This window comes from Salvia splendens, chromosome 10, assembly GCF_004379255.2.
Source record: "Salvia splendens isolate huo1 chromosome 10, SspV2, whole genome shotgun sequence".
Classification (NCBI taxonomy): Eukaryota; Viridiplantae; Streptophyta; class Magnoliopsida; order Lamiales; family Lamiaceae; genus Salvia; species Salvia splendens.
In genome coordinates, this window is record NC_056041.1 from 8,657,782 (window position 1) to 8,727,785 (window position 70,004).

The 70,004-nt window shown below is 39.3% G+C and overlaps 8 protein-coding genes, 1 long non-coding RNA gene, 1 other non-coding gene and 1 pseudogene across 13 annotated transcripts in view; 5 read left to right on the forward strand and 6 right to left on the reverse strand.

The window, feature by feature from the left end:
• Positions 1–699: 699 nt before the first annotated feature.
• LOC121752573 (uncharacterized mitochondrial protein AtMg00860-like) lies at positions 700–1,461 on the forward strand. Its single transcript, XM_042147699.1, has one exon. It carries the CDS (start codon positions 700–702, stop codon positions 1,459–1,461), a length of 762 nt encoding a protein of 253 aa, XP_042003633.1.
• Positions 1,462–6,851: 5,390 nt separating this feature from the next.
• Positions 6,852–8,584, reverse strand: LOC121751953 (cytochrome P450 71A9-like). The gene is made up of 2 exons (XM_042146788.1): positions 7,664–8,584; positions 6,852–7,585 (listed from the first exon to the last, which is right to left on the reverse strand). The coding sequence occupies exons 1-2, from the start codon at positions 8,531–8,533 to the stop codon at positions 6,995–6,997; spliced, it is 1,461 nt and encodes a 486-aa protein (XP_042002722.1). The 5' UTR covers positions 8,534–8,584; the 3' UTR covers positions 6,852–6,994.
• Positions 8,585–20,857: 12,273 nt separating this feature from the next.
• On the forward strand, positions 20,858–21,544 carry LOC121751398. The gene is made up of 2 exons (XR_006040071.1): positions 20,858–21,087; positions 21,163–21,544. It is a non-coding gene; the product is annotated as an uncharacterized LOC121751398 (long non-coding RNA).
• Positions 21,545–24,636: 3,092 nt separating this feature from the next.
• On the forward strand, positions 24,637–37,562 carry LOC121751111 (homologous-pairing protein 2 homolog). Of its 2 annotated transcripts, XR_006039996.1 has the most exons (7): positions 24,637–24,780; positions 24,881–24,906; positions 25,291–25,558; positions 36,395–36,465; positions 36,533–36,721; positions 36,801–37,023; positions 37,199–37,562. XR_006039996.1 is itself a non-coding variant. In XM_042145826.1 (6 exons), exons 1-6 carry the CDS (start codon positions 24,669–24,671, stop codon positions 36,897–36,899), a joined length of 765 nt encoding a protein of 254 aa, XP_042001760.1. In that variant the 5' UTR covers positions 24,637–24,668; the 3' UTR covers positions 36,900–37,167. The 2 variants fall into 2 exon arrangements, 1 of the variants encoding a protein (XP_042001760.1); XM_042145826.1 differs by lacking the exon at positions 37,199–37,562 and having other exon boundaries at positions 36,801–37,167.
• Positions 37,563–37,932: 370 nt separating this feature from the next.
• Positions 37,933–45,878, reverse strand: LOC121753356 (annotated as a pseudogene).
• A 3,582-nt stretch (positions 45,879–49,460) lies between these two features.
• LOC121752574 lies at positions 49,461–51,752 on the reverse strand. Its single transcript, XM_042147700.1, has 2 exons — positions 50,775–51,752; positions 49,461–50,663 (listed from the first exon to the last, which is right to left on the reverse strand). The coding sequence occupies exons 1-2, from the start codon at positions 51,750–51,752 to the stop codon at positions 49,461–49,463; spliced, it is 2,181 nt and encodes a 726-aa protein (XP_042003634.1).
• Positions 51,259–51,365, forward strand: LOC121753459. The gene has a single exon (XR_006040433.1). It is a non-coding gene; the product is annotated as a small nucleolar RNA R71 (small nucleolar RNA).
• Positions 51,753–53,573: 1,821 nt separating the features above from the next.
• Positions 53,574–54,800, reverse strand: LOC121750373. The gene is made up of 3 exons (XM_042144896.1): positions 54,494–54,800; positions 54,338–54,419; positions 53,574–53,865 (listed from the first exon to the last, which is right to left on the reverse strand). Exons 1-3 carry the CDS (start codon positions 54,599–54,601, stop codon positions 53,726–53,728), a joined length of 330 nt encoding a protein of 109 aa, XP_042000830.1. The 5' UTR covers positions 54,602–54,800; the 3' UTR covers positions 53,574–53,725.
• Positions 54,801–55,321: 521 nt separating this feature from the next.
• Positions 55,322–58,993, reverse strand: LOC121752510. 3 transcript variants are annotated; one of them, XM_042147623.1, is made up of 6 exons: positions 58,648–58,993; positions 57,648–57,718; positions 57,441–57,563; positions 56,547–57,326; positions 56,244–56,460; positions 55,322–56,141 (listed from the first exon to the last, which is right to left on the reverse strand). In XM_042147623.1, exons 1-6 carry the CDS (start codon positions 58,925–58,927, stop codon positions 55,627–55,629), a joined length of 1,986 nt encoding a protein of 661 aa, XP_042003557.1. In that variant the 5' UTR covers positions 58,928–58,993; the 3' UTR covers positions 55,322–55,626. The 3 variants fall into 3 exon arrangements, with proteins under 3 accessions (XP_042003557.1, XP_042003558.1, XP_042003559.1); XM_042147624.1 differs by having other exon boundaries at positions 57,648–57,891; positions 58,002–58,993; XM_042147625.1 differs by having other exon boundaries at positions 57,834–58,993.
• An 8,193-nt stretch (positions 58,994–67,186) lies between these two features.
• LOC121752515 (dihydrolipoyllysine-residue acetyltransferase component 4 of pyruvate dehydrogenase complex, chloroplastic-like) lies at positions 67,187–69,576 on the forward strand. The gene is made up of 6 exons (XM_042147632.1): positions 67,187–68,078; positions 68,411–68,602; positions 68,692–68,779; positions 68,862–68,932; positions 69,001–69,084; positions 69,266–69,576. The coding sequence occupies exons 1-6, from the start codon at positions 67,236–67,238 to the stop codon at positions 69,368–69,370; spliced, it is 1,383 nt and encodes a 460-aa protein (XP_042003566.1). The 5' UTR covers positions 67,187–67,235; the 3' UTR covers positions 69,371–69,576.
• A 121-nt stretch (positions 69,577–69,697) lies between these two features.
• LOC121752575 (ACD11 homolog protein-like) overlaps positions 69,698–70,004 on the reverse strand; it is a 1,257-nt gene continuing 950 nt past the window's right edge. The window contains exons 4-5 of the mRNA XM_042147701.1: positions 69,925–70,004; positions 69,698–69,851 (exon numbers count right to left, since the gene is read on the reverse strand). The exon at positions 69,925–70,004 is cut by the window's right edge and continues 66 nt beyond it. Coding sequence (XP_042003635.1) covers positions 69,745–69,851; positions 69,925–70,004 — 187 coding nt within the window. The 3' untranslated portion in view covers positions 69,698–69,744. The remainder of the gene's footprint in view (positions 69,852–69,924) is intronic.

Consider the following 70,004-nt stretch of genomic DNA (forward strand, 5'->3'; position numbering starts at 1 on the left):
GCATATTCTTCCGATCCATGGCCCAGACGTGATACTAGGCAGGATGTGGTTGAAATCACTGCGGCGGGTGACGAATGATTTCGATACTGGCACGTTGGAGTTTGTGCGGAATGGGGAGAATATTCGACTGAAGTTGGTGCCGCCGCTAGCCTGAGCCGTGACGTTACGGCAGTTTGCATCGTTATTCGCGCTTCAAGGGGAGGCGGAGGTGTTCGAGCTCGTCCAATTGCCTCATCCGGGGACGGTTAAGGAAGCGACAGCTCCTATCTCCTTTTCGGACGAGCTAGCTCCTGAGATTGTGGCGGTTTTGGAGGCACATAGGAATGTGTTTGGGGTGCCGACGGGAGTGCCCCCAAGGCGTCAGTTCGATCATAGAATTCATCTTCTGCCGGAGTCAAAACCGGTCAATGTGCGGCCATACAAATACCCATATTTTCAGAAGACAGAAATAGAACGACAGGTGAAGGAGATGCTTGACACAGGCATCATACGACCCAGCCAGAGCCCATTCTCTTCGCCGGTCCTACTCATTCGGAAGAAAGATGGGTCATTCAATTTTTGCATAGATTACCGTGCATTGAATGCGGCGACGGTGCCCGATCATTTCCCGATTCCAACCACGGATGAGTTGTTCGATGATTGGGATCCGCTAGGTTCTTCTCCAAGCTTGACTTGCGCTCGAGGTATCACCAGATCACGATGTGCGACGATGATATATATAAGACGGCCTTTCGCACACATGATGGCCATTTTGAGTTCCTGGTCATGCCATTCGGTCTAACGAACGCGCCCTCCACCTTCCAGGCGGGGATGAACACATTGTTTCGGCCGTTCTTGCGGCAATTTGTGATCGTCTTCTTCGACGACATACTCATCTACAGTCCAACTCTCCCGTCGCACGTTCGCCATTTGAATGAGGTCCTGACTATTCTGACGACGAACAACTTCTTTGTTAAGTTATCTAAGTGCACCTTCGCGTGTACGACGGTCGAGTACCTTGGTCATCTAATCACGGACGGGCACCTAAAGGCGGATCCCTCTAAGATCGAGGCAATGCAAGCATGGCCTGTCCCCGGCTCGACACGACAGCTTCGCGGTTTTCTGGGGCTCACGGGTTACTACAGACGCTTCGTTAAGCACTATGCGTCGATAGCGGGTCCACTCACGGACTTATTAAAGAAGGACTCATTTAAATGGACACCAGAGGCGGAATCCAGTTTTGTGGCCTTGAAGGAAGCGATGTCATCTGCTCCTGTTCTTCGGTTTCCCGATTTCACACGGAATTTTTACTTAGAGACGGACGCGTCGGATTTTGGAGTCGGGGCTGTGTTGCTACAAGATGGCCACCCCTTGGCATTTTTGGAGACCGAGAGCACGGCAGATTTGATCGAGCTGCGATCAGCATTGGAGGCAGGGACGGCTAAACCAGATGTGACGTTGGTGGATGGCATGTTGTATTAAAGACGCCGACTGTATGTTAGTAAGGAGTCGGCGGTAAAGGAGATGTTGCTCCAGGAGTTTCACGCTGCCCCATCGGTTGGCCACCCCGGGATCGATCGGACTTTCAAGCGCCTGGCCGCAGTGTTCTTTTGGAAGGGAATGCGGAAGGAGGTAAAGAAGTTTGTGGAGTCCTGTTATGAGTGCCAGACGACGAAGTATTCTACACAGAAACCGGCGGGGCTGTTGCAACCTTTACCGATCCCATCACGGGTTTGGGAGGATGTTTCAATGGATTTCATAACAGGCCTTCCCCAATCGAGAGGGTTTACTACGATCTTGGTGGCGGTCGATCGCTTAACAAAGTACGCTCACTTCGCGCCATTGCCAAGTAATTATAATGCGTTGAAGGTGGCTGCAGTGTTCATCGAGACGGTGGGGTGTCGGATCGTGACCCGGTGTTCTTGAATGCGGTTTGGGAGGATATGCTACGCCTTAGTGGCACAAAACTCCACTTCTCGACAGCCTATCACCCGCAGTCAGATGGGCAAACAGAGGTGCAGAATCGTGGTTTGGAGCAGTATCTGCGGGCTTTCGTGGCGGATAGACCGTCGAAATGGGTGAACTTTCTGCCTTGGGCAGAATTGGCGCTTAATTGCTTTCATCATGAAGGCTTAGGGACATCGTCGTTTATGGCCTTGTACGGCCGAGATCCTCCTGCATTAATCGCAGAGGAACCGTCGGCGATGACACCCCCTGACGTGGCTTTGATGATTAGGCAGCGTGGTGAATTGATCGTTACACTTAAAGGGAACTTGGAGCGCGCACAACAACGGATGAGAGCAGCGGCGAATAAACATCGTCGCGAGGTTGAATTTGAAGTCGGGGAGATGATTTTGTTAAAATTGCAGATATATAGACAACACTCCGTGGCGCGTCCTTTGTCGACAAAGTTGGGACGACGTTTCTATGGCCCGTTCGAGGTGTTGGAACGAATTGGGCAGGTTGCATACCGGCTGAAGCTCCCAGAAGGAAGCAGGGTGCACGATGTGTTTCATGTGAGCTTGCTTAAACCATTTGTAGCCGGTGGGGATATCCAGGCAGTGAGCCTGCCGTCAACGTTCGCGCGTGGCAGGCCGGTGGTTCGCCCATCCCGCGTGATGGACCGCCGTACGGTGTGGCGCGACGGCGCTACGGTCGAAGAAGTTTTGTTGGATTGGGGCGAGGAGAGTGATCAGCCAACATGGGAGCCCCGAGACATGGTGCAGAGGCGATTTCCAGACCTGCTCCTTGAGGACAAGCTCGCTCCTAAGGGGGGGAGTTGATACGGAGCATGCAGCTCAGGCTAAGGAGAGCGTTACCGAAGGGCTGGCGGACGAGGAGACCGTGGATACGAGGGAGACATATCACGAAGAGCCAGAACGGAGCATCGCGAGGGACCGATCACGGAGAAGAGACGTCAACCGCGCCGCTTGGCCGACTCCGCCAAGCATTGATGCGGACTTCACCAAGCCGAGATAGTAGAGAATTAGTTAGTTTATTTATTATCTTTATTTCGTTATTTTTATTGCTTAAGGATTTATTTTGTTATTTTAATTAATATTTTGCGTCGAGCGTATTATAAGCTTCTTTCCAGGTTTTCATCGTTGATTCTTTCCCGGATCGTAGGTCGAATCAACCCTAGGGTCCTAGTATAAATAGGCGTGTATTTTATTTCACTCTTTATGAAATAGAATATTTTTACGCAAATTTACTTTCTTCATTATCACGAACCCTAGTTCTTATCGTGCTTGATCGTCGGGCAAGAGATCCCGCGACTTCACGGGGGAATTAATCACCGATCGGATACTTGCTCTTAACAAATTGACCATGGTTTTTTCTAGATAATTTTGTGAGACTAAGTTTCTTTTGTAAATTATAATGGCCTAACAAGTGGTTTTAGAGCCGTAATTATTTAATAGCTCTATAGTAAATATTAGGGCCGTGGCAAATCGTGCGTGTTGTGTCATTATCGTGTCGACATGATAACGACACGACACGACACGATAACAACAAACACGAACACGACCCGTTAAGAAAACTCCAAACACGAACACGACCCGCTACCCTTAGACACAAACACGACACGAATCCATTAACGACACGAACCACTTCGGGTCAACACGACACTATAACAAAACATATATGACACGACACAATAACGACACTATAATAATACGAAAAATGAAATATCATTTTCACAATCTATTTTCACACTTATACTAAGTGCTCCATTAGACTAAACCTAATTTAAATTTTAAAATAAAAAAATAATATTATAATATATTAATATTATTTCTTAACGTGTAACACGAACACGACACCAAATTTTCGTGTCGTTATCGTGTCAACACGATAAGGACACGAACTCAATAAGCTTAGATACATACTTATTATTTTCGTGCGGGTTTATGTCGTGTTATCGTGTCGTGCCAAAAATTGTCAGCCCTAGTAAATATCATTATCATTAATTACAAAGAGGCATGGAAATTATGCAATCTATTTCCTTTTTTCTCTTAGCTATGGCCATGAACTTGTTTTTGATATAATCGTAACAAGTTTTAGTACAAAGATCTATATATAATAGGGGTATAGGGGTAAGCTAAGAAAAAGTGGTAAGAAATTATACTAAATGAATCTATATAGAATTTACAACTTTTCACCTGCTCATAATTGCCATAATAACACTGAAGAATGTAAATTTGTAATTCGGTTTATATATGTAGGTTATGATTCCTCTCATGTATTTAATTTATAATTGTGGACTTAAATAATGATTGATAATAGTATAGACGTTTGATGCACTATTTTATCAGCACTACAAATACTTGCAAATATAACAAGTAATTATATTATAGTCAAAAGGGAAGCACATTGTTATCAAACTTAGAGAAAACTATCATAAATTGGCTACCAAATAGTAAGCTTCTATCACTATTTGGAAACACAAAAGAGTTGGTTGATTTGATCACCAAACAAAACAAAGTAGTTGTTGAGTACAGACTCATCCTACATCGGGAGTCGGGTCTGAGTAAAGTTTGAAGGTGTATATAATACTTGTCCAACCTCAATCAGTTTGAGACCTTTTGGGAGTGATCCAAAAATAAATCCGTGCGGGCTTTACCGAAGCGGCCAATATCAAACGTCTGCTGCAGTCAACAATCCGAACAATAGTAAATTAGAGTGATTGGAGAGAATAGTAAACAATCGTAGTATGATGTATTTGAGAATAGAGATGGAAACAAGGGAATTCTAGGGATGCACTTTTACAATTATGGTTTACACAAAATGTAGTTATGATATCCTAGCATAATTCATACTTAATTAGAGCAAGTCACATAAGTATTGCTCATGCGGCACAAAGTTGATTAAACACTAAGGTTGTCAGACTTAGATTATTAACTCCAAACAGAACTATTAGACCTTCAATAAGCTCTCACTCTCAATTAAAAGTACCTTTTTAGGGGAAATTAATTGTAGTGTTAACTAAATGCGTCTAAGATGCAAATCCTCCCTCGATAACTTTACATGCCAAGAATTCATCATAGAATGTGTCACTCAAACATGAAGCATTATCGAACAATTTAAAATAAAGTAAACATGTACAAACGGATACCAATAACAGGAATTATATAAACCAAAATATAACTTCCTCCGTCCATGAAAAATATTCTCATTTTGCCATTTTGGGATATCCACAAAAAATAGTCCAATTTCTTAAAATGGATATCTTCTCTCTCATATTTTTCCACTTTTTCTTCCCCCTATCATACTTATCTACTTTTCTTCCTATCCCTCTTACTCTATCCACTTTTTCTCACCTTTCTTACTTTACCAATTTTTCATTAAAACTCGTATCGTCCACAAATGAGACTATTTTTTATGGACGAGGGAGTAATTACTAACACACTACTCATAGACAAATAAACTAAACTCATATTTGTAGGGAAGATATAGAAAACATAAAAACAATAAAGACAAAACCCAAGGGAAGAATCTTGTATGCTTTAATCTCCTTTTGAATTCGAGCTTCAAACTCCAAATGTGGTGGAATGATGTAGACCGATGGAGAGGAACTCTCAAATTATTTCTAAAATATATAGAATGCAACAAAAGGTTCCTTTGATGACGCTTTAGGGGGGTATTTAGAGTTTACATTTGATTACATGTCCAGAGGAATAATCAGCTGAACGCTTAAAATGAGCACTAGCATGAGCGCCCCCCTTCTTCAATTCTCTCTTTTTTCTAATTTTTCCATTCTATAATTTAGTCAATTCGCTTTCCCTCCTCAATTCTATACGCTACCCTTCTTTTTTCTTTCTTTCTACGATTCTCTATGCCTCCCCTCTTCAATTATCTACGTCTCCCCTCGTTTTTTTTCTTCTACAATTTAATCGATTCTCTATCTTTTTTTTCCTCTTTCTGCAATTCCCTCTTCCAAATTTGTGTCTAAATTTTTCTACTCAATTCTTATTTTTTTTCAGTTATGCTACTTTCAATTGCCAATTACAGACTACTTAGAATGCCCATGACTGTCAGATTTGTTCTCAAATTTTGAATCTTCTTTTTTGAAACCCCCAAATCTGAAATTGATATTCCACCATGATTTGGGTTTGGAGAGAAACACATTGGGAAATTTCAATCTCCGTGTGTGATTTAAATTTATCTGCAAATATGAGATTATTGATATATTAGAAGTGAGAAATTACAATATTAGATGTGTAGTGGAATTTGATTTTGGAAAAAAAATGTTATGGAATCTCAATCTTGAGAAATAATTGATTGAAAGAGCTTATTGAGCAGATGAAATTTTATTGGGATTAAAAAACTGTGCGTATGGTTTTTTGACTCAATATTGCTAGAGAATCAGATCTATGAAGAAATATGAAATAATTTTAGAGTAAAATGAATTTAAAATAATTTAACACTAAAAAATCAACAAAAAAAATGAAAAAAAAAACAATGAAAGAAATTGTTGCTCTGCAGAGCAATCCTCTACATCTCTATACGTATACCTTATATAGAGAAATGATATGATACATATCCTATGTGAGCTCCTTATGTGAGCATCACTCTCGTTTGAAACACATTTAGCGTTGTTCGTTTCGATTTATATATTTAGTTTGATTCTAATACATTAAAAAATGTTATTGAAATTTTTAGTTTTCCAAAATTCATAAAAATCAAAGCTTGATTAATACAATAGAGAATATAATTGTGCACACATAGATTATCCTCCTCATCAAACCTAGATAATAGAAAATAGTATTGTATGATTTTCACTCTGAATTAAAAGGAAGAGCTATTAAGAAGAAAAAAAGTATGGGTAAATAGATCTCATTATTATGATTATGTAAGTATAATCATTCAAAATATTGTCTTGAATCTTGATGGATTCATTTTGCTAGAATCCTTTATTTACATAGATGATGATAATATTTAAAAATACTGTCTCGGTGGATTCATTTAGTTAGAATCCTTTATTCATAGAGATCATTATTGTCTAAAATACTAGACTTTATATGACAACCGTGGCAACAAGACAAAGATCATTCTTCTTATGCAGTGCTGCTCCAGGCTTACACTCGAAATCAATATCCTCTTCCTTCATTCCAACCGGCAATTCCCAATTAAATTTGTATACAAGATTTGCCATCACAAGTTCCACCTCGGCCATCGTCATTCCCATACCCGGACACCCTCTCCGCCCGAATCCAAACGTTACCAACTCCGGATTCTGACCCTCCAAGAACCTCTCCGGCAAGAATTCATCCGCATTTTCCCACGCGGCAGGATCTCGCCCAATAGCCCAAACATTGATATACACCATAGTTCCACCTTCTATTTCATAACCATTTACAGTACACTTGGTAGTAGTCTCTCTTGGCACTGGTAGTGGAGCTGGTGGATACAATCTGAAAGCCTCTTTTATAACTGCCCTCAAATATGGAAGTTTCTCTATGTCTTGATTATCGATCATATCTTTCTTTCCGCCCAACCGCCTTATCTCCTCTTGCAACTTCTTCATCACCAAAGGCTTTTTCATCAACCACGTCATTGTCCACACTATAGCATTTTCTACCGTGTCGCTGCCTCCCATTAAAATATCCTACGAGCAAACTCGTAATTAAGCAATTGTTTCTCAAATTATTATATCAAGATGTAATTTCAATATAAAATTCATTACCACTAGTACAGCTTTGATGTGGTTTAATGTAAGAGGAAAGGAAGAGGATCCATTTTCTTTAATCCTTAACAAACTACCGATGAAGTCACTTTCCATAGATTTTGGCCTATTCGGATTCATATGCTCTTCAATCAATTCTTGACAAAAAGAATCCAACTTGTGAAAAATCTTATCAAGCGCTGCAGCCATTCCAGAGAGCCTATCAATCCATCGAAGCGAAGGCAAGTAATCCTCCACAAAAAAGGCCGCATATATGACCAGAACTTCGCGAAGAAGAACGTTCAAACGATCACCTCCATGTACCCCAAACACAAGTCTGACCATGATATTACGTAAAAGCGACATCGTCGTCTCACTGAAATTGACGACAGTGGAAGAAGAGGCATCTCTAGCAATCTTCTCCATAATCTTTCTCACTTCATCTCTGAAAATGGGGTAAGATGATTGAACTTGCTTCGGGCTGAAGAGATGGAGGGTGGAGATCTTCCTCATCTCCCTCCACGTGTCGTTGTAGTCCGAAGACCCGATATCTATGCCGTTATACGACAGCCTATTCATGGCGACAAGAGAAGGTCGGCCTGAGAAAATGGCATCATATGATTTCGAGATCTCTTTCACTGCTTCTACTGAGGAAATCACAACGACGCGTCGGATTCCGAGCTTGAGGGACATGACGGGACCATATTGCTTGGAGAGGCGCTGGAAGTGAGTGTACAGAAACTGACCGTCGATTTGGAGCATATTGCCGATGATCGGCAGCCCCGGTGGGCCGGGTGGTGTGAGTTTGTTGCCATTTTTAGGTTTTCGTGTTTGGAAGTAGAGAATAAAGATTACGGGAATAGACAATAAGAGTAAAATAAGTGACATCATTTTTCTAGAACAAGAAGTCTTTTTTTTTTGTTTATGATAGGTTTAACTCTTATAAATAGCATACAGATTTTTCCGAGATTGTATTATTATATTAAGATAAAGGAAGTGGGTTTTTGAGCCGCAATTATTTAAAAGCTCTGTACTAATTGTCACTATTCATTAGTTATATAGACACGCGGGAATTGAGAACTCTATTTGCATTAATTGTCACTATTCATTAGTTATATAGACACGTGGGAATTGGGAACTCTATTTGCACTAATTGTCACTATTCATTAGTTATATAGACACGCGGGAATTGAGAACTCTATTTACATTTATTTTGATCTTAGCGGAACTCTATTTGCACTAATTGTCACTATTCATTAGTTATATAGACACGCGGGAATTGAGAACTCTATTTGCATTTATTTTGATCTTAGCTACCCCAAGCAACTTGTGTTTAATGTTATTGAAACAAATCAATTGACCATGGTTTTTTCTAAATAATTTTGTGAGACTAAGTTTCTTTTGTAAATTACAGCCTAACAAGTGGTTTTAGAGCCGTAATTATTTAATAGCTCTATAGTAAATATTAGGGCCGTGACAAATCGTGCGTGTTGTGTCATTATCGTGTCGACATGATAACGACACGACACGATAACAACAAACACGAACACGACCCGTTAAGAAAACTCCAAACACGAACACGAACACGACCCGCTACCCTTAGACACAAACACGACACGATAACAACACATATATGACACGACACAATAACGACACTATAATAATACGAAAAATGAAAAATCTATTTTCACAATCTATTTTCACGCTAATACTAAGTGCTCCATTAGACTAAACCTAATTTAAATTTTAAAATAAAAAAAAATAATATTATAATATATTAATATTATTTCTTAACGTGTAACACGAACACGACACCAAATTTTCGTGTCGTTATCGTGTCAACACGATAAGGACACGAACTCAATAAGCTTAGATACATACTTATTATTTTCGTGCAGGTTTATGTCGTGTTATCGTGTCGTGCCAAAAATTGTAAGCCCTAGTAAATATCATTATCATTAATTACAAAGAGGCATGGAAATTATGCAATCTATTTCCTTTTTTCTCTTAGCTATGGCCATGAACTTGTTTTTGATATAATCGTAACAAGTTTTAGTACAAAGATCTATATATAATAGGGGTATAGGGGTAAGCTAAGAAAAAGTGGTAAGAAATTATACTAAATGAATCTATATAGAATTTACAACTTTTCACCTGCTCATAATTGCCATAATAACACTGAAGAATGTAAATTTGTAATTCGGTTTATATATGTAGGTTATGATTCCTCTCATGTATTTAATTTATAATTGTGGACTTAAATAATGATCGATAATAGTATAGACGTTTGATGCACTATTTTATTAGCACTACAAATACTAACAAGTAATTATATTATAGTCAAAGGGGAAGCACATTGTTATCAAACTTAGAGAAAACTATCATAAATTGGCTACCAAATAGTAAGCTTCTATCACTATTTGGAAACACAAAAGAGTTGGTTGATTTGATCACCAAACAAAACAAAGTAGTTGTTGAGTACAGACTAATTGGGGTTGGACAGGAATTATATACACCTTCCAACTTCCCTCCCTCATCCGATGTGGGATGGGTTTGTAACCTAACAGACCGATGGAGAGGAACTCTCAAATTATTTCTAAAATATATAGAATGCAACAAAAGGTTCCTTTGATGACGCTTTAGGGGGTATTTATAGGTCTTCAAATAGTGCTCCTTCATATAGTATATCTTCTATCCCAACAAGGTACGTTTTGGAGAGAAAATATGTTAAATTATGCACCATCCGATCTCAGGAAAGGTTACACAGTGGGCCGCCGCTACCAAGTCGTCGATCTCTTGGGACACTTTCCAGCGGGTCGCTGGTCGTGTCTTCTTTCAGGCGTGAATTCCGAGGTGGACCGCTGCTTCTTTGACGGTCGATGGGCTACAGCGGCCGCTGGCTGACTCTTTTTTTATGGACTTCTTATTTCAACCTTTTTTAGTCTTTTGAGACACTAATTTGCACATTTCTCACAAATCACGTCAAAATATCAAAATATATAAAATGTGCAGTAAATAGATAAGTAATGTAACTTTGACACACAAAAGTCAAAACAAACCAAAACGTAATCTTAAAACAGTGCAAATTCTGAGCATATCAATATTTAAGCATTTTTATTCTTATTATTCAACTATATACCTAGGCATGCACAATCCGGCCCGGCCCGCCGGTTCATGAACCGGCGGGCCCGAACCGGCGGGTTGAACAGGGTCGGAGGGTCATAAAGGCCGGTTCAGGTTCGGGCATAACTTGAACCGTGAACCGGCGGTTCAAAACCGGCGGTTCGGCGGTTCGAACCGCCGGTTCAAAGGGTCGAACGGCTAGGGTTCGTAGGGGTTCGTAGGGGTTCAAAGTAGGGATAGGTATGAACCGGCGGTTCGCCGGTTTTGGGTGAAAAACCGCCGGTTTTGGAGGAAAACCGCCGGTTTGAACCGGCGGTTCCGACCGGTTTCCGCCGGTTCCGGAAGCTTTTCAGGCGTAGGGGGCTAGGTGAGGTCAGAAACCGGCGGTTTGTGTCGGAAAACCGTGGACCAACCCGCCGGTTTCGTGGAAAAACCGCCGGTTTTGAGGTTGAACCGCCGGTTCAGGCGGTAAACCGGCGGTTCGGCAGAAAATTTGAAAGTTTGAAATTTGAATTTTTTTTTTTATTTCTTCCAATTTTACTCCTATAAATACCTCACTTCTCCTTCATATTTCCTTACCCCATTCTTGTGTTAACAAGGATTTTATTCTCAATCTCCATTTCTCTATTCTCTCATCATTCTCTCTAATTGCGCAAGTTTAATTCTACACTTTCTACTCACTACTATATTTGTTGTGCTCATAATTTACCACTTCTTTTATACTTCATACATATTTTATTCCAAGTCCATATTACTTTTCATTTATCAATATATTCAATATGTCTTCTTCTCGTGGTGGATCGGGACGTGGTGATCGGGGCAAGGGAATAGCCCAAGATCAAAGCACTACGCGTCCCTCAAAATCTCGACGACCTAGTCGTCGAGATGTTATGGACGAGGTTTCCCGATTGGCAGCCGAACGCATGCAAGTAAGTAATGAAAAATTTGTTTTCCAATTCACATGCACAAAATTTCATTAATTTTTTTTTGCGTTCATACTTTTAACTTCTACGTACATAATATTTGTAGATGGAAGAAGATCATAGGACCGCCATGCTACTTGCTGAAATGCAACAAGGCGGGGGTAGGGGAGATGAGGAGTTCGACGTTACTATATCGTCGGACTCGGACAACAACGAGGATAGATCGCATTCTCGTATTCCTTCTAGCACCGGCGGAAATGAGGAGATGCCTCCCCCTGCACCCACTAACACGGCAAAACCTTTGAAATCGGACATTTTTATCAAACACTACAAGAAGGTGGCGGTGGTGATTCCAAGTCCTCACGATCCGAACTCTCAAGAAGAGACTTCGGACTTTCATGTTTATTGCAACTATTGCGATAAAGTGTACAAATGGTCCGCCGGTGGTGGATATGGCACCCTCCGTCGCCATTTAGTGGCAAAGCATCCGGTAGAATGCGGCACTGCCTCTACCCAAAGCCAACTAAACTTCCAACCCGCCGGCGCCGGCTCGGGTTCGTCAGGTGCGCCTCTATTTAAATATGATAAAAAGAATTTTGATGATACAATGACTAGATGGGCGGCTATGAAGCATATGCCCTTTAATGTTTTTGATGACAAAAGTTTTGAGGTTACTATGCAAAGTGGGTTGAATGTAGCAATCAAAAGAATAGGTCGAATGACCGTGCAACGATCTACCGTTCGGCAGTGCTTGGAGAAAAAGGTAGAATTATCACGTTATTTAGTTAACATGGGCCACAGGGTGAACATTTGCTCAGATGTTTGGACGGATTGTTTTAACCGTCATTCATACATGGGTATTACGGTTCACTTTGTGGACAACAGTTGGACTTTGAACAAGCGTTTAATTGGTTTTAGAGAATTTGAAAGTCCACACACTGCACCAGAAATTGCTTCTTTGATTATACAAGTGTTGAATGAGTTTCAGCTATGCAACAAGATATTTTCTATTGGTTTTGATAATGCAACTGCCAACACCGCAAGTATTGCCGATTTGATTGCGGCTTGTACACCGGTAATTGGAGGTAAGTATTTTCATCAAAGATGCATTTGCCATATTTTAAATTTATGTGTACAGGATGCGCTTGAATTATGGCAAAAGCATGTCTCTCCTATTAGAAATGCAGTTAGATTAATCCATCAAAAGCCAGCTATTGGCAAAGCATGGAAGAAATATTGCCATCAAAAGAATGTCAGGTACACGAATTTTACTATGGATGTGTCTCATAGATGGAATTCGACATATGATTATCTGAATTCTACCTTGACACATAAAGATGCTTTATGTGATTTTTATAGAACTAACCCCTACCGTGATTTATATCTTTCGCATAGTTGTTGGGATAACAGTTTGGCTTTATTTAAATTGTTCAAATATTTCAAAAATGCTACTGTTGAATTGTCGGGTGTTTATTATTGCACTGCTGTTCGTGTTTTGGAGCATTGCATGTACATATCCCTTGGTTTTAAAACTTCAATGAAAAATGCTTCCTCTTCTCCCGAGTTAATGTGCGTTTTGTATTATATGATTGAAAAATGGCTCAAGTATTTCAGTGAGATTCCTAACGTGTTTTTTATTGCAAAGGTATTGGATCCAAAATGGAAATTAGCAGGTACCTCTAGAATTTTAGATTTTTATTATAACAATTTGAGTTCAATTGATCTTGGTCCCCTTCAAGCAATCCAATCCGATACCAGTGACGAATTTGGAGTCGACCTCTCAGAAACCTTTCAAATAAACCTCCCGGACCAGTCAGTTGTGCAACAAAACCTCGAGTATAACTTGCGCTCTCTCTACACCGAATATGAAACCAAGTATAACACCACTCACCAAGTCAGAAGACCCCCTCCTCCACAACATAACTATGGCTTTGCATTTCAAGCCGATTATGATGACCCCGACGCGCAATCCCAACTAGCCGACCTATACAACTACAGCACCGGCGGAAGGTCCTCAGGTATGGTCAGTGAATTAGATTTATATTTTGAATCACTCTTTTCCTTTGGTGATGAAGGTCCTACTCCTCCCGCCCAAATCGACGTCCTCGATTGGTGGGGAACCCACGAGAAAGATTTTCCCATCCTTGCTTCAATGGCCAAGGAGATTTTTTCTGTTCCGGCTTCCACCGTCGCCGTCGAGTCCGCTTTTAGTGTTGGCTCGCGCGTTTTGGATGAATCAAGAAGTAAGCTCTCGGCGAAAAATATGGAAGCCGTGATGTTACTTGATGATTGGGCCAAAGCTGACGTCCGAGAACAAGAAAATGATTGGAATGATCGTCAAGAGGGATCACAAGATGAATTCACCGGGGATGAAGATTAGGCCAACCGTCAACCGCCGCCGACCAAGCCAAATAGGTATGTAAGGTAAGAGAACTACGTGGACTTTGATTCCCTAATGCAAATGAGCAATTGGGATACGTAGGCACCTCAACTTAAATTTTTAATTTAAGTTGAGCTCAAGTCCTTTTTCTTTTATTCTTTTTTTTCCCATTAATTCCTACTTTAAAAATATGCAAATACAATTGCATAATTGTATTTGTATATACTCTAGTCGATGAAGTATATTTCTCTATACGGCTTAATGAGGGAAACTTTTGACAATTCTACTATAATTGTTGATTGTTAGACGAAACTCAACATTTAAAGTTGAATTGCTAAAGGTGTCCTTAATTTAGTTATGTAGAAAGATCTTCTTCGCCGGTTAAGAGTATATATATAATACACTTATACGTTTAAGAACTTCAACTTCGTTTCTTGTCATTTGTAATTAGTTCTTCACTAGTAGTCTCATTTGTATTTAAATTTTGTTTAAGACTTCAAGACCGCCATATGTTTTCAATTTGTAATTGTTGTAACTTGTAACGTGTAATTTGTAAATATGCAATTTCAATAAAATTGCAACTTTAGCCGTATTTTTTTCAATTTTATTTACTCACATTGCATACAAAAGCAAACTTGAAAAGTGTAATGTAATTTGATTAAAATTGAAAAGTTGAAAAATGCAAAAAAATAAAAATAAAAAAAAATCGTCAACCCGCCGGTTCGGGCCCGGAACCGGCGGTTCGAGCCGAAAACCGCCGGTTTTGAACCGGCGCGTAACCCGCCGGTTTTTTGAACCTGAACCGGAACCGCCGGGATCTAGGCGGGCCGGTTCAGGTTCGCGAATTTTCCGACCCTTGACCCGCCGGTTCGGGCCCGGAACCGGCGGGTTCCGACCCTTGTGCAAGCCTATATATACCCCTTTCAATCTCCAATCTTGACTATATATTTCAGAACTCCAACTCCCACGCAACAACTAACTAACTAAAGTTCAAATATTTGCAACCAAACTATACAATGAAAAATCACCACTTGTAACTCAAACATCTCACTAGCCTTGTCCAAAGTCCTCCACTTTCTGTTAGAACAACAACATCAGGATCCATGAACTCTGCCTCCTCACTAAGCTCCTCAAAGCAGTCCACCACAATCTGCAGCCTCGCCACGAACTCAATCAACAGAGGCAAACGTGGCAAGTGACAAGGCGCTCGCGCTCTTACAAGTCTTGGCCTCGCCATCTCCAATCACCACCACTCCATCACCTTCCAAGCAAAATGAGGAAGGCCATGGCACGAGCCTCCTCACATTCTGCGTCACAGGCTTTTGTACATAAATCGAAGTTTCACTCAAAGACTTTTGGCAAAGATGGTGTTGTGGAAGACCATCGAGTTCTTCTAGATCCTTCCTGTGGCTGCCAACCTCCCAGCTGTCGGAGTTCACTAGTCCCATACCGATTCAACTTCATTTAACAGAAAAAATAAAATCTTGATTAGTCCCATTTCCTGAAAGAGAGTGAAAACCAGTTTCATAAGCCTATTCTACTTCATTTAACAGATAAAATGAAATCTTGATGAACGTCGCCCCTACACATGATCACACGACAGAACAAGCATTAGTGTTGGGTTTTTCAAACAAGAAAATGCGGTGTGGCCTACCTATACTGAACTCGAACATCACGACAGTTAGGATAGCCCAGATTGAATACTGGGACGCATCTTTAACAGGCATTTCCCAAAATAAAAGCAATGAAACAAGAGCCAATGCAGAGCCCATCTTGAGAGCATACACCACTTTTCTTGGATCCTTTCGCCCCATCTCCACCGCATTCTTGGTATAATCGCAAGAATCACGCCACAACCGCTTCAGTCTGTTGCGCGCTGAGGAGAGACATGAGCTGCTGCTAGTCTCCTCATCAATGCTAACTAATGAAAGCAGGCTATCTTTGCTCGTGTTTGCTTAATGATTATCATTCTTGAGAGAAACAAGACATATATAGGGATTTAAACGTCATATTTAATATGAACTGACTTCTTCACTGAGAGAGACTCAAAACGCAATGCTTCGGTGACTATGACAAATCTTAGGCGTGGGATCAAATGTGGTGCTCTATCATCACTCTAAAGAGTTGCATGTTTTAAATTAAAATAAGAGGTAACTTAGGGCATTTTATACTCCATTTGATTGACAAAAGAAGTAAGTAGTAGTATAACTTTTAATGAATTGTGTCGATTTCTTACTATGAATTTTCAATCATGTCACAAATATAAGTCACATGTTGTTTAATCCTAGTGGATCTAAATTAATCTTAGGTGGTTTGTGAGGGTGATGTCAATCAAATTAGCATGTTTTTCCATGTAGATTTTATTTATTTTAGGATGTTTTCGGACTCACAATTGTGTAATTTCCCTTCATAGATCAAGAATCAGGGTGAAAAGGGAGCTCGTAGAGCCGGAGATGAAAAATTAAGCCCGTAACAATCTCAGCGGACCGAGGTTCAGCACATCCCACAGTCACCATGGATTATAATGATTTTAGTTTCGTTTGGTGTACTTATCTTAACATGGTTGGTTAGTTTTCTCCATTGCTCTGGACATGCACAACGTAGAAATTGAATTATGGATTGATAATTATGAATTATGAAATTTATTTGGCTTCAATTCTCATTTTTGAATTATATTTGTTTGTACTATAATAGAGACACCTTTAATAGCATGATTATTTTCATATATCTAATGCATCTTTATCTTAGAATATAGGTGAATAACTTAGACAGCGAATCCATGATCCCAACTTGCTTTCGAGAAAACACAAGGTGTAAACGGTGTATCCAAAACGACAACCTTAAGATTATTGGTTGAAGTGATATCATACGATAATTATTAAAAAAATCAACTTATAAGAGAGGTGTAAGAATGTTTTTGCTCTATAAATTTTAACAAAATCAACTTTGAAGAGAGGTAGAAGTACGTTTTTGCTCTAAAATTTCTGACAAAATCAACTTTGAAGATAGGAGTAAGAATGTTTTTGCGATATAAATTCTAACAAAAGTTACAAAATCAACTCTTAAGAAAAGTGTAAGAATGTTTTTGCTCTATTGTTTCTAACAAAATCAACTTCGAATCATATCACTTTCTTGCATAATTATAAAAAGCTATAAGGGTACCATATATTCCACTTTATTTTTTCGGCGACCCAATTAGAAGCTTTCACGTTTGTTGAATAATTCATTTGCATGAATATTCATACATTGCCCTTCACCTCAAACATCTACAAAAGATCACATTTTTCAAGTAGCTTTTCATGGATTTGGAGAGGGATAATGAATTAGCTTTCAGCTCTCTAAGTCTTTGTCCTTACATTTAGTAAATTACACATGGCAGCATGTAGGGCTGGCAATTTTTGACACGACACGATAATCCGACACGAATCCGCACGAAATAATTGGGTTTGGATCAAGTCTTATTGGATACGGGTCATTATTGGGTTGACCCAATAAGAACACGAAAAATTCGGGTCGGGTGCGGGTCGGGTGCGGGTCGGGTGCGGGTAACCTGTTAAAAATTAATATTTTATTATTTTATTATTTTTATTTTTTATTAGATTTAATTTAGTAACTTTTACTTAGGAAAATAATAAAAAAATAGATTAGGGTTTAGAAATTAGAATTACCTCCCAAAGCGGTTCGTGTCGCTATCGTGTTGTTATCGTGTCGGGTCGCTATCGTGTTGCTATTGTGTCGCTATCGTGTCGCTATCGTGTTGCTATCGTGTTCAGGTCGATATCGTGTTGCTATCGTGTCGGGTCAACCCAAAGCGGTTCGTGTCGCTATCGTGTTTGGGTCGTGTCCGGGTCGTGTCCGGGTTTGGAGGTGGCGGGTCGGATTCGTGTTCGGGTTTGGGGTTTCCTTAACAGGTTGGGTTCGGGTTTGGCCTTATTGGGTTGGGTCGTTATCGGGTCAACCCGATAACGACCCAATCCGCACGATTTGCCACCCCTAGCAGCATGGCAACAATCGTACAATGTGTATATTGGTGGAATTAGTTAATAGTATGAGTCGGTTTTTTATCTTGAGTTCACGGACCCAAAAAAAATCGAATAAGGACACTTTTTAATATTATTAAGGATGATAATTTGTGTGTCTAGTTATACCATCAACGCTTTATAAAGTTTCCTTATTGTTAGTGTCTCAATTAAAATTTGGGGACACAAATAGAAAACGTCCTATAAAAGAAAAGATTAAGATAAGGGACGCGATTAAGATAATTTGTCCTTAACTTATGGACGCTTTCTTTTGCGTCCTAAATCATGTTTTTTTTCAAACGCTGGTAATTGCGTCTTAATTTTTATGCCTTTAAAAGATAAGTTGTACCTTCGAATTTATTAAAGTTGATGGTAATTTATTGAACTCAAGAAACGATACAAAAGATTTGTCATATCTAAATGTGAGCTCAGATAAATTTTATTTGTAAGATCAATAATTGATTAGTCATCACTAATTAGTAGTATGTTAAGGACCTAAATCCTTAACGTCGATTTCCACACAAAATCAAGAAACGAGATGTCGTCGTTGTCGAGCGCGTCGTGACTTAGACGGCAAAAAAGGGCGGTTGAGCGCGTCGTGACTTAGACGGCAAAAAAGGGCGGTTGAGCGCGAGATCAGCCTCGTCGGCAACCTTAGGATATGTTTCTTGTTTGCTACTCAATTGAGCCAAAAGAATGATAATTTCATATATTGATTGAATGAATAAAAAAGATAACAGTCTATCCTATTTATAATGCTACTGACTTAATGAACAAGAAAACAAAGATATAGAAAAAGATATGATAAATCTCTATAATATCTAAACTAAATAATAATAATAGAGGTGCGTATCATAGTACTGCATCAGATTCAAAAATTGCATACGTCTAGTTCAACAATAAAAAGAACTCATGGACTCACGTTTACAAGAAGAGGCTTTGATCTCTCTCTATATATATAATAGGAATGTCCAATCTTGGAATAAAAAGTCTATAATCGAAATGTTCAAATAAAAACCTTTTGGAATTAAAAAAAAATAATCATATCCAATTTGTCTTATATCTTTGGTGTCCTATGCTAGCTTACATAGGAGTATTATTTTACGAAGTCGTTTTGTAAGTTTGTGAGTATGCATAAGTTTATATTGACTTATTTAATGCTCCAGATTTTCGTGCGACATCCAGTAATTTAATTATTAAGTTGTTGGCCTATCATTTTATTAGTCAATGGTTTAAATCTGCTTGAATAATGTTTGGAATCATGACATAGCAATCTACTATTTCAATCCAAATATGTCTTCCGTTGATTCACGGATACGCAAAAATAAAATTATTCTCTAATATTAATTCTTTATTTTACGGTCCTTTCACCAAAATTAGTTCACTTCTATTTTTAAAAAAAAATAAATTATCACACATTAATACTAGTAGGTGTATTATATTGCTAACTAATTATTAAATTGATAACTACAACTAAATAATAATATTATATCATTAAATCAAGGCTCAAGATCATTCAGCCATAAATATTATGGCTGGCAAATCGTGCGGATTGGATCGTTATCGGGTCAACCTGATAATGACCAAATCCAATAAGGCCTAACCTGAACCCGACATGTTAAGGAAACTGTAAATCTGAACACGAACCCGACCTGCTACCTTCAAATCCGAACACGACCTGCACCCGACACGAACCCGTTATCGACACGATATAATATGGGTTGACACGACACGATAACAACCCGAACCTGATATTACACGATTAAAACCTAATATTACACGATTAAACCTTAATTTTTAACCTAATTTACACAATTAAAATTCGTTTTATATTATTTAAATCTAATTTATAAGAAATTAAAAAATTAAAGTAATGTATATTTTTAAATAATAATAAAAATAATAACATTATTTCTTAATGGGTTACCCGTATCTGACCCGCATCCGACCCGAACTCAACCCGAAATTATCGGGTTCTTAATGGGTCAACCCGATAAGGACACGGATCCAATAAGACTTGCCCCACCCCAATAATTTCGTGCGGATTCGTGTCAGATTATCGTGTCATGTAGAAAATTGTCAGCCCTAATAAATATCATAACATCAATTAAGGGTATTAATGTCAATTAAAAATAGTTATAACTAACTTTTAAAAAATATTCCAAAACTTTAAATGAGTTTAACTATCTCAATTTAAATTATTTTTTTACACAACATATACCAAATTAAAGATAATTTTATGAGGATTCTAACGAGATATCACTTGCATATGTTCCGATGTCAATTTGAAGAGAAAAAATCTTGAATTTTTCGTATTTTCAGAGAAACAGTCTAATGTGAACATAACTATCATAATATCTCAATATAATACATATACAATGTCAATGTTAAATTGTGTTGACAAATTCAGTGAATTGTATTGATATGTTTAATAAATTATATTGACATTTTGATCCAAAACCATAATTTTGAAAGTTTTATTATCTTTTTAAATTTAAATAATAATAAAATGAAATTACACGTGATAAATTATAGACAACTAGATCTCTACGAATCTTATATTGTAGTTAGCAATTAAAGATAGAATTAGCAATTGATCACACCCCTTCCACTAGCAATAAAATTAATTTCACTATCTACTAATATTACTTCAATTATTTTTCGCTGTATTCCATATTTTATTAGTTTTATACATTATAAACTAGTGAGAAATAACATTAAATAAGAGGAACAAAGGCCAACTATTTATGCGCAAATCGTAGAAGCCCAATAGCGTTAGAGGCCAATGGCCCTCCTCTCTATCTTCCAAGATTTGTATCTTATCCAAACTCTGTCTCTCTCTCTCTGTGTCGATGCGAAAGATGTTAACCATGTCAATTCAACCAAGCATAACAAGCCGCCCTTCCTCTGTTTTCAAGAACAACTCCTCCGCGCCGTCATTTTGTGTGAATCTTCTCACCTGAAATCCAAGCCCACAGAGGATGCGGAACAACCTCACAGGTTCATAATACACTGCTCACTTGCTCTTTATCCATAGGCCAAACGTCTTAAAATCACAATGGGTATATTTAGCAGTTAGGTGCAGTGGCTGTGAAGACTGTGGGGCGGCCCAATCTGGTGTTGAAGTTCATATGGATGGAGAAGAGAAGAACATCGGTGTGGGATTGGAGCAGAGCATACCGGGGCATGGCACCATTCCGCTGAGCCCTTACTTCTTCTGGCCGAGGAAAGATGCATGTGAAGAGCTCAAGGCTACTCTACAGAGCAAGCCATGGATCTCGCACAACAATATCATCATTCTTCTTCATCAATCTCTGGAAACAAACTGTGTCTTGAACTCAACACTTTTATGTTCTACTTTTGCTGCTTTATTACTACTACAAACTTGGCAAGATACAACGCATCTTCAAGAATGAATCTGCTATAAATAAAACAAATGCGGTATTTTCCATGAAAAGAATGTTGTAGGTATATAGCTATGTCTCCTGTCTTTCTCCTAAACTAACCTATCGACAGAAAAACTTACAAGCCCACCAGTGAGTTCAAGTTCAACAATGGGTCATGAGTGAACCAAGTTGAAAAGTCAATCTTCCTCAGCCTAGTTCAGACATATAGCCATGTAATAGAAAGCAACAATTGATGAAACTACAGGCGATTAGCAATGAGATGAACATGTCTTTGATAGTAGCATGGAAGTATAGTTGGAGTAATAAAACAACTGCATCTTGCTCAAAATTGAATAAGCACTTGAAGAAGAACTGAGAATTTGATGGAGTACTATTTGTATATGGCAAGGACAAACAAGTTGAGAAGCATACTACTGTTTGTTTGTGAGTACCATTTGAAATCCCCATAAGAACATAATCAAGATACTCGCAGTAAGACATAAACGAGCAACAAACTGATATCAAATTCATCCTTTAGGAGTAGAAGATACGAAGATGCATGTGAATCTTAGGGGTTCAAGACACATATGTATGCCCCGAACTTGCTTTTCTAAATATTTCAATAATCCAAACAAACCCAACAAGAAATGAAACAATAAAAATGGTGGAAAAGGGAGAAGGTGAAGGTGTTATGATTTAGATAGATGCTTGGAACCTATGAACCTTCTACAAAACAATGAAGACAACCCAAGGCAACTTTCACCAAAGCAAGAATCTAATGGCTCCACAAAACTAGCAACATAAGAACTAGAATTGCTTACCTTAACATTCAATCTAAGCCCGGCAATAGATTAAAATGCAACCACAAGGGATTTTGATAAATCTTCAAAGATGAAGAGGAATGCTCACAATGGAGTCTTTGATAGGTTTACAAAATGTTCAAAGCTGCTAGCAAAAACCCTAGACATGGGTATTTATACTAGAGGATAAAAGTGCTAAACAAAAGAGTCAAAAAGAGTTCAAAAACTCAAGTCGCGAAAAAGCCCGGTCGGGCGTTTTTACTCATAGAAAAAGCCCCGGTCGAGCTAACTCCGAACCAAAAATTGTCAGAACGCCCGGTCGGGCGTTTTACCCTTGAAAATCGACCGGTCGGGCGTTTTCTCTGGAATCCTCCAAAAACAATATCTTCGTCTTCGAAAGGGCTTCGCGTGAGTATCTTGCACGCCCCCATCGGAGTTCGGATTAGAGAGTTATGGCCATTATACGAAAGGCGCGCAGTGAGGAGCAAATGACTCCATAAGAAACGCTTGGACGGGCATCGCTTCCGATCCCTCCTCCCACGAGGCCTTGAGCACCATGCTTAGCTTCCGGTTGTTCCCCACTCGAGCATTATCTTCGGAGGAGCTTAATCCACGGATGAATGTGTTTAAGTTGTCTTGCATCTTCTTTGTCATTCCCCTCGTTATTGGTCGATGGATGTCCTTGGTGGGGTTGATCAAATGATGTGTGACTTGTGGATTCGCATCAATGCAACTGAAACAAATAATAGCGAAATTTGTCAAATGCAAAATGAAAAAGAGAGAGAGAAATTCCTATCAGAGAATTGATTGTATCTGAAATGATGGTCCAGACATGCATCGGCGGATCCAGGTGGGGTCGCGCGGGGTCGGCCGACCCCACCGGCGGTCCACCGAACACTGCCGGAAAACATCATCTTCGACCTTTGACCTGGTGCAGTTCCGTCTCCGACCCCACGGCCAGCTTCAACTCTACCCGAAGCCTTCCGCCTTTTCCAAAAACTAAGAGGAGAAAGGAACAATACTAATAAGAATAGAGTAGAGATAGATAAGGGGAGGGGTTGCAGAAGAAGCTGATGTATTCTCAACGAAGAAGATGAACAGAGAGGTTAATATTGATTTTTGGGCTGAGGAGTGGTTAATACTCCTATTGATTGTTGGGTTAGAAAATCTATAAGTAAAAAATCTAATTGATTGCCTCTGGTCACTCGCCGTTAATACTGCTTTTTCATTTAATTCGTCTGCCAATAATTTTCTAAGCCATGTAGTATTAACTTTTTTTCTCCTTAATTTTCCCACAAATTTACATAAATTCCTAATTTATTTAAGTTTATTAGTTAAAAAAATCAGTCAATACTGTCCTTTTTAAATAATTTTATCTTTATTACAAGAGTTACAACTTTCTTGATAAATAAAAATTCTATATTTCTACCCAATTATTATTTTGATTAAATAGAAAGTTATAGTAGGAGACTAAGATTAAGATTTTTGAGGGGCATAGGCTTTGCACAAAAAAAATTGGTGCGTTATTGATATTCTTTTAATCATGTTTTATTATTTTTTTACTTTTATTTTGTTTATTTGACCTAATTTTTATGAATATAATATTTATATACTTATGTTTTTTTATTATTGATTTCAATTACCATCCATATTAAATTAATGGATAAATTTATTTTAAAAATATCTTGAGTTTGTATCTGTTCTCATGAGTTTTATCTGTTCTTCTGGTGCTAATGTTGAACACAATCAACGACTGGAATATATGTTTGCAATTATTTTCAATGATAAAATTTCGGCCAGCTTCAAAATATAAATATTCGTAAAAGTTAAAAATATGAACTCGTAAAAGTCAACTATCGTGATAAAACAAAGATAATTTTATTTGTAATGTATTTTTATAATATATATAATATTATTATATTAATTATCTCGTCCGACCCCACGATTTTTAAATCCTGGATCCGCCCATGCAGACATGATACCCCTACAACAAAACATGAACAAATGAATCAGCTCTAATTCATTTCGAAGTTGCATTACTTCTTCTTGAAATTTCGCAAATACAATCAAAAATTTGATCCATAAAATGTGGAAATACAGAAATAGAGGTGCAGTCAATCAAATGTAGATCAGTAGATGAATGAAAAAGTAATAATACTCCACCTAAAATTTTTAGCCATATCATAGTGGTATATAATTCCAACAATAAAAAATAATAATACTCCGCCGTCGCCAGCGGTGGTTCGGTTTTCCTATTCGCTAGTTAAGAGTGGGCATCGAGTCTGTTAATGCCGACGTGGCACGCTATTAGTCATATCTGCCTCCACTTACTTTTCCTCCAGTTGTTCCAATTCCAACTTAAAGCGCAGCATCACACTTTGGGCTCCATCAGCCCATGTGCAAGCCTATTTATACGGCGCCGTTCAGAATTAATACGGAGCAAGTTTTTCTCCCACGGAAGGTTTTCCCGCTCATATCCATGGCTCCCAAATCGGATAGTGCTGAAGGTCATCATCTGCGTACAGTTTTTTTATAGAATTTCCATAAAGTCCTAACTATTTTTCTGTAATAATTATTGTATTAATTTGTTTCGTTTTGTAACACCAGGAATCGTCCTCAACTTCGTGAATGAAGTGAGTTTCCTCCACTCCCTCTGTATTTCTATCTTCATTTCGGTTTTTGCTGATGTTATTACTTTAATTTCTCTGTAATCTCACATTTTAGCTTTTAATTGTACTCCGAAATTGCTTCCCGTTCTAGCTTTGGAGCAGATTGAGGAGTAGTTCATTTGGCTCAATTGATTTTCTGCTTAATAGATTGATTTCCTTGGAAATTCTGCTTGTATGATTTAACATATGATTCGTGATTTTGAATTTCCGAGTTGATACGACTTTGGAATTTCCCGTGAAGCATCTCTCGCATTTTCTTCATTTTTAGTTGTAAAATTGTTAGCAGACATTTAGTTAGTGGCTGAGTATGAAAATTGTATGTCATGGAAATTTCTGGGTTCTGTGCAGCAAAATAGGCCTTTGAATTCACAAAATGTGGCCGATTCCCTGCAAAAGTTTAATCTAAAAAAGGCTGCCATACAAAAAGCCTTGGATAGCCTTGCAGATGGTGGGAAAATATCATTCAAAGAGTATGGCAAGCAGAAAATATACATGGCTAGGCAAGATCAGTTCGACATCCCAAACAGCGAAGACCTCAACCAGATGAAAGAGCAGAATTCCAAGCTCCAAGAACAGCTTGCTGAAAGAAAGAAAGCCATCTCTGAGGTTGAAGCAGGTGTAATTATGATTCCCCCCAATTGAAAATAGTTCTGTTTCCTTTTGAACTGAGGTATTTTGAGCTGGTTTTGTACTCCAGTCTCCATCGTTAATCCATGCTTGATGATGTGGCGAATTTTTGATGGGAATAAATGCAAGTAATAAATGATCACAACACGGGAAATTACGTGGTTCGATTTACTGAGGTAAATCTACGTCCACAGGAAGAAGAGAGGGCAAATTTGTATTGCTTGGTCTCGCTTATAGATTACAATACTGATTTGCTATAAGATTCAGGATCTAGAGAGCTTAACCCTGGTCTATCTGATCTAAGTTCTATTTATACATTCGAACTAAGATCGTGGTTTGCAGCCCTGGTAGTGGGGTTGATAACTGCTTAATACCACTAAATAGATCGTGGGTGTAATGGAGGTCGTGGAGATCCTGCATGGGTCCACTATCTCCTTGTTCGGTCGAATACTGAGACCGAACTGCTGAACTTTGCCGATCAGCTTTTGCCGATCTGAGAGTTGAGCTCGATTGGTCGGCTTTTACCGAGCTATAGGCTATGACCGAACTCTTTGGTTGTGCCGAACTGATACTCTTTCTTGGGTTTTGGGCTGATGGGCCGTCACTGCTATTGGGCTCGCAATTATTGTTTAGTTGTTTAGTCCGTATCCCATCACCACCCCCCCCGAAAAGCGAAGTGAATCACTTCGGCATTTTGGATAAGTGTAAGGGGGAGGCTGACGTCAGGGGACGTGCTCCGCACGTGTCTGCATTAAATGTGACAGCAAATCCGGCCAGAGAATCCGGAAAAAGTGGGATTTGAAACGGTGCGACGAATTTGAAATGCCTTTGCGAATCCGATAAATATTTCCTTTCTTCATCATTGGAAACACTTTTGCGATTATTTCTTCTGTATTCTCTCCCTTTTTCGAAAAATTTTCTTCCGCTTCTTCAAGACTTTCTTCAGACTTTCGACCATCAGAGAGTAAGAATCATGTCTTCTTCTTCTGAATCTGTTTCTGAATCAGGTAGCGGTAGGAAGGGGGGTAAGGGGTCTTCTGGCCGGAAGAAGTCCGGGGAGAAGACGGTAGAATATTTTCCGAGCATTTTGAGTAAGGATACTGTGATATCCTTACACGGAAAATATTTTCTACCTGGGGGTTTAGTGGTAATTCCCTACGACCTTCATAGGGCTGATTCGCCGCCGGAGGGTTACGCCACCGTTTACGAAGCCTGCTTGGAATGCGGGCTTCGTTTCCCTCTTCCCCCTGCCTTTGTAGAGCTTCTTGATTTTTTTCAACTCCCTTTAGGTCAAGTGACTCCGAATTCTTGGAGGCACTTATCGGCCTTTGCTGCCGAACTGCGTAGATTAGGAAAGGATCTGTCTCTGAGGGCAATCCTTAATTTCTTTCAGTTTAAGAGGAAGGGATCCTGGTTTTACTTGATCCCTTTACAGCCCTTTAGAGCCTTTTGTAAAACCAAATGACCGAAATGGCAAAATCGTTTCTTTTTTTACAATAGGACAGCGGCTCCGGGCTTTCCCTGGAGAGGGCCGAAGTCCGTAATTCCTCATCCTCGGTTAGAACCGTTGAACGAGCTCGAGGGCGAGCTCAATAAGATTCCTATGATTAGGAAACAGTACTCGGAATCTGAGCTCGTCAAGGGTGACTTTGTGTTCGATATCTCGTCTTCGGACGAAGAGACTGAGGGTGAGGATTTCTTTTTTATGCTTTACTGCTTTAACGACGAAGACTAACCTTGTTTTCTTGCTTTTTGGCAGTGAACATGCTAAACAAGCTCGGTCGCAAATCCTCCGAATCTAATGAGCCGGAGAGACAGAAAGCCACCGGCTCGGCGTCTGATGCCGAGAAGAATCCGAAAAGGCAGAAGACCTCTTCTTCGGATCCAAAAAAGCCGGAGTCGACTTCGGCAAAGGGGAAGGGGAAGATTCAGAAACCCCCAAGAGCGCCGGAGAAAGACATTGTCTTGGCGGCCCCTTCGGAACATGTCTGTGAGCCTTTTGCATGGCCAACGGACTTTGTAGAGGTGAATTCTCTTCTTGATTTTCTGGCCTTGCTTTTTTCCTATATTTTTTGTGGCCCCTCTGTTGACTTTTTCCTTTTTCCATTTTCAGAGGAACAATATGCTCTCCAAGCTCGTCGCCGTTGAACTCTCCAAAGCGTCCAACGATTATGCTGAGATGCAGAGGAAGTTGAATGCTGCTCGTCACCAGGCCGAACAGGCTCGGGCAGACTTTGAGAAGGCAAGGGCCGCTAGGATCTCGGCTCAGGATGAAGCTCAGCGTGCCAAAAACCAGCTCATCATCCAGAGAGAGCAATCTAAACAGAGGGAGGCTGCCGCCGTGGTTGCTCAGGGGGAGGCTCTCCGTGTTTTCGCGGAGAAACTCTTTTTGAGCAATCAATTTTCGGCCTTTATCGGTGATCTGCTGAAATTGATGACCGATAACGCTGAGCAGGGACCCGAAGTCGTCCTGCCGCTGTATGGCCGAGAGATTTCAGCTCGTCTCCAGAGTCTGCCGCTCCTTGAAGAGCTTGCTTCTTCCTCGGTCCTGCTCTCTGCTGAAAGAGTCCGTAACTGCCGCGCTGACCGGGACGAGAACATGGAGGCCATCTTTGCCTCCTTGGGACCTGTTTCACCCGCTTCAATCTTTAACGAAGAGGGTGGGCAGGAAAACGAGGCCGGCAAGGAGACCGAGCAGACGGATCAGCAGGCCGGCGACGGGCATGCCGGGCAGGAGGTGCAGCAGATCGGCGATGGGGGCACCGAGCAGGCTGGAGGGAGTAGGGAGGCCGAGGCTGAAGCCGAAGTAGACAAGGAGAAGGAGGCTGAAACCCACAGAGGAGCCGGAGACGAAACTGGCGGAGTATGATTTCGTCTCCCTTCTCTTAGTTTAGTTTCTTTCTCTCCTTGTAAAATGGCCTTGAAGCCCTCCTTGTGTAAAAAATTTTTCTTGTGAATGAAAAAAATTCTTCTTTCTACACTCGTGTCTTCTTTATAGCTTTTCGTAATCTCTTTTACTCCTGTTGTGGTTTACTGCCTGCTCGGTAAACTGAAATGCCGAACTGACATAGCTGCTTTGTATTCTTAACTCTAAGGAGCTGGAGGTACTTCACTGGAAGCGGCTATACTCTTCGGCTTTAAACGAAGCTGAGAAAAAAGCCATAGATGACCAGGTGAAGTATGACGAACTCTTGGCTCGGTTAGTGGAGCTGGAGTCCAACAATAAGGACTTAAAGTCCATAAAGAAAGATCTGGAGGCCGAGCTGAACACTGTCATCGCTGAGAGGACTGCATATGAGGATTTCATCTGCGGGCGCGGGGGAATGACCATATCTGAAGTTCAGAATCAAGTTGATGAACTGTGGGAGGAGCTTCATGTACTCCGGAAGAACAATGCGCTGGAGAGCTCGGCTTGCCAACAAGTTGTGAAGTCATTGCGGCACTTGGCTTCTCGGTACGACATCATTCTTTCCCGGCGTCCCTCAATCGAGAGATTCCTTAGGCGTTTCCCGCCAACAGATGCTCACACTCCAACTCAAACCTCTAATCCACTTGCTCAAGATTCTACTCCAAACCAACAACGGACTCAGGATGAACCGGAAACGTCAAGACGAGAACGTACTCCAAGTCAGCAACGGACTCCGGAGCAACCGGAAATGTCAAGACGAGAACGCCCTGAAGTTCGTAGAGGAGTTGTGATTATGAGTGAGCAAGATCAGCGGATGCTTCGTGAAGAGACTCTTCGCCGCCGAGGTGCTAGAACTTCCCGGACTCAGGGAAGGGGCGGTAGGTCGATCAGAGCATCTCGTCGACCTACTTATTCTTCAACTGTTCGGAACACCCGAACTCAGCATCATGAGGATTTTTTGGATAGGTGGCTCAACTTTAGCAACCGTGGACAGTAGAATAGTCCTTTGTAATGGTGTAACGCCTTCTCGTAGGGCAGCGAAATTGTATGCCGAACAAGACTTAATAAATGAAATTTTTTCATTTCGCTTCTATCGCTGCGTATTTACAGTTCAGCGATTTTTTATTTCATTTATTGTACTCGTCCGCGGTCTTATGAAGAAAACTCTTCTTTGGCCGGACTCGTCCTCAGTCTTATGAAGAAAACTCTTCTTTGACCGGACTCGTCTTCGGTCTTATAAAGAAAACTCTTCTTTGACCGGACTTGGTTTGTGTCCTTATTTGGCGAGTTTTATCGCTTGGATTGGACTTTCCCTTTGTGTCCTAATTTGGCGAGTTTTATCGCTTGGATTGGACTTTCCTTTTGTGTCCTAATTTGGCGAGTTTTATCGCTTGGATTGGACTTTCCCTGGTTGACCGAAGTGGTTTTCGGCTTATTGCAGTCCATTTCAGACGAACTGCTTGTTTCTTAAGCTGAATTGTGGTCCTGTATCTTCCTTAGAAGCTTGGACTCACAATTGTCTTTAATACATGATCTAAAAAGGGGATCAGCCTTTAAAGATCAATATACCTCAGTAATATTTATAAGAGACAAAACGCACATAGAGACTAAACGCACATAAAGACAAATAAAAAAGACGAAAAAGATTTTAAACTTTTATAAAACGACCAGCATAAAGGACAAATAGAAACATGAAAGCACATATCCCTAGGACCGAACTAGATACAAGACTGACCGGACCTTGTCTCTTACAAATGGAACTTCTTGAGGTTGGAAATATGCCATGTTCGGGGTACTTGTTCTCCTGACATGTGAGTCAATTTATAAGACCCTTTTCCCAGGACTTCTGACACCCGATACGGACCTTCCCATGTGGGTTCAAGTTTGTCTAGCTTTTCTGCTCGGCTTACTTCATTGTTTCTCAATACGAGATCTCCCACTTGAAACTGCAGCTTTTTCACCCTTTGGTTATAATACCGGGTTACTTGCTCCTTGTACTTGGCTGCTTTTATGCAGGCCAGTTCTCTTCTTTCTTCGGCAAGATCTAGTTCGGCTCTCAGTCCGTCATCATTCAGTTCTGTTGAGAAATTGAGTGTTCGGGGGCTGGGTATGCCGATCTCAACCGGAATTACGGCTTCAGTGTCGTACACTAGACTGTACGGAGTTTCACCGTTGGAGGTTTTTGGTGTAGTTCGGTAAGACCATAGGACTTGAGGAAGATTTTCTACCCATTGTCCTTTGGCTTGTTCTAACCGAGCTTTTAATCCTTTCACCAAAATACGGTTTGTTACTTCCGTTTGTCCGTTTGCTTGTGGGTGAGAGACCGAAGTGAACCGCTGTTGAATATTCAACTCTTGGCACCAATTCTTGAATGTCTTGTCGGTGAACTGAGTCCCATTATCCGAAATGAGGATATGGGGTATGCCAAATCGGCAAACTATGTTCTTCCAAACAAAATCCAATGCCTTCGAGCTCGTTATCGTAGCTAATGGTTCAGCCTCCACCCACTTTGTGAAGTAGTCCACGGCAACGATTAAGAATTTCATTTGCCGAGGAGCTTGTGGTAGTGGTCCTACTATGTCTATGCCCCATTGCATAAAAGGCCAAGGGCTTTGCATAGCACATAGATCGGTCTGCGGCATCCTTGGGATATTTGCATGGATTTGGCACTTCGTACATTTCTTAACGAGCTGTACTGCTTCTTGTACCAAAGTTGGCCAATAATATCCCCATCTCAGAACTTTTTTAGCTAAAGCTCTAGCTCCGATGTGGCTGCCGCACGATCCTTCATGAACTTCTCTAAGGATGTAGTCCGTCTCTTCTGGTCCTACACATCGCAATAACGGTTGAAGGTAGGACTTTCTATATAGGACTCCTTCATGAAGTTCATACCGAAGTGCTCGGCATGTGATTTTCCGAGCTTCTCTCTTATCCTCGGGCAGTTGTCCTTGATCTAGATACTTTGATATTGGCGTCATCCAGTTCTGCGAGCTGGTTACTGAAAGTACCTCAGCATCATCAATGCTTCTGTGCGGTAATTCCTCCACTTTTGAGCTCGGATATGAGGCTAACTTGCTTAAAGTATCTGCTCGGCCATTTTCCGCTCTGGGAATGCGGATTATCCGAAAATAAGAGAAACTTCGGCTAATGCTTTGCGCTTTGTCCAAGTATTTTTTCATCCTTTCATCTCGGGCTTCACTTGTACCCAACATGTGATTCACTATGACTTGTGAATCACAATGGATTTTGAGAGATTTGATAAATAGACTTTGCGCTAACCGAAGTCCGGCAAGAAGGGCTTCGTATTCGGCTTCGTTATAAGTGGTTGGGAATAAGAACCGAAGTGAATAAGTTACCTCGTGTCCGTCGGGAGCGATAAGTAGAATACCAGCTCCACTTCCCGTCTTATTCGAAGCTCCATCTACGAATCCAATCCAACAGTCCGGCGGCTCTACTTCGGGTTCCTGGGGCTGTGTTGGTTCATCATTGGTAAGGCTTTTCTGTTCGGCAATAATAGGGATTGCTTGATCGAACTTTGCCTCTACCAGAAAATCTGCCAAGGCTTGTCCCTTGATGGCTTTCCGAGGTAGATATTCTATTGAATGTTCTCCCAACTCTATGGCCCACTTGGCAATTCTGCCTGATGCTTCAGGCTTAGTCAAAACTTGCCGAAGTGGAAGATCGGTTAAGACGCATACCTTGTGAGCATAGAAATATGGCCGCAGTCTCCTTGCTGCATTTACTAATGCCAGAGCAATTTTTTCCAGAGGTTGATACCTTGTTTCGGGACCTCTTAATGCTCGGCTTGTAAAGTAGATAGGACGCTGCTTTAGGCCTTCTTCTCGTACAAGTACCGCGCTAATGGTTTGATCTGATGCCGCTAAATATAAGAATATCACTTCGGCATCTGTTGGAGCAGAGAGAATAGGGAGTTCGGCTAAATAACTTTTGAGTTCGTCAAAAGCCTTTTTCTGTTCGGCTCCCCACTCAAACTTTGGTGCCTTCTTCAAAACATTGAAGAACGGCAGTTGCTTTTCGGCTGCTTGGGAAAGGAATCTATTCAGTGCGGCTAGACATCCAGTTAGCCTTTGCACATCATGTATGGACTTCGGCATTGCCATGTTCTGAACAACTTGAACCTTTAGGGGATTTGCCTTGAGTCCGTCCTTTGAAACCCAACAACCCAGAAACTTTCCCGGATCTACCAAAAAGGTACATTTTTGGGGATTGAGTTTGAGGTTGGCTTTTTTGAGCACGTCGAGAGTTGATTTGAGATTGTCTTCGTAATCCGAAGTGCTTCTACTTTTAACAACTATGTCGTCAACATAGACTTCAACCTCTTTTCCGATCAGGTGCCGAAATAGCTTGTCTACCATCCTTTGATATGTGGCTCCGGCATTCTTTAAACCGAATGGCATCTTTTTATAAGCAAAAATGCTGAAGTCAGTAATGAAAGCCGTTTTTGAAGCATCATTCTCATCCATTAAAACTTGGTGGTATCCTTTATACAAATCAAGAAAACAGAAAATTTCGAAGCCTATCAAAGCTTCTACTTTTTTATCTATGTTCGGAAGGGGGTAGCAATCTTTAGGACAGTGCTTATTTAGATCGGTAAAATCTATGCACATCCGCCATCCTTCTTTTTTCTTGATCATCACAGGATTGGCCACCCAAGAAGGATATTTTACTTCGAATAATACATCCGCTTTCAGTAATTGGCGGACTTCGTCATGGATGACTTGATTTCTTTCTGCCGCAAAGAGTCTTTGCTTCTGTTTTATAGGCCGGACTGAGGGATCAATATTTAACCGATGTGTAATTACCTCGGAAGACACTCCGGTCATGTCCAACGGAGACCACGCAAAGACATCTTTGTACTCTTTGAGGAGCTGGATGGTCTTTTCCCGGAGCAGAGGTGTTCCCGCGAAACCGATCTTGACCGTTCTGGATGGATCATCTTCGTATAACTGAACTGTCATCGAGTTCGGCTCCGGTGTGACTTCGGTCATTTCTCCTGCCTCTGACTCCGGCTGCTGTGATTGCTATGCTTGATGGTGCCGATCTGATTGCTCGGCACTTTTAAGCGCAATCTGCAAACATTCTTTTGCTCTCTTTTGATCACCTCGGATGACTGCAATCCCTCCTTTAGTGGGGATCTTGATTGTGAGGTGATAAGTAGAGCAAATGGCCCGAACTGTGTTGAGCCAGTCTCTTCCCAGGATGATGTTATACGGGGACCGAGCTTTTACCACAAAAAACTCGATCATCGTACTGGAGCTAGTAGGCGCTCTTCCCACCGTAATCGGAAGGCTGATAGTACCTTCAGGGCGGGTGTCTTCCTGGGCGAAACTTTTCAGAGGAAGTGGGGCCGGACTGAGCCGAGCTGGATCCACTTCCAGTTTATCAAAACATTCTTTAAAAAGAATGCTAACCGACGCTCCTGTATCCACAAACACTCTGTGGATCAGTTTGTTTGCCACTCCGGCCTGAATGACAATCGCGTCTTGATGAGGAGAAATGGCCGGGACGGGATCTGCATCTGAAAACGTGATTACTTCCTCCTTCTTCAGCCTTTTATGCATAGGCTCCTCTCGATTGACGCCTCTGCGTTCTGCTTTTAGAGACGACTTAGTCTTCCCGGCTGGGAGAGCGTCAATAGTCTGGATTACTCCGTCATATTGCGGCTCGTCATCGTCTTCGGGATCCTGTTGCCTTTTAGGATCCTGAGGAGCGCAGTTCGCACCTCTCTGTTTCTTATTCTTCTTCGGCAGCTTGCTTTGGTATTTTTTTAACGTCCCTGCTTTCACAAGAACATCAATACCTGCTGCCAAATTTCGGCACTCCTCGGTATCGTGACCGTGGTCTTGATGGTAGGAGCAGTACGTATCCTGACTTCGGCGCGTGGCTGATTTCGTCATCCGCTTTGGTTTTTCGAACATATCATAATGCAGTTCGAAAATTTCCGCTCTCGACTTGTTCAATGGTACGAACTGAGCGGGCGGTTTCTCAAGATCGAGACGTGGTCCCAATCTGCCTTGTACCGGTGCCCTTTGAATTCTTTCAAAAGGAGTTCGGCGAGGAAGCCCCTGATCGCTATGATCGGGCTTCTTTTTGTCTCCTCTGGATGAGCTGTCTAAAGACCGTTTTCGACGGTCTGCCTCATCGGCAAGAGAAAACTGGTCCGCAATGTCCCACATCTCTTGAGCTGTTTGCGGACTGCACTCAACGAGCTTTCTGTAGAGAGCTCCGGGCAGAATTCCATTTTGGAATGCCGAAATGACAAGTAGATCATTGAGATCATCTACTTGTAGGCATTCCTTGTGGAATCTCGTCATGAAGTCGCTAATTTTTTCATCGCGACCTTGACGTATAGAAAGCAGCTGAGCCGAAGTGATTCGGGCTTCCGCTTTCTGGAAGAATCTCCTGTGAAAAACATCCATTAGATCTCTGTAAGATCTAATGCTCCCTTGAGGGAGGCTGTCAAACCACCTTCTTGCGTTCCCGATAAGCAGCTCGGGAAACAGCTTACACATGTGAACCTCATTGAGACCTTGGTTCGCCATATTATACTGATAGCGTCCCAGGAAATCATGAGGATCCACTAACCCGTCATAAGTCATTGACGGAGTTCGGTAATTCTGTGGCAATGGAGTTCTGGTGATATCATCCGAGAATGGAGTCTTCAGCGCTCCATACATAGCGAATCCGACATCTCTCCGGTATGGTGGAGATGGAGTTCTCCTGTGATTTCGGTAACAAGGAGGAGAAGGAACATGTCGGTGGTGAGGATTCTTTCTCCTGGAAGGTGCGACACTACTGCGGTAGTGACTTTCATGTCTGGAGGGGGAGGGAGAATCCGCTGTTTTCTTCTCCGGCTTCTGGCTCTTTTGCAGGAATGTTAGGAACTCATCCTGCTTCTCAGCCAAGAACAACTTGACAGCCTCATTCAAAGCGAGCTGCTGGGGAGGCTCGGTGCGATGACTTTTTGAGTGGTTTGTTCCTTCACCGTGAGAACTGGAGGCAGATTTCTCCCGAGGCTGTTTTCCAGACCTATGGACTGGACTAGCTTCCTCACCTTCATCACGGACGGAAGTATGGGTATTATGTGATCTGGTACGCATTTTTTTTTTTTTGGTAGAAAAGGATCAAAAACTCGCTTTTATCACAGTTTTGGTTCTCTGTTTCCCACAAACGGCGCCAGTGATGATGTGGCGAATTTTTTATGGGAATAAATGCAAGTAATAAATGATCACAACACGGGAAATTACGTGGTTCGATTTACTGAGGTAAATCTACGTCCACAGGAAGAAGAGAGGGCAAATTTGTATTGCTTGGTCTCGCTTATAGATTACAATACTGATTTGCTATAAGATTCAGGATCTAGAGAGCTTAACCCTGGTCTATCTGATCTAAGTTCTATTTATACATTCGAACTAAGATCGTGGTTTGCAGCCCTGGTAGTGGGGTTGATAACTGCTTAATACCACTAAATAGATCGTGGGTGTAATGGAGGTCGTGGAGATCCTGCATGGGTCCACTATCTCCTTGTTCGGTCGAATACTGAGACCGAACTGCTGAACTTTGCCGATCAGCTTTTGCCGATCTGAGAGTTGAGCTCGATTGGTCGGCTTTTACCGAGCTATAGGCTATGACCGAACTCTTTGGTTGTGCCGAACTGATACTCTTTCTTGGGTTTTGGGCTGATGGGCCGTCACTGCTATTGGGCTCGCAATTATTGTTTAGTTGTTTAGTCCGTATCCCATCAATGCTCGATAGCAATGTATGTAAGCATTGTATGATTTTGAAGAAAATCAAGTAGAATCATGGTCACTTTAGAGAGTTCATGTTGAGTTCGATTTGAAATTGTTCAATGCCAAGAATTCTCTAATCTGATCTGCCCGTACTAATAAATGGCAGAGGTCAAGGCACTGCAATCAAATTTGACACTCGATCAGATACTAGCCAGGCAGATCCAACTGGGAAACGAGGCAAGTCAGATGCGTTAACAAGCACATAGCTCGGACGTATTGCTTATGAAACCGTAGAAATATGCAGGTTAAGCAGATGGAGGATAAGTTGACAAAGCTGAGGCAAGGGATTACTCTGGTGAGTCCAGAGCAGAGGCAGGTCGTGGAAAAGATGTATATGGAGATGATGAATCAGTGGAGACGACGCAAGAGGATGTTCAAGGATGTATGGAGTGCCATCACAGAAAACTCACCCAAGAACCCTAACGAATTCAAGGTATTTTCATTGTCCGATTCATTTATGTTTCCTTCCAGCAGCACGGGCTCCTTCACCACATTTATTCTTGTTTCAAAAGGAGGAACTTGGTCTGGAGTACGACGAGGATTGTGGTGTCAGCTTGCAGTCCTTCGATGAACTAGGGCAGGGCGTAAACAAGCGAGCCAAACGCAAATGAGCAATCAAGAAGGGAATTTGACAGAAACGAAGCTTTTCTTGATAACAAAGCAGTGGAAGATTCAGGAATATGATGGCGTTTTATGTATTACACTTTTTCTACTGTTTAAAAATAGAATACGCAAGTAAGAGAGCCCTACTGTATTATTCTGATCTTGTATTCACTGTTGCGCTTTTATCCTTTTCTTTTAAGTAATTTTTCATCAGCTCGTCCATGTACGTACTTTGCCCAATTCTTTTTATATGATGATGGAATCTATTTTAATTAAGGATATTGGTCTTAAAATCTTGATTGAATAGGAAAAAGGAGCAGCTCATCAGAGCATGACCACAAGCCCTTCTCCACAGGCGCCACCAGCTTTCCCAAATTCACAGCACCAGCCATGAATTTCCATGCTGGATATTTTGTCACCAGACGGCAGAATGGCATATTCACCAGCAGAGGGGGAAGCAGATCCAAGATACTATGCTAGTTCGTGATAATGAGATTCGAAATCTTGATTGAAATTTAGGGCAATTATATTGTTGTATATCTATCGATACTTTTATACAGGAGTATGTTATTTTCAACGTGAATAGTCAAAAAATTTGGATATTATGCTAGTTCGTAAGATGAGATTTCAAAATCTTGATTGAAATTGAGCCAATGGAATTGTTGGAAGAACATGAGAGATGTGACTTTTTAAAATTTTTATTAAATTGTACTCCTATAAAACAACCTCATGTAAATTTCAGCATAAATAATTCAACGTGCCACATTTGATTTTAACTAAGCCAGAAATAGAAGAATCAAGTCACGTTCGGGAAATCCACAATCCAACGAATAAATGAAATTTAAAACAAAGTTTTAAATTTATGGAAAATACTAATACTTGACCAAAATTCTAACAAATATCGCTTTATATAAGTCAAATCGCATGGGACTAATTACAAGATTTCTTTACTTTTAAATGCAAATACATAGAAACTGAATTTTAAAAAAAAATCAACGTTGAGATAACAATAAGGAAATGCTTTCTGGGATATAATAGTACTTAGACTATAAACAAATACACATTATCAACTTTACCAAAATCAACATATCCCCTTACATTTGCAGTAAATGATCACAACGAAAGTAATCTCTACGAGAATGTTAACAAAACCAAAACCAAGAACCTGTCAAGTCCTAACATCTCCAAGCGTCGTATAACAATCTGAGTCATAGGCTACACTTCTTCATAATATTAGGGTTAGAGCATAATTATGTAGATTTATCGCCCATCATAAGTAGCCACTTACCAGCAACTGGAACCAACATAATGACCAGGATACAACACGAACAAAATGTAAAATGAACTTTACAACTCTCTCAACACTTGGCAGAACATTAACCAATATATTTTTAAACAGAAAAAGTTTCATTGTTTTTTTAGTACTATAAGAAACACAGTTATAGAAGGAGAAGTGATGCATGTTTATCCAACAGGTAAAAACACTTCAATCACATTACATTTAAGTACGTTGCGGCATGTTGACAGTTGATCAAGTTAAAAGACATGGAATCACTGCTTCAAGAGACATATATACCTCTCCATTTGCCCATTCCATCCATGTAATAAGAGAATGCTGCCTCACCACTACTGAGCTCTCAGCAAATCTTTTTTAATTATTTATTTAACTAAATGGTTTACCTAATCTGAAGTTTATTTAAGTACACATCAAATTAATACAGTATTTATAATTTATGAACCCACCTTAGCATCATTGCTCTTAACATGGTACATGTGCAAATCATATTTTCATTGAACACATCATCTAAAATTGAAAAAAATCTCAAATCAAATATTAATGACAGCCCATAGTTTGCACACACTTGGAAATTGATTATAAGCTTGCATATAATAGTACTTTCAAGCATAGACGAAATTCTAGTTCACATATGATCTATTTTCCTTTGTTGGGATGGGGGGTAAGAGTTTTTGAAATGAGTTTAATTAAAATTCAGATGTAGAGCCAAGAGTATGAGCTTCTTACTTTTTGAAAGTAAATGAACTGCAGGAAAATGGATTTGAGTACAAAACAAGGGTACTATCCATAGCTGGACCAGTAATTTGAAAGTTCGTCAATAAAAAAAAGTTGAAACCAACTGGACCAGTAATTTGAAAGGAATTGAATAGACAGATGAACATGATGCCAGGGATGTCTAAGCTTCACAGGCCAGATTTGACAGGTAAAAAGAAGAGACCAAAAACAACAGGGAACACAGAGGTCACCCTACAAACACAACAGATGCAGGTCATAATAAGTTTCGGAATGACTAAATGAATATGGTACATTACTGTACACCCTCCCCCCACAACCAGAGATAAAGATTTAAAAAAAGGAATAGAATATAATAGAAATATCAAACTGGATTACTTACTTGAGTTATTTCATACTTCAGAGCAGCATCCTAACATCTCCGGGGTATACAGTCCTCCAGAACAACCAGACCATGGATCAGATATGTCAACCTCAAGGTACATAAATTTAAAGTTCTAAAGCAGAAGTAACAAACAAGCACATACTCAAAGTCAATTTGAGGCACAAATGGTACAACATAAAGCACAGTAGACCAACGAAGAATTTTCTAGCAAGCATTCATGCAATACCTCACGGCTCTGAGACATTTTGAATATACATAAGCATAACTCAGTCAAATTAACAATTCATGAACTGAACTAATAATAAAATCATTGGAGCAATTCACATTCACTGGTTAATTCTCAAAGGCACCACATAAACTCCTAAGAGACAAACCAAGGTACCTTCTCCAGAGTGCCTTTAATCATCTAAAGCATTGAACAGTTTCTTCAGAGCATAAGAAGAATCCTGAATGAAACATTAGATTAGACTCTCCAGAACAAAAAGGTTATAGCAGAGGAATATGAGTAAAATAAAGCAGAGAATAACCTAGAACAACAATAAGCAAATCACCTGGGATAATTATTTTAAAAACTGAAAACAAATGGTATCATGACATGTACATGAAAAGACTGACAACTCTCGGATAAAATTCCCAAAAAGAACCACATTTAAAAAGCACATCATATATATACATATGTATAGATGGAGGCAATGGTATCCCCTTCTCAATACTGGGGAAACTAATGTCTCCAATGTAAATGATAATACCAGATCCAGAAGTAAAAGTAAATCCGAATCACTGAAAACAATGATTTGTAAAACTTTCTTGATTGTCATCATTAAGAATTAGTACAAACAATGGAAACGCCTTCTGTGAGTTTCTTACAATAGAAACAGAAAATTATCCATGGAAAGAACTCCACGATAACAGCCTTCCCAAAGATCATCTCTAAGAAATCCAACCATGCCCCATTCACTGTCTCCAGAATTCTTGCTCCCAGACAGCAGAGACAAAGACAGATAAATGTCCAATTAGATAATTCAGTATTGAGGCGAGACCATAATGCATAAGTATCTAATGCAACAGCAGTTCTGTAGTCAGAAATCAGCATCATGGTTCAGTTGCCCGTGATGAAAGGATGGCCTAAGGCCTGCGATACATTCAACCTCTTGTCTGGATCCAGGACAAATATCTTTTCCATAAGATCTCTAAAATTAGCAACCATTTTTGGATCCTCACCAGGAGATCCGGAAATTAATGTGCCAAAGTCTTTTGGCTTGATATTTACAAGCAGCCTCCTTATTGGCTGTGAAAACATAGTAAAAGTTCAACAAACCTTACATTATAACCAATATGAAAGTAGAGCATCATCTGTAGAGATAGAGCAAAGCAATCCAAAAGCAGCATACCAACCTTTTTTGAGACTGGGTCCTCATCTGTCGCAAGAAAATTCAGATCCTGGTCAAAGTGCTGGTCCGTAAATGCTCCCTGCAAGTATTCCAATGACTATCGAATGACCACACAATAAATAAGGACCATCGACTTGCCCTAAATTATCAAACTTCATACTACCTTACGAAGCATCTTTTTAGGGAAAGGACCTTTTAATTCCATGTGAAGGCGAAGCATGTCATTGTTAGTAGCACCAGGAAATAAGACCTTCCCAGTGTAAAGCTCAAACAAACAGCAACCAACTGACCATATATCCATGGGAAGGTCATATGATAGTCCTAGAACTGACGACAGAAATAATAACGATTAATTACGCGAAAAATTAATCAAAAGGAAGCAATATTAAATTGCAAATCGATTAATTACGAGAAAAATTAATCAAAAGGAAGCAATATTAAATTGCAAATAGTATCGAACTTACTTATCACAGGGGCGCGATAAAAACGGCTAACAAGATAGGGTGTGATTTCATTTTTACCGGCAAACATGGCATTACCGAAGTCGCAAAGCTTCAATACGTTTTTTGCTTCATTAACCTAGAGAACGAAATCACACTAATCACAACGAAGAAATTCAAAATAGTATACAGAAACGCTAAAACATAACAAGAAATCAAAAGAAGAGGATGCTGCCTGCATACCAGCATATTATCAGGTTTGATATCACAATGGAGAACGCCACAAATTTTCAAATGTTTCAGTGCTATGAATAGTTGCTTAGCATATGCCCTCACAGTTGTAAGCTTCAGACCAATATTACGACCAAATTTCTTCAGAACTTCTCGTAAATTCATATGAAGAGATTCAAAAACTAAGCATAGATGATTCCGGTACTTGAAGGTAGAAAGAAAACGAACACAATGGCGCTTGCTCTCAGGATCAGCACCGGCCAACTTCTTTAATATGACCAACTCTTTCATACCTGCCTTATACCTGTATTTAAATACAAAACAAGAATATTAAGATGGTTAGCACAGGACTTCCAATTATTACAACTATTTAAAGCTAAATAAAAGCAAAAAAAGAAAGATACTCACATTGTTTCATTATTACGTATAATTTTAATTGCTACTTCATCAGTGTCCCCAGGCTTTGCCTTTAGATCCTTTGCCTGAACAACAGTTGAAAATACACCTTTTCCATGGGAAGCTATTATCTCATAACGGCCATCAAGTACTTCCCCGAAACGGTAGCCTGGTTGTAAAGAAAGTAATGAGACTACAATTAGGGAATGTCCAACTGAAAAATTAACACATACATAAATAGCGCAGATACACGAATACAAATAGGCATATACACCATTGTTTGGCACTACTCTTAATCATTTCCAAAATGAGACTTCACCAAACCCAGCTCCACCAAAAACTCCAATTTTTACCCTAGTATGATATGTTTCAAGTTACAAAAGCACACCTTTTACCAAGCAATGGGTATTTAACCAAGCCAAAAACAAGAAAAATAATATCGTGGATTTATATAAATAGATGGATACAGACATAATGCAGTAGAGAATAGAGACATTAGTGGTTAGGCACATACCATAGTAACCTTCGGCATCATCCCAGTTGTCATTTAGTCCACTCTTTTCAACAGCTATACCATCCCCTTTACCCTGAAGAAGTGTATGATTCAAATAAGAGAAGTAGCAAATGGCTCCTAACAGAGAAGCACATCGAAAAACGATAACATGGAGTAGATTCAGCAGACCCCGGGCAACATAACTTCAATGAAAATTAAAAAAAAAATAACTCATAAAAACAAAAACAAGAAAACACCCCAAGACTAACCTTTTACGAATTCCAGCAGGTGATTCTCCAAATATATCATCACAAAACATATCATTGGATCTCTCGCTCTGCAACAATTCCAGAAAAAAACCCATCATTCTTTGACATTATATTACAATATAAAGATAAAGACTAGAAACAACCAACAGAAACTGTCATTCATGATACTGAGACAATATGAACCCCTTCTATGACCTTTTTCTGTAAGAAACAAGCAGCAAGGGAACTTGCATAATGCTGATAGTGAAGATAAAAAGTTTTAAATCAAGGGCAACAAAAGTACCTTTGGTGTACCCTCTCTTAGCCCGCCAGTTCCAGTGGGCATTTCAACAGTTGAAAGACCATTTTGCGAAGGCGATTTCCCCACAGCAAAGGACAGTTCAGGGACATAATCATCTACTCCTTCAGTCTGATTGTCAGAGTTTTCCGGTAGAACTTCAGCAGATGCCACTTGTGCTAGCGTATCTACAACTGCACCCACTACTGGCATGTAAAATGCAAGAATTACAAAAAACATATGTTACATATCATTACCAGAAAAAGAAAAGCACACGTCCAACAACATGCTTAACATACAGGTGACTATGCTTTCATAAAATGACAAACCATCAGAAAGTTTCAGAGGAAATTTCAGCATATAAAGAGAAAAGGCTTTAAGATAATTCAGTCATAATCCAGCAAAAACAGCATCCAGAATTGATAGCAAACACTTCTATTTCATAAATCCAACTTTGTCTTGCATTCATATATATGATGAACTAGTTAATACCAGATAACTTATGAAATGGCAAAAAGAGGACGTAGAAGTGACATAGAATTGAGGAGTGTTGCTCCCAGTGAAACTCAAGCTCAGCTATTTGCCAAACAGCTAGTACATACAAATGTTAGTAAATAACAATAAAGGTAAGCACTTATTATCATTGATGATACCTTGTAAATGAGTTTCAGGTTTTTGCTGTTTGTTTTTGTACTTTTCAAGGATAGCTTGCCTTCGCCTCCTACTTTCCTCCTTGATTCTCTCAAGATCGTCCTCTTCCTGCTCAGCAAGTTGCACTGCGATCTTTTCTTGATAGTCCTCTTGCCTGTCAAGATCTCTGAGACCACCCAAAGCACAAAACGAACAAGTTTAGCATGTGATGATAATCACATCAACTAATTTCTTTTAAAGAGAATCAGAGATACACACCTCTCCAACTTCTCATTGCCCTCTTTATCTTTAGATCTCTCATTTTCATAATCACTTCCCGTATTCTCTATATGGTAATCTTCATAGTTTCTTCGGTGCCTTGTTTCATTATACCTATCTTTATGAGCATCTTCACCCTTCTCATATTTCTGCCGTCTGCTTAATCGATCAATATCATTATCCCTGCTTCTAGCCCTTCTGTCCTCTCTAACCCCTTGTCGCTCTCTCTCCCGATCCCTGATATAGTCTTCTCTTACACGATCCCTGTCCCTGTCTCTCTCCCTCCCACTCACCCTCTCTTGCTCCCTTTCTCCTCGGTATCTGTCTCGAAGCCTGTTTCTTTCTCTTTCTCTATCTCTTACGATGCCCTCCTCCTTCCTTTCTTTGTCTCTAATTCAATCTCTACTATCTCTATCCCAATCCCTGTCCCTGCTGCCCTCCCTGTAAGGGTCCCGAGCCTCCCTGTGTCTTTCTACTCTCTCTGTATATCTGCTGCTAGAGCTACGCTCCCGTTCTTTATCCCTGATGTCCCTACAGCTGTGTCTGTACAGTTTGGCATCTCTAGCAGTCCGTTCATCATCAGATCACTCCGATGTTTCCTCCCCCTACAATAGGGGTCTTCCACGGAAGCTTCACGTACGATACTTCGGGACCGGGACCTTCCCCTAGACAATTCAGGAGACCTCAATAGGTTACTATATGATCTCTCTTTCAGGTGAGTTTCATGAGAGTTGGATCCGGTCCCAGGCACTTTCTCAGAAGATGAAGATTTCCTCAAACCTGTCCGATCAACTTCATCGGCAAAGTTGTGAATCTGCTTATCATCTCTAGAGAAACATGTACTATCCACTTCCTGATATTTATGTTCACAACCACCATTTGCAAGACTCACAGAATTAGATAATCTCTCCTGATCTATCTCGCCACTTTCTTTGCTATCTGTTTTGTCCTTCCCCAATTTCTGAAACTTTTTATCAACTGTTTCCAAACTATCTCCATTAAATCCCTGAAAAGGCACAAAATGAAAGGAACACCACTCAACAAGCCAAAATCATACATAACTAACAATGCTTGCAAAATAATTTCTGTACATGTAGCCAAGTCTTACAATCAATTCAAAGCCATCATTTCAGTCTTCTGGAAAGTGGAAACGCCTAAGGGAACTTTGCCTGACACCAAAATGTAATTACGGGGTGCAAGACTCCCCTTTTCATAAAATTTTCCGGATCCATGTAATGCAGCAAGATTGCATGAAAGCAGAATATCTTCCTATCACTACAGATCTGATCAGAAACTCATTGCAAAAAACATACGAGGAAGTCATGGGAGCTCATGATATCCGAGTTCCAAAGAACTAACGAACTTTGGTAACACTTGGCAATGTGGAAAATTTTCATATACAAAATGAAAGACAACGTTATAAGAAAACACAAAAACCATATTCATGAAACAGACATATGCAACAGATACCGAAAGAACCTATAAACCCCATGAAGCAATGAATACTATAATGGATTAACAAATAATGTAGAGAAAGAGTAAGGGGAACTGAACACACCATGTTAAAATCATCACATCCGTTCGTCTTAATTTCCCCAAACTCAACATCAGACTGTGGATTCTTCTTAATTTCCCCAAACCCAATATCCAAATGTGAATTCTTATTGAACTTGCCAGAATCATCATTAACCAAATCTACCAAACCATCATCCTCCACAATCTCGCCTTCCTCCATCTCATAATCAAACCCCGAAAAATCATTACGCTTCACCGGAACTTCACTGAAAGAACCTACACCGTTCTCCGTGCTTTCCAAATTCATTACTTCAACCTTCCAATTCTTCCAGCTTGGTTGTTTCTTCCTTTTCTTTGCTGCTCCGGTGGCCGTGGTGATGGTGATGGCGGTGGCGGTGATGATGGCGATGTTTGCGGCGTTTGGATTGCTCCTCCGCGTCGTCGGTGGAGGAGGATCGGTGGTGCTTGCGGCGCGTTGGTTCAATCGAATCACCGGCCATAGTCGCTGGCTTTAGGGCTAACGAACAGAATTAGGGCGGAGGTACAACGATGAAATCTTGATTGCGGAAGAGATGCAGATGTAGGGTTAGGGTAAGTTCGGCAAATCTATCGATACAATATTCCGCGAACAAATAGCCAAACAATTTGTGACTCATACAGTTCTTATTTTTTCAATACAAAGAGGGACAATGTCATATTTTCAATTTCCCCCTAAAGTTTTAATAATTTCGTGACGAACCCAATCACTTTCATACTTGCCTTCTGTTTTTAATAATGTAGTTTCAAATATATTAGTGCGTTAGAAAATATTTTTACTCACAAAATTATTCCAATTATTCAAATTACTTGAAATCCGATTTCTACAGTAATTTTATTACAATATATATATATATACAAAAGAGAATAAAAACTATATATTTTTACTCGCAAAATTATTCTAATTATAAATTACTTGCAATCCGATTTCTACAGTAATTTTATTATAAAAAAATATATATCTATACAAAAAGAGAGAAAAAACTATGTAACTCCTCCATTAAAGTTTACATCTCGAAAATGTTCTATACGTATCATTTTGAGCTAGATAACAACTTTGCTTTTGTTCCTCTTGCTTTAAAACTTATTCAATCATATAGTATGAAAAAATCCTAATAAATCGGTTATGTTAGGACATGGGACATTTGTTTAGAGCGTTACTAAATTTTTCCATTTTTAGAATTGCAAGTCTACGCTTCATTTTCTTCCTGTAATTAATGGCTAGATCCGTTGGAACGAATCCTCTACACACACCATTACCTTGCTTTGTTACTTGTTGATGCGATATTTTAGAGTTCTTAATCAAAGTATAAAGATTATCAAGTTCAATTATTTTAACTCTAATAATACTACACTACTGCAAGAATACAGTATCGTAGTAGTATTTCAAGTGTCGATCCACAGGGAGGCGAGATTGCTTACACTTAATATGACTACACAAAGCATATAAAGATTTTGTTTTGATTTTGAGATGGTTAACTAACTTAAGCTACTGAAATGAGATTTTTAACACGAGAAAGACAAGTCACTCCAAGTTGCTCTCTAAGCTTGCGTTGTTTTACACCATTTACAACGAAACATACGACGGGATTATAATTATCAACCTAATCGCGTGCACTGAACATGTCTACGACGTATAGTTCACAGTCAGCTGAACACTTGTTCCATGAACCAACTTTCAACGACATTTAATTCATGCGGATGCGCGAGAACAAACGTCGTCTACTATAATTACTTACCTAATCCACTATCAATTTATCCCCTGAACAGTTCTAATTCGATAGCATACCAACAAACGATCAATCCTAAGCTATGTTAAAGAGACGATAGTTAAGATTTAACAACACTACATCATTAGCCAAAAACGTAGCATTTTAATTATCAAACACTTTGTTGGTATCAAACGTACGATTCAAGGTATTAAAACAAATATACAAGCCTAGATTACAACTTGGAGCAACAAAGAGAGTCTAGCCTATACACATGGTAGAATGTAGAAACAAAACCATAGGTGTGTTGCTCTCGTCGAGTGGAGTCGGGATTCGGGAATAGATGGTCGGAATAATGGCCGGAATGTCTTCCTTCTCTTCTTCCTCTCCTCCTTTCTCTCTGTTTTTCTCTCTAATCTCCTGTGTCGCACCCTTCTGATTCCTTTTTTCCTTGTTTTTATGCCTCAACCGTCGAGTGAAACTGCTGAAAACTGCTTGAAACTCCGAACGCCCGGCCGGGCGAAATCAAAAGGTAGAAACGCCCGACCGGGCGTTTAGCTTCTGGACCTCGCGACAATTTCACCCGACCGGGTGTTTTGGAAAGTGAGAATCACCCGGCCGGGTGATTCTTCTGGACTCTTCATGCACAAACCATTCCACCCGGCCGGGTGTTCAAAGCCTGGAAATTCACCCGACCGGGTGATTCTTCTGCCTTCTCAGCTGTACCTTTCTGACGCACTTCCAGCTTCTAACACCCAAAATTACACTCGAAACACGACTTGGTGAGTTACAATTAACATAGAAATGTTTAGTCTACGGGGGGAAAAGTATAGGAAATATGCTACGCATCAAATACCCCCAAACTTAAGCTCTTGCTCGCCCCGAGCAAGGTACATTTTAAGCACATAAACTCAACCAAATCTAACCCACAAAGAGATTTTCATCAAAAAGAATCATGTAGGGACGTGAGTGACAAAATCTAAACCCCCAACATTTCCAATCGAGATTTCCCACTCTCAAGAACAATCACTCATCCCCTTAGAACTTCAAGTCAAGATGCACTTCAAAGTAAGTCCAAGCATACGATCAAACAACTCAAACCCTCATCATTGACTCATCAAGCATTACTAACCACAAAGACTCACAGATTTCAAATCGAATTTCTTTAACTCTACAAAGTTCTTTACACAACATCCACAAGCATCAACGATAAAGTCCAAGGTCTTATTTCAAGGTTGTAATGGGGCTAGAGACGAGGTAGGATAAATATGGATAGTGAGCTCAAAGGCTACACATTTGAGTGCCAAATTCTTCGTTCCTACACTTCCTTCCAAAGATCAATCAACGAAAACATTACAACCAAACTCGAACTCCCCCAAACTTGAGATCCATTCTAGACAAGATTACATCTTACAAATATAGAAGCTCTAACTTTATTTCATCAAACTTTATTATTGTTTTTTTTTCTTCATTCTTTTGAAAAGACCTCGACTTTTGCAAATTTAGAGGTCGTCTTTTTTTTTTCTTAGAACTTCATTCTTTTTACATTACATCAAGTCTAGATATGACTACTCTTTACAATTCACCACCCACACTCAAACTCAAACCACAAAGCTCAACTTGTATTTAGCACCCAAATAGTAGCAAGGTCTTTCGATGAGGCTAAAATGAGGCTTATTTAAGTAGCTAAGTGATAGGCTAAGTGTTTACACAAACAATAGGGAATTAAGCTCAAAGTGGCTTCTAGGGGATCATTAGATGGACTAGGCATGTGATCATTTGGCCATGGAGTTCATCCTAGTGCCTTATCCTCCCAAATCGTTAACACAAACGAACGCAAGCAGTTCACTCGATAAAGCAAATCAACCCAAAATAATTTCCACAAGACATGCGATTTTCATACTCTCCTCAACTCAAGAAATCGGTTGTAATCACAACATGCTCTTTCAAATAAATTCATGCACCCATTCCATTCATCCTAAGCTTCAAAGTTCAAGTAAAATTAAGCAAGATTTCCTAACCAGAAAGCCGAAGATAAAGCATGCACCCGTCAAATACATAGATTCAAAACATCTTTATCATACAATACACCCAAAAATATACATCACAAATCATTCACAACCCCCCCAAACTTGAATGCATCATTGTCCTCAATGCATGCAAAGAAGACAAATAAAGTAAAGGGAAAGAAAACTCCCCCAAACTTGAGATGACGTCCATAGTGCATTCGGGTGGGAGGGTGGTTGTAAAAATCCTTTGCAGGTGTGCTTCCTCCTAAGCCCCAATCCGTTCTCCATGATGCTCCTACAAAAAGAAACAAACCTACAAAAAGAAACACTCAATTCAAAATAAATGTTAGAGGAAAGAATTGTGCAAACAAAACCTCCAACATATGAAACCAAAAATAAAAACATAAAAACTTGGGTTGCCTCCCAATCAGCGCCTTTGTTTATAGTCGTTGGCTCGACCTTCTTCATCCTTGTCTACCTCTATCCAAGCTCCCATAGGCGCTTATCCGCCTTCTCTTGCTCGATCACCAGCTCTTCACCATCTACTCGAAACACCACCGTGTTTGTCTTGGTCTTAATCACAACATCCCCGGTCGCTAAGAATGGCCTACCAAAGAGGATAGGCATGTCCTTGTCCTCTTCCATCTCTAGGACAATAAAGTCGACCGGGAGTACAAACTTGTCCACCTTCACCAAGACATCCTTGATGATCCCTAGTGGCTTCACAATTGAGTGATCCGCCAATTGTAGCTCAATATCGATTGACTCAATCCTCGCTTGTAGACCGATTGACCTCGTCGTCTTCAGAGCCATCAATGATATTCCCGAGCCTTGATCAAGTAGGCACTTTGGGAACTTTTTATCTCCCATCTCACATGGGATCACACAACTCCCAGGGTCTCGTCTCTTCGCAGGTATCTTCCCCTTCACCAATTGTGAGCAAAATGCGCTCAATCTCACCACACCATCCTCTTGTATCTTCTCCTTTTTTGCGATAAGGTCCTTAAAAAACTTGGAGAATTTAGGAAAGTGTAGGAACAAATCCACTAAGGACACATCTACTCTGACTTTCTTAATGATACTCATCATCCAATCGAGTCCTTTCTCTTGAGTTATTTTCTTTGTCTTCTTCTTCTCGATTGGGAAAGGAGGCGGGGGGATAAAATCTGGAAAATTAAATGGACACTTCGGGTCCATTGCCGGACTTAGCGGGATCTTTTTGCGGATATCCTTCTCTACTCGAATTTTTCCACTCGAATCGGATTCTTCACCATACTTCTTGCTGCCAGATGCAGCCTGAACTTGACCATGTTGGGCACCCTGCACCAATTTGGGACCTCCCTTACATACCTCGTCCGCCCGTGTGTGCGAGGAATACAAGCCTAACATCTTATCCGCCCCCGCGTGTGAGATGCCGGAAGTACCTTGGCCGTCAATTAATCGTGTCGAACCTAACTCGCGACCACTTCTTAGCTTAACCGCCTTGCACTGCTCATAGCCCTTAGGATTGGGCACCGTATTGCTTGGGATGATATTTGGGATTCTTGTATGTGATGATGTAGCTAGCTGCCCGATTTGAGTCTCGAGGTTCCTCATTGTAGCTTCCATCTGACCAAACTTTTCCACCGTCTTCTCTTTGAAATTCTCATTCTCCCTTTGACTCTTAGTCATAAATGAGAGAATCTGTCCCAATTTATCCTCGACTGATGGCTTCTTCTCATAACCCGGAGGTTGAGTGTTGTTCCTCCATTGAGTCCCCGAAGTGTTGCTAGGAGCAGCTTGATTCCAGGTTGCTTGTCGAGGCCTCCAATTCTGCTGATTGTTGTATTGGTTGCTTTGGTTGAAACCTTGATGATGGTTACCAATGTAGTTCACGTCCTCCACTGGTGGCCCTTGAAGACTTGGACATTGATCAGTATGATGTCCACCTTGACACAACCCACACTTCATAACGGTCACTGCTTGAGGTTGAGGAGTTAGTTGAAGAGATTTCACTGCTTTCGTTATTGAAGACATCTGGGTACTAATGTCCGCCAATTGAGCCTCAATGGCTGTCACTCTTTCCGCATCTTTGGTAGCACCAAATGTATCTTCTACCTTCTCAGCCGCTCTTCTTGGATTATGCCAATTCCTTTGATTGTTGGCCAACCTTTGGAACAAGGCTCTCACCTCATCATGCGTCAAATCATCCAAGTTCCCGTTTGAGCCTGCAGTGACTAGTCCCGTGCCCTCATTGTTGAGACCTTTGTAGAATTTTAAAAGGTCATGCCCCGGAGCTAGTCCATGACTTGGGCATTTCCTTATCATCTCCGTGAATCTCTTCCATGCTTCCGCAAAAGATTCATCATACTTCTGTCGGAATGAAGTGATCTCCTCTCTCAACTTCTCAATCTTCATTGGAGAGTTGTATTCCAAGAGGAACAAAGTCTTCAACTCTTGGAATGTTGCTATGTTGTAGCCCGGTAGAGAGTCATACCATGCTCTTGCTTTCTCCCTCAACGATAACGGAAATAGGGCTCTCTTAATCCGATGATGCTCCACGTTTGGAGGTCTATGCGAGTTTGTTAGCTCATAAAAGGCATTGAGGTGGCTCACCGGATCTTCCTCATCCCGTCCGTGGAAAAGATTTCCTCCATTCACCAAACTAATGTAGTGAGGTGGAATGTTGACGTTGTCGTTTGCATAAGCGAACTCCCCCGGGTACTCAATTCCCGACCTAAGAGTGTCGCCAAACCTTCCCACGGGTGGTGGAATCTCATTGTTCTCTGCCATTGATTCAGTATCCGACTCTTGATCTCTTTCTGCACTTAACCCAAAGAGTGAGTTACTTCTGATTGGACTCGGATAGTCCGGAAAAATCTCAAACTCTGAACCTCTGACCCTTCTTCTTCTTTGATAACAGAGTAGTCCAAACGGTGGTGTACCCTGTGACCTTGTGTGCATTCACTATTTTTATTTATTTATTTTTTTTATTACCTACACAACAGAAAATACACCAAGCACAAACACAATATATTTCCTAATTACCGAAAGCGAGACCTCTCAACAACTTCGGGGTAAGTACTATAAAAAGTGTGTGCTTAAGTGAAAAACTAAACTACCTAAAAACTAAACTAAGAGTTAGCTAAATATTACCAAAAATAATACAGCCCATCGTCTTCAAGTCCGGACGTGGTAGATGGCTATCACACCGTAGAACACGAACAATGTACCTATAAAACTCAAAAAGAAAAATCAAACAAAATAAAATAAAAACTAAAACAATTAAGCATAAACAAGCTATTGCCTCCCCGGCAATGGCGCCAAAACTTGATGCAATATTTTAGAGTTCTTAATCAAAGTATAAAGATTATCAAGTTCAATTATTTTAACTCTAATAATACTACACTACTGCAAGAATACAGTATCGTAGTAGTATTTCAAGTGTCGATCCACAGGGAGGCGAGATTGCTTACACTTAATATGACTACACAAAGCATATAAAGATTTTGTTATTTCGAGATGGTTAACTAACTTAAGCTACTGAAATGAGATTTTTAACACGAGAAAGACAAGTCACTCCAAGTTGCTCTCTAAGCTTGCGTTGTTTTACACCATTTACAATGAAACATACGACGAGATTATAATTATCAACCTAATCGCGTGCACTGAACATGTCTACGACGTATAGTTCACAGTCAGCTGAACACTTGTTCCATGAACCAACTTTCAACGACATTTAATTCCTGCGGATGCGCGGGAACAAACGTCGTCTACTATAATTACTTACCTAATCCACTATCAATTTATCCCCTGAACAGTTCTAATTCGATAGCATACCAACAAACGATCAATCCTAAGCTATGTTAAAGAGACGATAATTAAGATTTAACAACACTACATCATTAGCCAAAAACGTAGCATTTTAATTATCAAATACTTTGTTGGTATCAAACGTACGATTCAAGGTGTTAAAACAAATATACAAGCCTAGATTACAACTTGGAGCAACAAAGAGAGTCTAGCCTATACACATGGTAGAATGTAGAAACAAAACCATAGGTGTGTTGCTCTCGTCGAGTGGAGTCGGGATTCGGGAATAGATGGTCGGAATAATGGCCGGAATGCCTTCCTTCTCTTCTTCCTCTCCTCCTTTCTCTATGTTTTTCTCTCTAATCTCCTGTGTCGCACCCTTCTGATTCCTTTTTTCCTTGTTTTTATGCCTCAACCGTCGAGTGAAACTGCTGAAAACTGCTTGAAACTCCGAACGCCCGGTCGGGCGAAATCAAAAGGTAGAAACGCCCGACCGGGCGTTTAGCTTCTGGACCTCTCGACAATTTCACCCGACCGGGTGTTTTGGAAAGTGTGAATCACCCGGCCGGGTGATTCTTCTGGACTCCTCATGCACAAACCATTCCACCCGGCCGGGTGTTCAAAGCCTGGAAATTCACCCGACCGGGTGATTCTTCTGCCTTCTCAGCTGTACCTTTCTGACGCACTTCCAGCTTCTAACACCCAAAATTACACTCGAAACACGACTTGGTTAGTTACAATTAACATAGAAATGTTTAGTCTACGGGGGAAAAGTATAGGAAATATGCTACGCATCACTTGTTTACCAAATTTGTTTTTATTTCTTCAAATAAAATAAAAAAGAAAGAAATGTTCCAAACATGGTTCAATTGTGACAGAATATTATTTACAAATATGCACTAGTAAATGTGTCTTGATCCTCATGTACATAAATTTTATATTTAGGTTAGAAGTTAATTGCAAGAATAGCGCAATAGGCGCAACAATAGGGGAGTCTTGCTCCTTGAGCTCCGGCTGGCCGGCTTTCCCTCACACGTCAGCGTCAGCGTCACCGTCTTCTCCAAAACACTAATCACCACCGATTGAGTTTCCCCTGCTTAGCAGAAACCAGCAATTATTTAGATGCTACTATGACATCGACACATGTTTACTTCCATCACCATAACAAAACAAAAGCAGGGAAAAAGAAAAGAAAAGAAAAATAGCTATCGCACAAGCTGTGATTCTTTGTCAGTATATTAAAATCTTGGAATTTAGTAGGTGAAAAGACTGTGAGTGAAAATTGGTTCATTATGAGCAGAGACAACTTCATTCTCCCAACTTTTCCTTCCAAAAAAAAAAACAAGATTTGGAGTTCAAATTTTGTCCGATCTCCATAAAAAATGGAGTAATAAAAATTAATCACCCACGCAATTAATTATAGGAAGTTAGCCATCCCTCAAATTATGTAAGTAGTCAAGAAAACCGAAGATATAATTTAGATGTCACTAGAAAGGAAAAAGTCAATTTGTGAAGAAGAAATTAGCAGGCCAGCGAAGAGAATCCTATGGTAGAATTTTAGATACCATTCATTTTGGCCATAATCTCCGCCACCCTCCTCTGGCACTTGGGGCACCGGAAATCAGCCAAAAACACCACTTCTTGCACCTGAAATTTAACCACCCACAACATATAAAAAAATTGCAAAAAAAAGGTTATAATGAATGTATATAGTATCTTACAAGGGGCAGGGCCAGTGATTCCACGGCGGCGAGGGTGGTCTCGGAGAGGCGGCGGCCGTGGAAGGTGGCCATGGAGGCCTCTTCCCTCTTCCATCTGCCCAGAGACATGCCTTGTAGCTTACTAATACTAATCAAACAAGGCAAAAAGGATCACAAATAAAGGATACTGGAAAAGCTCATTTTTTTTAGTTGGCAACACTAACAACGACGCTATCTAAGGAAGGGAATTTTTCAGATAAAACACACACACACACTGATATACTAGTAATATATAGATGTTTGCCAAAGTGGTGAAAATGTGATGGAGTTGACAAAAAGAGCTTTAAGTTGATCAAGGGCCCCCACAGTGGCTTTAATTCTTAATACAATAATTATTGGGCTAATGTTGCTTTGAAGATTCAGCAATCTTAATTACCACTCATAATTAGCTGTAATAAACCAATCATGTCGATTTTGGATTAGGTAATAATATGGGTAAAAGGATTGTATTTGGGTGGAAGGTCGTCTAGATTAAGACTGTCTCAGCAGATAAAAAAACTATCTTCTTATTTTGGATAAGTACTCGTTTAGAGCTTCTTGAAATGCGTGACAACATTCTTGAAATAGAAATAGAAATAGAAATAGAAATAGAAATAGAGTTAATAAACATATTTGACTTGGACAACCAATTTTTTTAGTGTTATTTTGTGGAGTGATCATTCTCCACACGGCGACGACTTAGACAGAGGATCTCTAGAAATTTATTTTAAGAGACTTTATAAACTGCAAGAAATTGGATATTTTATTTCATTTTGAGCAACAAATGTGTATGTGTGCTTCAAGAGAAAATTTAGAATAACGCACGATTTCATTAGAAGCTGAACGGAACAACTTACAAAACTTTGATTTAAAAAGAATAATTACAGTCTACAACGGATTTGAGTAGAAATCCAGATACATCCCTAAAGCTTTTTTGCTACACCAAAACTGCCTAGGATCTGAGAGCAACATGGCACACTCAGGTCACCTAATTTATACACGGGGCAAGCTCCTCTCGATTTTCTAAACATCTCTCTCTACACAAAATTAAGGAAATCTACACCCTAAGTCAGGTTGAACAACAGCTGCATATGTGCACCAGAAACTGGGGAGCATCACCTTGACATAACCAAGTTTGACAATGGTGGGACGACAGATGAACTCAAACGAGAATCTCTTGAAGATCTGCAGTTGTCTGGATCTAACTTCAAGGTTGAGTTCACAAAGAACCCCACGAATGTAGGCAACCCTGCCTCCACTCCGGCCTTGACAGGGCTTCGAGAGCGTCTTCTTTTCCCTGATGATCTCCATCGCAGCTGACCAAGCAGACAATCTTTTGTGAGGTCTCTGAAAGCTTGAGACTCAACTACCACTTTACCATCTCGAACTGGCATTGGATCGCCTGTTTTGATCATTTTCTGATGCAAAGCATCATCGTTCAAGGAAGCAGCAGCGACTTCTCTGTTATCGAATGAAGGCAACTCATCTTTATTGGTATCAGATATTTTGTCCCTGCCATAGAGAGCCGATACAACATCCAGCCTTTGCTTGATATTTTGCCACGTATTGTCGAACCACTCATTTGAATGCCTCAAATCACCAGCATTGAACGTACACTCTTGCTTTTCGTCTATTACAATGATCATGTCGATATCAGTATTAGTATATAGAGTTATTCAGATAAAACAACACAAAAATGAAGTCAAATAACGGGGAAGCTAATCATACACACCTGGGAAATAGACATTAATCTTATCCTCAGATTCTTTCTTCACAACAATCCCTTCCCACCATCCATCATGCCGCCAAGCATCAACAACAGTGCCGATAGTTACTGCACAAGATATGTTACCCTTTTCAGAAGACAGGGTTGGTCTAATAGTGGTCCTTCCAGACAAACGAATACCAAATGCATCTGGTCTAGCGATTCGAGAGGCCAAGATCCACTCCTGCATATAATGAAAGAACAAATTAATAACTCCAACAAAGAATCCTACTTTAATTACTAAAGCACAATAACTAACATCATCCTTACCTCTAAATTTTTTGAATTGTCAACTGCATCCTTGACATCATTGTACTGTATTTTGACCTTATCTTTGTGATTCTTAATAATCAAAGCCCTGAACCAGCAGCCCCTGATGCCACTATCTTGAGAAAGCACCTCAACTTGGGAGCCGACAGCCAAATATTGATCAAACTTGGGTGGTGGAGCATTTTCTCGAGCTGGCAACAATACACAGGAGCCATATTCCTTCTTATTACCTTTTTTTACCCCCACTTTACAGTCTAGAGAAGTGCCACGAATGACTTGTAAACTGGTCACAACAGACTCTCCATTGTCAGGGGACTTTGAATATAGCTCACTCTCTTTAGACCAGCGAATTCTCTTGTTGGGTTTTAATCCAACAGACTCGCCAACAGTTCTTTTTGACTTCCTGAATATTTCCTGCTTCCAATAACCTTTAACTCGTGTTATGTCAAAAGGCTTGACATCATCATTATCAAAGAGTTTAGAGCACACAAAAGGCATCAACACTGTATTTGTTGCTTCGCTTATGTATTTCTCATAATGTTCTGGACTGAGAACTGTTGCTAGTCCATCAATGCATTCTATGCTGAGATCTTGAAGACACAGAGAAAAGAAAATCTCTCTGTCATTATAATCATGAGGTAAAACAAAACCAACCTCATCAATTTTGTGAAACCATCGTACCACAACCATCTTGTTTCCTTTGATATCTTCGTACATATCATCTAAGTAAGCAATAAGTCTTTTGCCTTCTTCAGCCAATACATACACAAATTCCTGAGCCTGCAAGCCAAGGGAAGATTTTTACTTAAAAAGCAATAGAAGAGGTAATATTAAAGCACAAAATGAAAATACTTGCATGCCAGTAAAAGCAGCGAATTTGGGAATTGTGCTTACAGAAATCACAGCTCCATTCCGACAGAATGATTGATAATGACTACGCCTTTTCCGGCACATCCACGAAGAACCTATCCACACAGATTCAGCTTTATACTGACCTAACTTCTGTTTCATAACATCCTAAAAAGATCAAGCAAAATGAGACACATGGACCAATATAATCACTAACCATAAGCACAAACAGAAACCATGTCATTAACTAACCTCAATAACGTCATCATCCAAATTCCTATCCATACTACTTCCAAATTGTCTAGAACTATTAGGCTGGTCACCTGAAAGCATAGGTAACAATTAGCCTAACAAGAAAGAACCACCTTCTAGAAGCTTCATTAAATTATGATCACCACAAATCAAAGATAGAAAAATTAAGAACTTTCAGATGTTCACCGATAAAATCATAAAAGGAAGTTGGGTTCTGAATCTCTCAACTAGCTCTCATAAGTCTCTGCGAGCATCAAAGGAGTTGAGATGGTTTTTTCAGGATTGAACAAGAGAAAGGTTAAAGAAAAGGATATTCAAAGTAAAATGATTTCTCATAAACACAGTGCAACCAACCTCCTAAATTCCACAGCTATATTAAGCACCATGGAGAATAGGGCTAAAGATATACTTATAATTCAGACAAAAGACAGATCCATCATCCATCCCGGAGACAAGGCTGCGCTAACTTATGGCAAGTAAATATAGAAACTTGTTCCCTTAGGGCTCAGGCCATTGCTTTACCCAAAACTGTAGCCGCAATAAAAGAAGACACCAAACGGAGAAAACACCTCAACAACCAGAACCAAAAATTCATTTCGTTCATGGAGTATATTTGGTCAAACATAAAAGATGCAGCAAGAATAACAATTTTTCCACCCATTTCCCACAGATCCCGCCAGAACTTAAACTCAACCTTTTCAATTTAAATCGGAAATATATCCCATATAAAAAAGTGGAAAACCATTAAAAGCTCACATAGCTGAGACTGCAAAAGAGCATATCCAGATTCACATGACGGTCAAAATCGAGAACAAAACATCGAAACTCAATTCGAAGAAAATCATATCAACAACGTAAAAGAATGGAAAATTTTTAACAAAACAAAACTAGGAACTAACTCACCACCACCGAAATGAAACACTTTTACCCCAACAACTTACATTTCATGGAGAAAAGACAAATCAGCCCAGACAATCAACAAAATGAAAATGAATGGAACCTGAAATTATTGATTCCAGCCAGTCGACGACCTCTCGTCTCGACCTCAACTTCACCCCCGAAGCGCCGCTCAAAATCGAGGGCACCAATTTGTTATCCCTAATCTTGTAATGATACGACATATGCCTAGCGCTCTTCTCCTTCCCAACAACCACAAGATCTCTACCGCCGCAGCGTTTGAGATAATAGTGAACCTCCCGCCGCCCCTTCTCCGTCGACAACAACACCTCCTCCCAACCGGCATACGCCGTCGTCGTATTATTCATCGCCATAGCACCCATCAATGGAATTAATTTCGAAATTAGTGGATAAAGTAAAAGGGGATAGAGAGAAGAAAATGAGTTAGCTATCCTTTTCACTTTTAAAATTGAAATTCGGTTTGAAATGAGTTTATATAGAAGGCGGCCTAGGGTATCGCGACTGAAACAGACGGCTGAGATTGTGTTTGGGCGCCGCAATGATACGGAGGAATCTCGCCCGAAGGTACGTGCGTCATACTATTTCTTTTGTAGATAGGCCCTTCAACTATTCCTTATTCTCTAATGTAGTAGTTGCATGGTTATGAACTTGTCAGAGCATCCACAGTGGCGCGGATATCTCGGCGAACTTTCCAAATACACCTTTTGCCACGTCATAAGGACCTCCCACTGCACTGTCACGCCATAAGAACATCTCACTGCACAATGGCGGACATCCCGGCGGACATCCACAATAATAAAAATTCACAAATTCACAAATATATAATTTACAGAATTAAAATTTCGACACAAATACGGGAAAAATGCAACGATTTTATTTTTAAAAAAAACATACATATTTATATTAACAAAAATACATAGTTCACCAAAAAAAACTCATCTCAAACCAAAAAACGATTCGAACAAAGTACATGTTATGTCTTAAAGCTCTATAGTTTACCGCTAGCCGAACGAGGTATGATATGTTTTTGTTTTAGGCCTTCATTTCGAACGATAATACATGCGTTTGAGTTTTTTAAAAAATCGTATATATAGAGTTTGCAATGAGCCGTATATATAGAGTTTGCAACGAGCCATATATATAGAGTTTTTTTATAAAAAAAATTAAAAACCAGGACATCCGTCGTGGCACCGCAATGGCGGACGTCCCGACAGACGTCGTCGGAAAGCCGTGGATATGCGGTGTCCGCAGCCGACGTCCGCGTCCGCCCCTCGCACGCCTAATCGCGGACGTCCGCCAGGACGTCCTCCGTTGCGGATGCTCTTACTACCACAAAATACGGCAATAACTATAATAAAAAAATAAATAAAATAATGGTGAATATTTTGGATCGAAACTAAAATAGACTTTGAATATCACTTTTCCCTAGTGTTACATAATACTAGTATTAACACCCGAGCTATGCACGGGACATAAGAGTTTCAAATAATGAATATAAAATATAATAAATATATAGAAAATAAGAATTGAAAGCAATATGGAGATTTAAAAAAACAGAAATGTATTTATCTTGTCTCACTCAAATGAAGAATTTACTACTCCCCATTGAATGAAACATTTATGCAATTTTAATTTATAATCTAAGTGAAGTAAAAATAATAAAATTAATGACAAAAATAAGATGTGTGACTAATGATCTAAGAGTATTAATTAATTAGAATAAGATATACAAATAAAGAAAATATGTGTGAGTAAAGATGTTTATTGAAAGTGTTATGAAAGTCATTAATCGAAATAAAAGGCAAATTAATATATTAATTTAATAGCTTAATATATGGAATATTAAACATATCCACATTAAATATATGAATAATTTAAATCATATAAATTTAAAACTTCTATGAGAAGTCAAGTTAGAAAATTTTTATTATCCAATAATCACATTTTAGTTGACTGTTTATTTCTTTCTTTTAATTTCAGACCATAGCATAACTTGATATACATTGCCAAAGACTAAATGAATTTTTTATATTGGAAAGAATAAATTTCTTACTTCCCGCCACATATACGTATAAAAAGTAAATTACTACTATCACTTAAAATAACGATAATATTTTATGCATTATGTTTGTTTTGAATAATGTGAGAATTTACACTACTCTTTATATTAAGAAGTTATACAGACTTTATAAGTTAGATTTAATTTTAAATATATATAATGTCATCTTATTCCTTAGTTTAATCTATAAACTTAGTAGTATTGTTTAATTAGAGGCAAATTAAAATATAAGAATTTAAAACTTTAATTGAGTAAATATAGGATGGAGATTGTAAGCATTACATATATGTGTTGTCATTTAGCTTGTGAATTAATTCGGAGAAAAAATATTGTAATAAATGATTAAATCTCAATTTTAACCTAAATAAATGGAAGGCAAACTAAACTCTCTAGCACAATTCCAATTTAACTCAAATATAAGTCTAATTAATATATAAATTAATAACTTAATTATAAATTTTTTTTAATGGTAGTGCACTATTTAAATGTGTTTTAAAACTTCTTCAAGAAGTTAGCATTTTATTGGGCTATTATTTGTCCAATTTTTTTTGCCTTAAAAAATTATTTTTAAATAGAAGACACTCATCTTTCCATTTTCCCTCCAAAAAGGGCATTAAGGATTTTTCATCAAACTTGCACTTTAGATTATGGTAGATTATTCCATCTGTCTCAATTAAAATAACTTGGTCGGTACGAAATTTTAGAAATTAGGAGTACTACTTAATGTATTTAATTTAAGAGAAAAAAGATATGTGTAAGTATTAAATGAAGAGAAAAAGGTGAGTTAAATATTTTAATTGAAAGAGAAAAATTGTTGGGTGTATTAATTGGAGAGATAATTTGTTTTATTCTTACTAAAAATAGAAGTGTGTCATTTTATATAGGACATGCTAAAGGAAAACGTGTCATCTTAGATGGTACGGATGAAATAGTAAATCAGTTCAGTGTATTTATTTCCGACATTATCATTATAATTTCCATCATTTTCTTTTCCATTGAATTAGTTTTATATGGGCTATTGAGCTTAACTATATTTTTCTTTTTCAATTACGCATTATTTCCAAGACAAATAGCAAAAATTAGCTTTGACAAAGATGGTGATGCGCTTAGATTTTGTATGGTTTTAATTAGTAGACTTGCATAATTTCGATCATATGCCAAGAAATGACATGATTGTGTCTGTATCTTTACCATGTTAGTAGTTTGACCAATTTGTGAAAGATATACATAAAAAGAGAGTTTAAATAGGGTCAAAAAGTGACGAAAGGCGGAGTTCATGATCAAACAAGGAAAAAATGAACTGCTTGGTCCAACCCAACAATCCGTTGGGGAGCCTCTGACCTATCGACATTTCCAACGATTTGTTGGGTTTAACATACCGTCGAACTCATCGACTTGCTAGGAAGTGTAATTGTTCCTACAATATAGCCCTAATTAAGTACAAATGGACCCATGACACGATTCCAGCCACTAACGGCCTAGAAGGAATTTTGGAATGAATTTGAGAGATAAGGAGAAGAAGAAAAAGATAATAGGAGTAAATTGATTCTAAGAAGTGAAGCTCATGATTCTATCTTCCATGAACATGGCATGCGTCAGAAATGCAAATAACTATCGCAAGTCAAAAGGGATATCTCCAAGCGGCCGGCGTGAGGCGGGAAACATGACGTGCCACAGTCACCTACTTTACATACATGTTACATGGACACATAATATTTAAATGTTAATGATTCACAGTAGTTAGTTATCCATTAATGGTTTTGCAATTATTGGCAGTTCCATCGACTATATATTTATGACAATTAATATTTTTCTGCTTCAACTTTTGCCAACCAAATTTATGTAGTGATTATGCCGTTTTTGCCCTTCGATGTTTATGGAGTAGTAGGTGGAGTGGAGTGCTAATTCGTTGATTGACAAGTTAACGTGGTTTTAGAGCGTCCATGACAAGTTAACGTGGCTTTAGAGCGTCCACAACCGTGCTGCCAACGAGCACGGATGTGTGTCCGGCCCCACTTTTACTCCATGCTCTTAGGCAATAGCACAACACCCACATCCGTGCTCTTCTGCAGGGACGAGCACAAGGGCCCCACTATTCCATTATTCAATTTAAATAAAAACATTTCCACAAAATTATAATTCATTAAAAATAACAGAAATAATATTACAAATTACAAAAATTAAAAATTACATAATTGAATCCTAGAAATTACATAATTAAAGTCTTAAAAATTAAAAATTACATAATTTAAATCCTAAAAATTAAAAATTACATAATTAAATTCATGAAATTAAAAAAACCCACTACTCAGTAGCCGAATTTCGCCCAAATGGATGATGAATGTGTGTATTTATATATGATTTTGGGATTAATTTTTTTAAAAAAATTCAAAAAAATGGTACTAATAAAATCTGTATATTTATGGGAATCTGAAAATATATATATTTTTTAATTGTTAGTATTATTTTCGATATTTTTTAAAAAAAAGAAAATATCAACGACCAATAGAAACGTGTCACATCACCCTGCTCGCTGGCACGGACGTGCTCTTAGCTAAGAGCACGTCCGTGCCTGCGGCAAGAGCGTAGCGGCGGACAAGCGTGTCCTGTCAGCGGCACGGACGGACGGAGCCTGCTCTCCGATGTGGATGCTCTTAGGCTATAATATTTAATAAAATGTCCGGAAATAAGTTAGATTTAATCTTTTATGTTATTTCAAGAGTTATAAATTAAAATCCAATTTTGAAGCTGCTAACTTGCTTGTAGGGTGTATGTAGTCCGAGTTAAGCTACATGCATTTGAAATTCGATAACATACTATCAGATTACAATTTTAAGTTTGTGACGGATGTTTATTTAGGCTCATATAATCTTATTTATCGAATGAAAATGTAGTATTATTGCAAAAACTTTTTCATTATGTGTCATGCCAAAATATGATACCCCTCAGTCCCACAAGAATATGCCCTATTTTCTGTTTAGTCCGTCTCGTAAGAATATGCACTTTCTAATTTTGAAATTTTTTTTATCTCTAATGAGGCGAAACTCATTCTTCTCTAACAATACTATAATTACTTTTTTCTCTCTACCTCTCTCTTACTCTACCAATTCTACATGAAAATCTTTGTCGAACCCAAAGTGCATATTCTTTGGGGACGGAGATGATATATTGTATTGTTTCATACCGTACAATAATAGTACCGAGTTTTTACTATATGCAATCGCAATATTATATTTATTTTATTCCAATTATATTCCAACTTTTATCAATTTTATTATCAAGATTTCACTCTAATAATGAAATCATGATATAGCTTGTATCTTTTGAAAAATAAATTTATTTTATTATATTTTAGAAAATATTTATTTGAAACCGATAGACTCAGCAAGTTGAAATACAATATGATTTAAAAAGGGATACATTTTATGAATACTACAGATTAAAATTAATAAATTGTCTAGTAAATACGAGTTTGGATCTCTTGTTATGACTGATTGCACCGTTTCTCAGCTTCATAATGTTTTATAAAAAAATATAAAAATATATAAATTTATAATTAAATTATTTTGCTATGAAAAACAACATCAGCTCCAAACGCAGTAAATACCTAGTCCAAGAATGAAAAAAAAATGAAGACAAAAACGCCAAACTTGGACCCACGTTCACGTTGAAATTAATGTAGCGTCTGCAACTTGTCTTTTGATATTTTCTTCGCTGTTTCCAACGGCAAGTAGTAGAATTTCAGCTATACGGCACATTATGGCAAGTCATAAATTAATTAAATAATAAAAAAATGATTTTTTTTTCAAATTTTTGGTTTAATACTACTTCATTATACTTTTATATCATATTCATTATATGTTGTTCAACATGTTAGTGTTGCTCTTTCGTAGTTTTTACTCAACTTATTACTACTATCATTTCTTGATTGTTGCTCAACGTACACAGTAATTCGTGATATTAATGTGTTTTACGTAATGGAATTCAAAGATAAGTATCAACTCACAAGTCCATTCACACACATATAAGTTTATATCGGTAATTCTAATTTTTTTATACATGTAAATGGACTAAATTAACTCTTTATGGCCGGCCACATGGCCATTTAGCATCACCCAATTTCAATACCCATTACTATAAAGAATAAAGCTATGCGGCCACATTATGGCCAACCATAAATTAATTAAATAACAAAAAAAAATTGATTTTTTTTCAAATTTTTGGTTTAATACTACTTGATTTTACTTTTATATCATCTTCATTATATTTTGCTCAACATGTTAGTGTTGCTCTTTCGTAGTTTTTGCTCAACTTATTACTACTGTCATTTCTTGATTGTTGCTCAACGTATACAGTAATTCGTGATATTAATATGTTTTACGTAATGAAATTCAAAGATAAGTATCAACTTACAAGTCCATTCACACACATATAAGTTTATATCAGTAATTCTAATTTTTTTATACATATAAATGGACTAAATTAACTCTTTATAGCCGGCCACATTATAGCCATTTAGCATCATTCTACTATAAATTTCATCATTAATTCCGTTCCAAAAAAGTGGTGGGGTTTGTGTGAAATGAATAGCATGTGCAATGGTCCACAAATATCAACTTTGTCATTGGCTATAATAACAACTTTATTTCTCAAGGTGTTGCGTTGTTCGAGATTCGAATTAGAGTTTAATATTAGTATATTTTTTGTCGTCAATATATGTGAAACTTGAATATATTTTTTAAATATGAGTTTGGATCTATATTTAACTGTATCACACATAAAATTCTGTGTTATATAATTATCCTATGCCCAATTTGTTAGATGTCTCACATTTTCCCTATCAACCTTTATTACGCTGTTGCATGCAAAATTATTTATGTACATATATAAGTACTGATGTAATTTATCTGCATTCTGCTCACCTTATTTATTTTATTTGTATTTATGGAATTTAATATTCGGCATTAATTGGTATTTACGCCTTATTTTTGGTATTTTATCAGACCCTTTGCTCATTTTTTTTTTGTTATCGATAAATGATTTTAATTTTAATTGTCGCACCCTTAAATTTAGCCTTAAACATTAACTTCTCTACCACTTTCATCAGTACACGAATATTAGGCCCTTTGCAATTGGATATGTATGTTCAATGCAACCTAAATTTGGTTACGATATTTGCTGTTAAATTCAGTGGATCACAGAACTCATAGAAATTGGAGAAACACAGTGTAGTTTTCAACCTTAAATTTCTCTCAAAATTGATTAGATTGGCCTACATGGGCCATTACTACGACCAACACAAACATGCGGCCCATACACAGTCATGTCAACCCAGTCCAGCACAAAATAAATACACTTGGAAATATAAACCTAATTTTACTTGTTTCGGGGTTTAATAATTCTTTGATAAATCTTCTCCACACAAGTTTGGATCCCGTGCTGTGGCTGATTACACAGTAGAAGATGCTCTCATAGAATAATAATTTAATCATAAATCAAAATATTAAATATTAATTTTTTTTAATAAAATATTGTGGATGTGAGAAACAACATTCCATGCTGTACAATCAGCCACAGAAGCACGGAACGAAATTGATACTTCGAATATGAAACAAGACATAATAGAATAAGAACACTTAATAATATTCATCCATACGATAAGAACACATAATAATATTTTATTCGTATATTTCATTTGTCCCTATAAAATAGATTATTTTGTTATTTTGGAATGTCTCTTAAAATTATTCAATTTATATTTTATGAATTTTCTCTCTTTGATAATGTGGTCTTATTATCTATTAACTACATTTCAATCTCTTCAATATCCGAATGAGGCTGCTCTGGTCGGTGGGGAGGAGAATGAGGCAGATCCAGTCGATGGGGAGAAGAATTCTGCATCTATGGTGCTGGCAGCACTGGCCGCGGGTCTAGCCCGGCGTCGTAGGGGAAGGAGAAGGGAGAAGAGTGGTAGGGGCACAAAGAAGATGTAGGGAGAGAAGATGAAGATGAAGATGAAGATGAAGATGAAGATGAAGATGAAGATGAAGATGTAGAGAGATGTCGAGAGTGTAGAGATATAACATTTTGAGAACTAACATTAGAGTAGTATTATTTCCACTTTGGTTGTTTTTGAGTATTAGCTGCAAACGCAAATGAAGAGGATTCAAACAACTTTGGCTGCATTATCTTTCTTGTTTAATCAATCTAAGGGCTTATTACTAACTGTATTATATTTTTTGTTTAATCTATTAGTTTAACATATTTTTGAATTATTACACGCTGATATTGCCAAAACTGAAGTGTTTATTTGGTGGACTCTAGTTAGCATGGTAATTTTTACTTACATTGCATAAAACCAAGTGTTAAAACTAATATTGCATGATTGTGTGATCTGTTTTGCATATGTGTATCTCACTTTTGCATTTTGCAAATTATAATCCATTAATAAAAATTGTAATTCTCTCTTTTTTATCTCTCAAAATGAAAATTTGATAAAGTTGCACATTAATAAAATCCATTTTATGACATAAAATGTGTGGAATTGATACACAGTTGGCAGGCGAACTACTTGTACACTACCACTGCCGCCACCGCTTTCATCCATCGCAATGGCTTCCCTCTCTTTCTCCTCCTCCGTCTCCTCCCCCACCCCCTTCCTCCGCCCCTCCGCATTCCTCCTTCGCCCCCGCTCCGCCCGCCTCCCCCTCGTCCAAGCCAAGATCCGCGAGATCTTCATGCCCGCCCTCAGCTCCACCATGACCGAGGGCAAAATCGTCAGTTGGGTCAAATCCGAGGGCGACGTCCTCTCCAAGGGCGAATCCGTCGTCGTCGTCGAATCCGACAAGGCCGACATGGACGTCGAGACCTTCTACGACGGAATTCTCGCCGCAATCGTGGTCAACGAGGGCGAGACGGCTCCCGTCGGCGCCGCGATTGGCCTTCTAGCCGAGACCGAGGCCGAAATCGCCGAAGCTAGGGCTAAAGCCGCCGCGCAGTCGCCCTCCGCGCCGCCGCCGGCGGTCGAGGAGCCGGCTCCTGTTGCTCCGAGAGCTGAAGCTCCAGCTCCAGCTCCGGTGGCCGCTGTGACGCCGGGGAAGCTGGTGGCGACGCCTTTCGCGAAGAAATTAGCGAAGCAGCATAAGGTGGATATCACTAAATTGGTGGGGACGGGGCCGTTCGGTAGAGTTACGCCGGAGGATGTGGAGAAAGCGGCTGGAATCGCGCCGGCGCCAAAGGCAAATGTGGTTGCAGCGGCGGCGCCTGTGGCTCCTGCAGCGGCATCTCCGCCTAAGGCTGCAGCGAGTTATCCTGAGATCCCAGGGGCGAAAATAGTGCCGTTTACGACAATGCAGGCGGCGGTATCGAGGAATATGATCGAGAGTCTCTCCGTGCCGACTTTTAGAGTTGGTTATCCCATTGCAACGGATGCGCTCGATGCTCTGTATAAGAAGGTACATTTGCTCAATTCAATCTCAAATTCCCTAATTCAATTGAATAAGTTAGGGTTTCCATAGTTGATTGATGATTCATAACTTTAGGAATGAAGGAATTTCATGTTTAATTATTATGCTGTGGTATGAGTTGATGAGTTTGTGATGTGATTTAATCCATTGATGCTCGTACACATTTGATTAAAAGGTTGCTGACTTGAATAGATTTGGTTTTCCATAGCTTATAGAAATTCAGAACTTTATGATTGAAGGATTTTCATGTCCAGTAATTATGGTGTGTGGTATGAATTTGGTAGATTAATAAGTAATGTGACTTATTAAATTGATAATAGGTGAAGGCAAAGGGTGTTACCATGACTGCCTTGTTAGCAAAAGCTGCAGCAATGGCACTGGTTCAACATCCGGTGGTGAATGCAACGTGTAAAGATGGGAAAAGCTTTACTTACAACAGCAGTGTAAATATCGCTGTGGCTGTGGCCATGGATGATGGGTTGATCACACCAGTGCTTCAAGATGCGGATAAGGTGCAGTGCATGAATTTGCTACTTGATTCTCTTGTTATTTGGCAACTGTTGTTGCAAGATCATAACTTGGTTGTGTGCTGTTGTTCTAGTTGGATTTATATCTATTGTCTAAGAAGTGGAAGGAGCTAGTTGAAAAGGCACGAGCGAAGCAACTTCAGCCCCAAGAATACAATTCAGGTAGTGTACACATAGAGTTGGATCTGTATTAATTTGGAGAACACATATGGCATTGAGACTGAATCACATTACCAATATGTAGGGACTTTCACATTATCTAATTTGGGCATGTTTGGAGTGGATAGATTTGATGCTATACTTCCTCCAGGACAGGTGATGGTCTAAATATAACATTATAGTATATTGTAAAGTAATGATTGTTTACCAAGTTATTTGTACAGGGAGCTATAATGGCTGTGGGGGCATCAAAGCCTACCGTTGTAGCTGACAAAGAAGGGTTCTTCACCATTAAAAACCAGATGCTGGTAACTTCACCAAACTTTGTCTAAAATCTAAATTTATATTTTTTGAGTTGGTTGTATAGTAGCACATGCACAATTTCATAGCAAACAGGGCCTTATTGTAGTTAGTGCTATTGTTTATGAGGAATTATTCAATTTCCTTGGCTTGCTAGCAATATATGATATCCAAAAACTTCCTTTTTAGGTGAATGTTACAGCTGACCACAGAATAATATATGGTGCTGACTTAGCTGCCTTCCTCCAAACATTCGCGAAAATCATCCTGAACCCCGAAAGCTTGACAATGTAGACGAAAGATGGCTGGTTAGAAGTCTTGCAGGGCATTACACTGAATAAAGTGAAGCCAACTGAAGAGTCTAGTGTTTGATTCTTTGCCTCTGATATTATACTCTTGCAATCAAATTTATTGAAGGCAGTTTTGAATCGTCTATTTGAGGAGGATGATGTCCATTTCCCAAATTTTTTATGAAATTGATGCAGAAGGTTTTCTTATAATGAAGATTAGCATAACTTACTGATGTTATAAATGGTATGACATTGCATATACTATAATATACATGTACCATTTGGTCACCTATTAAATGGATACCTCAACTGTTAGTTCTACACATAATTTCTCTAACCTATAAGCGCAGAACATCACCCATCTGAACCTCCACAGCCTCACCAATCCAAGCTGATATTCCTTACAGTGTAGAGCTTGTCAATGTATTCTATGATAGGATCTGAGGCTTTGATGAATCTTCTCATCTCCCTCTCTGCCGATTCATCTGTTAAGAAAACCGTCGTTTTAGGGCAAGATCGCACTCTGCAGAAATGAATAAGGGGAATTTGAGAACTCACGAGTTTCGTTTAGTTTGACGAGCAGCTGTTCCCTTGTAGGAAGAGCATACATCCCAGCAGAAGCAGCTGTTCTCACAGCC

What these genes read in the sequence shown, in the direction of transcription:
- LOC121752573 (XM_042147699.1), top strand. Translation starts at nt 700, where the DNA reads ATGTGCGACGATGATATATATAAGACGGCCTTTCGCACACATGATGGC.
- LOC121751953 (XM_042146788.1), bottom strand. Translation starts at nt 8,533, where the DNA reads ATGATGTCACTTATTTTACTCTTATTGTCTATTCCCGTAATCTTTATT. An exon ending in ACATCAAAGCTGTACTAGTG is followed by an intron (nt 7,586 to 7,663) that starts GTAATGAATTTT and finishes GTTTGCTCGTAG; the next exon opens with GATATTTTAATGGGAGGCAG.
- LOC121751111 (XM_042145826.1), top strand. Translation starts at nt 24,669, where the DNA reads ATGTGCAAGCCTATTTATACGGCGCCGTTCAGAATTAATACGGAGCAA. An exon ending in CAAATCGGATAGTGCTGAAG is followed by an intron (nt 24,781 to 24,880) that starts GTCATCATCTGC and finishes TTGTAACACCAG; the next exon opens with GAATCGTCCTCAACTTCGTG. An exon ending in AGATCCAACTGGGAAACGAG is followed by an intron (nt 36,466 to 36,532) that starts GCAAGTCAGATG and finishes AGAAATATGCAG; the next exon opens with GTTAAGCAGATGGAGGATAA.
- LOC121752574 (XM_042147700.1), bottom strand. Translation starts at nt 51,752, where the DNA reads ATGGCAGAGAACAATGAGATTCCACCACCCGTGGGAAGGTTTGGCGAC. An exon ending in AGAATTGGAGGCCTCGACAA is followed by an intron (nt 50,664 to 50,774) that starts GCAACCTGGAAT and finishes AAATTGGGACAG; the next exon opens with ATTCTCTCATTTATGACTAA.
- LOC121750373 (XM_042144896.1), bottom strand. Translation starts at nt 54,601, where the DNA reads ATGTCTCTGGGCAGATGGAAGAGGGAAGAGGCCTCCATGGCCACCTTC. An exon ending in AATCACTGGCCCTGCCCCTT is followed by an intron (nt 54,420 to 54,493) that starts GTAAGATACTAT and finishes GTTAAATTTCAG; the next exon opens with GTGCAAGAAGTGGTGTTTTT. An exon ending in GATTATGGCCAAAATGAATG is followed by an intron (nt 53,866 to 54,337) that starts GTATCTAAAATT and finishes TCTGCTAAGCAG; the next exon opens with GGGAAACTCAATCGGTGGTG.
- LOC121752510 (XM_042147623.1), bottom strand. Translation starts at nt 58,927, where the DNA reads ATGGGTGCTATGGCGATGAATAATACGACGACGGCGTATGCCGGTTGG. An exon ending in TGGATGATGACGTTATTGAG is followed by an intron (nt 57,564 to 57,647) that starts GTTAGTTAATGA and finishes TGATCTTTTTAG; the next exon opens with GATGTTATGAAACAGAAGTT. An exon ending in ACAATTCAAAAAATTTAGAG is followed by an intron (nt 56,461 to 56,546) that starts GTAAGGATGATG and finishes CATTATATGCAG; the next exon opens with GAGTGGATCTTGGCCTCTCG.
- LOC121752515 (XM_042147632.1), top strand. Translation starts at nt 67,236, where the DNA reads ATGGCTTCCCTCTCTTTCTCCTCCTCCGTCTCCTCCCCCACCCCCTTC. An exon ending in GCCCCAAGAATACAATTCAG is followed by an intron (nt 68,780 to 68,861) that starts GTAGTGTACACA and finishes ACCAATATGTAG; the next exon opens with GGACTTTCACATTATCTAAT. An exon ending in CTATACTTCCTCCAGGACAG is followed by an intron (nt 68,933 to 69,000) that starts GTGATGGTCTAA and finishes TTATTTGTACAG; the next exon opens with GGAGCTATAATGGCTGTGGG.